This window comes from Castanea sativa, chromosome 8, assembly GCF_040712315.1.
Source record: "Castanea sativa cultivar Marrone di Chiusa Pesio chromosome 8, ASM4071231v1".
Taxonomy (NCBI): domain Eukaryota; kingdom Viridiplantae; phylum Streptophyta; class Magnoliopsida; order Fagales; family Fagaceae; genus Castanea; species Castanea sativa.
Window position 1 is genome coordinate 52,369,443 of NC_134020.1, and position 57,422 is coordinate 52,426,864.

At 32.4% G+C, this 57,422-nt stretch overlaps 3 protein-coding genes and 1 pseudogene across 5 annotated transcripts; 3 read left to right on the forward strand and 1 right to left on the reverse strand.

Moving 5' to 3' along the window:
* Positions 1 to 3,595: 3,595 nt before the first annotated feature.
* On the reverse strand, positions 3,596 to 6,912 carry LOC142605712 (uncharacterized; annotated as a pseudogene).
* Positions 6,913 to 28,196: 21,284 nt separating this feature from the next.
* Positions 28,197 to 32,469, forward strand: LOC142607207 (uncharacterized). Of its 2 annotated transcripts, none has more exons than XM_075778633.1 (5): positions 28,197 to 29,021; positions 29,994 to 30,290; positions 30,799 to 30,975; positions 31,483 to 31,701; positions 31,922 to 32,469. In XM_075778633.1, the coding sequence occupies exons 1-5, from the start codon at positions 28,530 to 28,532 to the stop codon at positions 32,333 to 32,335; spliced, it is 1,599 nt and encodes a 532-aa protein (XP_075634748.1). In that variant the 5' UTR covers positions 28,197 to 28,529; the 3' UTR covers positions 32,336 to 32,469. The 2 variants fall into 2 exon arrangements, with proteins under 2 accessions (XP_075634748.1, XP_075634749.1); XM_075778634.1 differs by having other exon boundaries at positions 28,200 to 29,021; positions 30,808 to 30,975.
* A 1,707-nt stretch (positions 32,470 to 34,176) lies between these two features.
* Positions 34,177 to 38,266, forward strand: LOC142607057 (uncharacterized). 2 transcript variants are annotated; one of them, XM_075778466.1, is made up of 3 exons: positions 34,177 to 34,292; positions 35,580 to 36,218; positions 37,014 to 38,266. In XM_075778466.1, exons 2-3 carry the CDS (start codon positions 35,582 to 35,584, stop codon positions 38,240 to 38,242), a joined length of 1,866 nt encoding a protein of 621 aa, XP_075634581.1. In that variant the 5' UTR covers positions 34,177 to 34,292; positions 35,580 to 35,581; the 3' UTR covers positions 38,243 to 38,266. The 2 variants fall into 2 exon arrangements, with proteins under 2 accessions (XP_075634581.1, XP_075634582.1); XM_075778467.1 differs by having other exon boundaries at positions 34,193 to 34,292; positions 35,621 to 36,218.
* Positions 38,267 to 39,945: 1,679 nt separating this feature from the next.
* Positions 39,946 to 42,645, forward strand: LOC142607842 (uncharacterized). Its single transcript, XM_075779485.1, has 3 exons — positions 39,946 to 40,015; positions 42,098 to 42,207; positions 42,295 to 42,645. Exons 2-3 carry the CDS (start codon positions 42,105 to 42,107, stop codon positions 42,438 to 42,440), a joined length of 249 nt encoding a protein of 82 aa, XP_075635600.1. The 5' UTR covers positions 39,946 to 40,015; positions 42,098 to 42,104; the 3' UTR covers positions 42,441 to 42,645.
* The last annotated feature ends 14,777 nt before the right edge of the window (positions 42,646 to 57,422 follow it).

The window sequence follows — 57,422 nt, forward strand, 5'->3', positions numbered from 1 at the left end:
TAGTCTCAAACACCAAGTATTTCAGTATCTATAGTATTCTCTATACATTGCAAGGGCAACAATTAAAAAAAAAACTATAATAATTAAACTACAAGCAGTCATACCATCATATTTCAACAGTGCTTTTTTTAATTAAAAAAAAAATTAAATCAATAGTTGGGGAGGGAAATTTGAATATTAGACGTCTTTATTATAAATATCAGGAGTTACCAATTAAATTATAAAACTTTTGGTACATTTCAACAAAGTATATAAATACCATTTCATACTAAAACTTATTGTTGTTTGTACTCAAATTGAAATATACAATTTCTTTTATACCATCAGTATTAAAATCGTTGGGTACTTCTATAATAAAATAACGTGATATTCCATCATTCTCAAAGTAATGGTAAATCTCATCATTCACTACCATATGAGAGAACAATACTATATAATTTTCTTCTAAAAAAAATTGATTACATGATTTTTACATGCTTGACTTTCCATTCCACGACCATATTCTTAATTACAACTTTAAGTTTTTTCCAAAATGCACTTTGATGGAACCAAGAATTTTCAAATAGAATATATGGGACTTGGGCCTAACACGGCCCAAGTTCAAAAATTTAACTTCCAAAGCCTTTCAACCATGGGCCAAGCTAGAGCAGGTGCACATCATTAGGTGAACTAATACCAGCCCATATGTTATTAGGCTACATCGGTCATAGGCAATTAGGTAGTTTCTTTGTAGGGACTAGAAAAACCATATTGAAATTTTCAATTTCTTTACAATTCACACATCACATGTGATAAATTTAAGGACCAAGCATATTTTTTGACAATACAATATATTTTGTCCTTTTTTTTTTTTTTTGCTGAAACAATATATCTTGTCCTTAAAATTCTGGGGTCCCTTTCTTTGGCTCATCAGCAAGAGCAACCTATGCAACAGAGAACGCTGCAGCAGCAAAGACCAAGTCCCTCCTCCTACTACTGCTTCTCTCTTCCTTCTTGTTGTTGAATTCCAAGTTGGTTTCTTCTCCTTCTGAGTGTTGAACACAGTTCCAGTTCCGGACCTGTGAAGAAGAAGAAAGCTATTTGTGAAGAGGATTAAAACCGTTTCATTTAAATAGTGCTGGGCAATCAAATGCACCGGTTTTACTTAAGGGTTGACTCTCTCTCAGGTGCTTTAATGAAATGGTGCGCATCACTCTGTTTCAATTATCTTCAGGAGGTTTGATCAACATAATGTGGACAGTTAAGTTAAGTGATTAGCTTAATCTTGTTGTATATAAACTGCTCGGTGAGCATAAATGTAATGTAAGTGAGAATTCTCAGTAATTGAATAGAAGCTTCTTTCATTCTTTCCTCTCTCTCTCCTTAACTTTGTTGCACTATCTCTCATTTTCTCAGACTTTCTTTTCCTGTGATTGTTTGTATACACTTGTTCTCTCTGTGATCTTTACAGAAGCTTAGTTCTCTGTTACTAAATCTTTCATCACTGAGGCCTTGGCCACAACTAGGTCACGGCGAGCTGGGGAAGAAGGGTGTTGTTTGGTCACGGTTGAGGTTGCACCAGCTAGGAATGAGGCAGTCATGGTCATGGAAGCCATCTTTGCAGTCTGATACTCTAATCACTCTCTTTGTTGTTGTCAAAGTAATCTTACATATGGAGTAGTGTAGGAATATTATTTGCTAGATAAAAGTGCAAATAGCATATGGTGATCGCATGTTTATAAGGCCTTTATGGTTCATATCCATTTCCTTATCCTCAGGGATGTTTGGACAAATGGGTTTTGGCCACGTGTTCTATTTTATCTTACTAAAAACTTTTTGGTAGGACAAATTGGTTTTATATGTACTTTCGTTTGCTTGAACTAGTGGCACCGAAAAAGGAAAAAGAGAAAATAATTAGTGGCAAATATTAGGGCCATTTGGTTGGGAGGATAGAAAAGTGAGAGAATAGAAAATAGAGAGAGGATAGAAAAGTTTTTAGTTTTTCTCATTTGTGTTTGGTTAAGATGGAAAAGTGAAAGGATGGAAATTTTTTTGATTTGGTTGAAAATAAGGTTTGTATAAATTTACCATCATGTCACTCTTAAATAAAACAAAAAGTAATACATTATACTTTTTAAAAAAATTATGTATAGATGAAAGTAGACAAAACCAAAAAAGAAGAAGAACTCACCACCTTACAAAACCAAAAAAGAAAAAGAAAAACAAAAACAAAAACAAAAACCCAACGTTACACAAAAAAAAAAGAGTAAGCTAACGTTGCAAACGAAACTGGAAAAGTAAAAAAAAAAAAAAAAAAAAAAAGCTAGAAACGTTAGTGATATGTAGGGCAGTTTTATCCAAATATTTTTTCTATTTTTCACTCCAATTTTCTCTCTAATTTGGAGAGATTATATTTTGAAGGGGAGGAGAAAAAACTGGTGGGCCCCACCATTTCTCTTCCCCTCTCCCTCTCAACCAAACAGTGGAAATAGGGTGGGCCCCACCCTATTTTCCTCTCTATATTTTCTATCCTCCATGTTTTCGTTCCAACCAAACATACTCTTAGGGATCTCACCGCATTTTCAAAATGTTTACCCCAAAAAAAAAAAAAAAAAAAAAATTCAAGGCCCTATTTACAAAATGAAATCATTATACCAAAACTAAAGAATACATTATCATTATACCAACATATTGGTAATTTAGCAAAGAAGAAAGGGCAATGTCTGAAGATTAGTGCAATGGATGTAAGATGATACTGATAGGACTCCGCTAAAATTAACTTAAAAACAAAAACACAGCAACCAAAATTCCAGTAATCAATATTGCAAACAAATCAAATAGTTAAAAAAAAAAATTCAAATGCTTGGCTTCATTTAATATTAATTTTTATTTTTTATAGCTTGGAACATATGAAATAATAGGAATTGTATAATTGTGCTTTTAAAAAAAAATGTTATCATGCGAGATTGTGAAGGAGAGCCTATTGTAGCTATGGTGAAGAAGAAATGAGTAATGAATGCCAAACGCATAGAAACTATATCAACTAGTAGTAAGGTTGTCCAAAAAAGAAGGATTTTGTTAATAGGTGTCCTTAGAGTATTTGCTAATAGACTATTTTAAAAAAAATTTAATACCACCACTTTCATGAGAAAATATATATAAAAAAAAAGTCAAAAAAGCAAGTTACATTTTTTTTATATATATATTTTTAAAAAAATAGTTCATAAACCAATATCCTTAAACATTTGTTAACTTTTTGCTAAAAAGAAATCAAATTAACTAGAAAGCAACAACACCAGTATAAAGAGAAATAAGTCTTACTGGCTACTAAAGTACAACATAAAACAACAATTTAAAAATAAAAAACATAGTAGGGATCCTAATAGCTTAACATCTTTCACTGAGCAGTGTTCTTAACCTTAGTTTTAGTTGCTAATCTAGCTCTTACAGAAGTAATACCTTTCGTAAACTCCACTTCACCTCTCATTGCCTCTCATTTCAGCATTGAGAACGCTTCTATTTTTTTATCCCTCTAGATTTGATAAATTGTAGCTTTACAAGCCAACTTAGTTGCTGATACTTATAAATGACTACTTGTCACTATTTGCTTGATTGAAAGCCTTTTTTTTTTATAATGTGCAATGCATTACTTAAAAACTGGAAATACAAGGGGGATAATCATCCTTACAAGCAGCCAACAAGGCAAGGGGAAGATTATCCTTATTGAAGAAAAAAGAGATCCTAGAGAAAACAACAAACCTAGCTGCTCTTTACAATGCTGGGATTGAGATCTTTGACCACTGCATGCATAACTTGTAAGAGATTTGACATTTATACTCTTTGCCTTCTTTGTTGACGGCGGTAATTTGGAGGTTTTATGGGGACAAAACTATCAGTAAGATATAGAATTCCACTGTTACAAAGAAGCCAATTGCGTATCCAATTCCCACTCCTTCCCATGAGAACCATGTTTCCTTATTTTCAACCCTTGGTGGTTTTGTTGGTGACAACTTTTCTAGACATGGCACTCGAATTTGCATTCCGCACAAACCACTGTTGTTCGCATAAAAACTTGGATCATCCATTGTATCCATTTGGCTACCAATTGGAATCTTACCAGTGAGCTTGTTGTTACTAACATCCAGAATTGTTAGTTGTTGCAATTTTGCTAGTGATTGCGGAATTGAGCCTGATAAATTATTGTGTGATAAGTCCAAACTCTCTAGGTTCTCTAAACAACCAAGACTTGTTGGTAACCTCCCATAAAGGTTGTTGTGTGAGATGTTGAGAACCTTTAGAGCTTTCAAGGTGCCCAAGGAAGCTGGAATTTCACCAGAAAGTTGGTTCATTGATAAGTCTAACAAATAGTAGATCTCGAGTCTACCCAATGATAGATCTTGCTTTGACTTCTTCCAAATCACAGTCACATCATCAATGTTGCCTTGCTGCGTCCGTTCGATACAATCAACACTATCACCACATGTAGAATAAGTACGTGGAGGTTCCATGGTTGTTCTAATCATAGCAACAAGATTTCCAAAATTTGCAGGGATTTCTCCAAAAAGATAATTGTATGAAAGATCAAGAATTTGGAGATTAGTAAGATTGGAAATACAATTAGGGATTGAACCATGGAGAGAGTTGTTTCGTAAAATTAGGGTACGAAGGGTGGGGATTTGGAAGATAAAGTTTGGCAATTCACCAGTAATTTTGTTGTCACGTATGTCTAGGTATTCAAGGTTGCTCAAATTAATAAGGTTTCTGGACAGATTGCCAGAAAAATTATTTTTGCCCAATGCAAGAATTTCAGTTAAATTGGAAAAGTTTGTTGGAATCTCACCTGAGAATTCATTTGAAGATAAATCAATGAATTCGAGGTACTTATTTGACCTAAAATCTGGCAAAGTGTTGCCAGAAAATTTGTTGTTTGACAAACATAATGATGAGAGTGCATGAATATTGACGATGGATGCCGGAAGCTTCCCCGAAAAATTGTTGTCATCCAAATCAAGAAATCTGAGTGCAGTGGCATTACCAATGTTGCTTGGTAGTTCTCCATGAAATTTGTTATGAGATAAGGAAAGAATAATCAAATTGTCAGAGTTGAAGAGAAAAGGTGGGAGAGAACCTGTGAGACTGTTATTTGACAGATTTATAATTTCAACTTCCATTTCAGCACGCCATTGCGGGAACGTTCCTTCTAGTTGGTTCTCACTCAAGTCCAAAGTTTTGAGAGTCTTCTGTGCAGAAATCCAATTTGGAATTTCTCCTACGAGATGATTGCCTCCAAGCATAAGAATCTTCAAGCCCTTGATATTGGACAGCCCGGATGGAATTTCTCCAACAAGCTTGTTATTGTCCAATTGAAGTGTCTCCAACTTCGTTAATTTCAGTATGGATGATGGGATTCTACCTGTCAAGCTGTTGTTGCTCAAGGCCAAACAAGTTATGTTAGATAGATTGCCAATATCAGCAGGAATTTCCATTGACAGTGAATTATCATTCAATTCCAATATCTTCAATCCCTTCAAATTCATAATTGATGAAGACGGAATTTTACCAAAGAAGTGGTTATTAGCAAGAGACAATTGATGTAGCTTTGTCAAATTCCATATCCCCTTAGGAATCTCATTTTCCATATTAAAAATAAAATCCAAATTCAATACCCTTAAATTTTGAAGAGATGCTACTTCTTCACTTAGAGTACCCTGGAATGAATTATAACTCAAATCAAGATATTGAAGATACCTCAAGTGAAAAAGTTGAGAGGGAATGGAGCCATTGAAGCTATTAGTATTCAAATCAAGATGAACTAATTTGGTCAAATTACCAAAGCCATCACGTGGCAATTCTCCCTGGAATGAATTGTAACTCAAATCAAGATATTGAAGATACCTCAAGTGAAAAATTTGAGAGAGAATGAAGTCATTGAAGAAATTAAGACCCAAATCAAGATGAATTAATTTGGTCAAATTGCCAAATCTATCAAGTGGTAATTCTCCCTGGAATGAATTGTCTCTCAGATCAAGATATTGAAGATACCTCAAGTGAAAAAGTTGAGAGGGAATGGAGCCATTGAAGAAATTAAGACCCAAATCAAGATGAATTAATTTGGTCAAATTGCCAAATCTATCAAGTGGTAATTCTCCCTGGAATGAATTCTCTCTCAGATCAAGATATTGAAGATACCTCAAGTGAAAAAGTTGAGAGGGAATGGAGCCATTGAAGCTATTACTTTTCAAATCAAGATGAACTAATTTGGTCAAATTGCCAAAGCCATCACGTGGCAATTCTCCTTGTATTGAATTGTTGGACAAGTCAAGGTGCATCAAGCTTCTAAAGTGAAAGAGCGGTGTCAAGATGGTGGAAGGCAACCACACTATCTCCTGTGAAGGCAACCACACTGTCTCCTGTGAATGCAACATGATATCGTCCAAATATAGAGCTAGCACAGTCATGGAACCAAAGCGAGAACTACAAAGGACCCCATCCCAATGGCAACAATCTGAGCTGGAATTCCATGAGTCTAACCGATACAATTCGCTTTCTGTTGAAGAAGTAGCATTGATGATGGAGGCTTTAAAGTGGAGAAGGGCTTGTTTTTGATGTTCAGGGCAAGAGAGAGAAGTGGCGACGAAGGTGAGAAGTACAGGTAGTAGCAGTGGTAGTAGTAGGCTGAGTTTGGCCATTGTTGAGTGTTTTTCTTTCTTTGTTGGACTTGGAAGTTGGGGGAGAAGTGCTCCTGCTTAGCTGTGGGTGTCGAATAAATATAGTAGTGATCGTGGACTAAGTCAAGTCAAGTCAACAATTAGTCCATGAATGAAGCCCCAAAGGTCCACAAGCAATTACCGCGTGACAGCTGGAAGATATGATGGTTTGGCTTGTGATCTACTTCCGGTTCAAGAAAGATGCTAGGCATGACACTTTCTGCTCTATCTCTTGTCATCTTCCAATAAATTGCTCCTTTATTTCTCTGTCTCTTGTTAGTACACTGTGTATTTCAGTATTAACTCCTTTAGCAGACTCCTCCAGCTGCATGCCATCATTTAGAATTATATTTGATCTTTTTTTTAATCTATTTTTATATATTAATCGATTAATCCACTAATTTATCTTAATGATTAAGAGAGAAAAGCTCATGGGTTGATCTAAGCTAGAAGTTGTGATAACTTCTAATTAATCCAGGTAGTTTTAATTTGATCCAATATTGACCTTAATCTATGAAGTCAAACCCAAACTCAATTATGTAGCCAATACAGACCAAAGAATAAAAAATCAGACCCAACTTCACGTTCACGCTTGAATACTTTTCAGCCTTGCATTATTGTAACTCTTGACCATCTTTGGCATTGTGCAACCAAACAGTTTTTACTTTATCTTCCTTTTAAGAACTTTACATGCAATTGTCTACATGGTCTCTTGTTGACTGGCCAAGCTTGTTTGCAGCGACGGACCCACAGCTACACGAAGGGGCCTTGGGCCCATGGCCCCCCTTGAATTTCTTGTTTCTTTATTTTCGAGAGAGGATTTATTATTTATATTCCCCAAAAATGTAAAGTTATTCCCCTAAATAATATATATATATATATAAAAGTTTTTTTTTAAAACCCATCTTTTATTTTTATTTTTTATAAGATGTGAATTTTGAAAATATGGCATATTTGGTAGCAGTGTTTTAGTATTATTGTTCAGTTTTCAGTGTTGTAGAAATATGTGTTTGAGTGTTATAGAAATATATGTCAAAAGTGTTATTGTTGTTTAAATATTGAAAATTCTTGTTTAAAAACGGGTGCCAAACAACCCCTATGGTTAGATTACATGTGCTTGTTATATTCTTTTTGCTTATAAGATTTCAAAAATATTATAGATCAATAACTATGTCAATAAAGTCATATTTAGATTTTAAGCTTTTGTGATAAAGATTTATACATAAAAAATAAGTTTATTAATCGAATAATAAATAACACCTGATTGAAACGAAATTTGGTATGTATGTTAAGAACATATAGAAAATGCAATCTAATTATTAAATTTTCAAAATTTATATTCAATTAAAAAAAATAAGGAGAGTATAAAGAATTTCTTGTTCAAAAAATATGTGAAAGAACCCAATAAAAAAAAAGGTTAGGCGTCACAATTATGTGACTGATTGTAAGACTAAATATGCCAGTAAGGTGTGTTGTTTTTAATTATTAATTATTAATTTTTTCTATTGGTATTTTTAGAAATGGTTTTTTTTTTTCTTTATTCAAATGACTTTTGTTGTTAAGTTGTTTGTGATCCAAAGTTAAAAGATTGATTCTTTTTAATTATTTATCCTTGGTAATATTAATCAGTTTTTTAATTCCAAACTATTAAATATATAAATAGATAATATATATAGAAATTTATTTGTTTGGTAATTTATGGGAAATATAACTATAAAATTTGACTTTTTCAAAAGAAAAATACAAATAATCACAAAGTTATTTTGTGTGTTTTCTTTTATTTATTTATTATTTTTTATGGGATGTATTTTCTTTAATTGATTGGTCAAAGAAATTTATTTAGAATAATGCTACAATTACTATAAAATTTAATATATAGGATTTACAAAAAAGATGTATCAATTTTTAAAACATAATAAAAAAGTATTATATTTTATATGTAGCGCCAATTATATTTATTATTACATTCATTTGTAAATATTTTGTAATGAAGTTGGAAGTAGGTTTGGTTTTTTTTAATTTATTTATTATGTTATTGATGTGGTAGTAATCACGTTTATTGCCACATCAATTTGTAATTTTTTTTTAAAGAGCAAAAATTAAGCATGTTCCCCGATTAAACTCAAGTATTGATCAATAAAATACAAACATCGTTATATTTTTCAAAGACAATTAATTTCAATATAACTATGTGTATGAATTTAATTGGGGAACTATATGTATTACTTTTTTATTTTATTTATTTATTTATGATATGAACCATATGTATTACTTAAGTAACTATATCTAAAGTTTACCCTTTGTAAAACTAGTAGTAGCTTGAACAATTTTCTTGTTGATATTTTGCATTTTTATCCTTTTTTATATATTTTTTTATTTTAAGTTACACAAGTTAATTAAGATCCTAATTTTGTCTCTGCTTGTTCAGCAATTCTAGGACAACAACTTTTTTTTTTGTTACAATTTTGCCAAAATTTTAATATGATAAATTGAGAGTTGTTGCCTATCACTTCCACATGGATTATCATTATTTTTTCTTCACCATCCATAAATTACTACATCAAAGTTGTGATAAAAAAAAAATAGTGATTCTAGATTTTCTTATCTTTGTTTGTAAATCATCTTATTCAATGGAGTTTGGCTTTCCTCTAGTCTTTTTGTACATTAGAGATGACACAGGACTAACACTCAGCATAAAATATAGCTATGGGCCAATCTTGTCTCTTGTGCGCAAGATGGAAGCCTTATTCTGTTTAATAAACACTTTACATTTTATATTCTTTTTGGATAATTCAAATGAAATTTTCTACATTGGCTCTTGATGCTTGTGCATTTAAATAAGCTTGTTTCTAATGTTGTAAAATAGTAGAAGCTCAAATTACCAAGATTGATTGTGAAAATATTTTAGGCTTGAGAAAAATCTCCAAACTAATCAATAGGAACGAAAAAAATAAATCCAAAAGAAAATAGATACAAAACACTAAGAATTTACGTAGTTCGGCAATAGCCTACATCTACGGGAGGCGACGAACAAATTTCACTATAACAAATTTGGGATAATACAAATTGGTGTAAAGACATTCTCACAAACCCAAATCCCAAATACACCCAAATAACTCTCTCTCATAAGTACAAAACCAAAGAACCAAATACAAACCAAAGAACCAATGGTTCACAGATACCAAATACCCAATACCATATACGAATTGCACACAAACCAAAGAGAGAGCCATAAATCAAATCCAAAAGTTGCAATGGACCAAGAGAGAGCAAATCACCAAACCGCAAAACCAAAACCAAATGGCAACAAACCTCTCTCACTATTCGAAATTGCAATCCACAAATATCAAATAGCCAAATGAAGAGAGAGCCTTTTTCTCACACACTCTCATCTTTCTTTTTTTGTAGCAGCACTATGCTTATATAGGAGACTTGAGTCGGCTAGTATATCCAAATCCAAGAAGGACTAGACTTCTTTTCCACAAAAAAAAAGAGAATCGCTCCTATTCCAAATTGAACTGGTAGACAAGACCTTTAATAAAGCTTGATAACTTCAAACAACAGTAACCTAAATTATCCAAATCCAAGAAGGAGTCGAACTCCTAATTCAAGCCATATTCTACATCTAACTCATCTAGTTTGCTTAAAATTAATTTTTTGTCCCTCCAAGTGTGAGTTTGGATAGCGGCAGGAGTGGCGTTTTGCGTGTCTGCATTTTTTTGGCTGGATCTTGTGCACTGTTTACGGGACTCACAAATATGGAATTTAGCAAACTTTTCTTTAAAATTGGGTCCCACAGCACTATTCACCTATTTAAAAATTATTTTATTACAGTGTTTTTAGCAATAAATTTTTAATTTTTAACCATAAGTAATATCCAAAGACCCTTAATCCTTACTTCCAATCTCAACCTAAATCTCCCTGTCAACGTCCCTTTCGCCCCTTTCTCTCACTCCGATAAGCTTGGCCGTATCGCCGACTGGACCCGCATCAACTTCAACAACTAGAACCAGAACCGCTCCAAGAACCCTTCCGATTCCATCTTCAACTTCTCCAACGACGACTCCTTCCCTTCCCCCGGTGCCACCAATGACGACTCCTCCTTCCGTCTCGTCGACAGCAAGCCGCCACCTAAGTTCAAGTTCGGCTCAAAGTGGAGGTTCCAGCAACAGCGCTAGCTCCCTCAACGCCACGACGAGGAAGTCGAAGCCAAAATGCACGAGGCAGAGAAGGAACGCGCTTGCCGCGATCATCACTACAATAATAACCGCTCCAACACCAACAACATGATGCGCTGAGAGCCATTGAAATCCTCCGTCGACATCCAACCCGAATGGAACATGCTTGTTCTTATTTTTATTAAATTTTTAACTCATATTTTTTCTTTTGCTAAAATTGAGAAATAAATATTTCAAATTATAATCTGATGTGGCATGAGTGATGAGTGTTACAACGAATTTTTAATAATATTTTAATCCCTCCGTTAGTCACCTTAGTTATTTCCATCTGTGGACTGACGGAAAAGACTAAAATAACACACGTTAATTGGTTTAGGGACTAAAAGTGGTGAAATGAAAATGTAGGGACCAAAATGGAAAAAGCCAAAATGTAAAGACTAAAAGTGCATTTACGCCTAAAAGTTTTGTACGAAACAAAAAGTAGAAAAAAAGAAAAATAAAAACAAGGTACTCAACTTTGTTAAGATCGAGTACTATAAAGAAGTACTCGATTTCCGCAATATCGAGTACCACATTGTTTTTTAATCCCTTAAATTCTAGTGTCAGTAGTGCCACGCTGGTGACTCACCTAAGAACTCGAGTTCACTGAACTCAAGTACTATTTAGAACTCGATTTTGTGAAACTTGAGTACTAAGAAAGTGGTAGATTGCTAAATATTTTCAAAACAATGCTAGTTTGCCACAATTTTGCCAAAACGTGGTATTTGGCTATTTTCACCCCAATCCCTAAGTTGGTTTGTTTGAAAAGAGGATCTTGATACGTTAAAAGAATGGTATGTGATCACGTCAATTAATAAGTGGGTCTACATTAGACTCTAAAGGGATTTTAATGGGCTCTGAAATCCCAGTAGTTAGGATATTTCACTCATAATTAGGGATGGCAATGGGGCGGGGTGGGGCGGGGCCGAAGGATGGGATCTTCGCCCCCGTCCCCCCCCCCCACCCCACCCCGCATGACGGGAAAAATTTATTGCCCCATCCCTACCCCTTAAGGCCCCGCGAAGCCCCGCCCTACATCGTAAAACTTTATTTTTTGTTAATTTTCCCTATAACTATTACCATTTTTTCAAATAAAATGACATGTTTCAATATTAAAAATATACTTGAAATTATAAATAAATTTATCCTATCAAATCAAACTAATTTTTAGCAAAAACTAAATAATATTATCTAAATGTTTAACAACACAATGTCACAACAAAAATCTCATAGTATGACACAAAAATCTCATATTATGTTAATGATGAAAAGTAAGTTGAGAAAGACATATGAATCATGAATGAAAAGACAAAAAAAAAGAGTTAAAATTGGTAACTTATTTCCAACTTTGCTTGAGAGAAAAAAGAGGTATAACCATGTTAGGTAGAATAAAATAAACTAATGATATTTTTGTTTAAATAGTAGGATTTTAGAGTATGAAAAAATTACAACTTAATTCTTATTAACGCGGGGATGGGGCAGAGTGGGGCGGGGTGAGGCGGGGTGGGTCTAAAAGGTGTAAACCCATCCCCGCCCCGCCCCGTGGTGCGGGTCTAAAATCTCACCCTATCCCCGCCCCATCACCTTTGCGAGGCGGGAAAAACCCGCACGGGGCGAAGCGAGGAAGGGCGGGTCAAGCGGGGCGGGGAAAAATTGCCATCCCTACTCATAATCACATTCCTTCCTATGGCTCCATAAGCTCATTAAGTTGGATATCTTAATTTTCATTTTTTTAAAAAATATTTACTTCTTTTTTGTCATTGATAGATGGGAGAGAGAAATTTGAATCAAGTATTTTTTTTATTGAAAACATCTAAAAATGTTGACTAGTTGAATTATAAAAGTCTTGGCAGAAAAAATATCTTCATTCTTGTTTCCTTTATAATGTATCATTTTCTTTGTTAATAAACTAGTTGTGATCTTTAATAAATGGCAGTAATAAATGCCAAATGCATAGAAACTATAGCAACTAGCTCATTAAGAAGGATTTTGTTAGTGAGTGTTCTTAGAGTATTTGTTAATAGACTATTTTTAAAAAGTTTTAATACGGCCACTTTCATGAGAAAATATAAGAACACTGTCAAAAAAGTTAATTACATTTTTTTTTAATAATTTTTTTTAAATAGTTCTTAAACCAATATCCTTAAGCATTCGTTAACTTTTTGCCAAAAAGAAATCAAATTAACCAAAAAGCAACAACACTAAAATAAAGAGAAAAAAGCCTCACTGGCTACTAAACTACAACATAAAACAACAATTTAACAATAAAAAATTAACATAGAAGGGATCCTAACAGCATAACATCCTTCACTGAACAATGTTCTTAACCTCAGTTTTAGCTGCTAATTTGACCACTTATAGAAGTAATAGTTTTCATAAACTCCACTTCACCTCCTATTTCAGCATTGAGAACGCTTTTATTTTTATTTTTTATCCCTCCAGATATGAACTAATTTGGTCAAATTGTCAAAGCCATCACGTGGCAATTCTCCTCGTATTAGATTGATGGACAAGCTCGTGGAGGTGCATCCATGAAGCTTCTAATCATGTGAAAGAGCGGTGTCAAGATGGTTGAAGGCAGCCACAGTGAATACCACGTGATATTGCTCAAATATAGAGCTAGCACAGTCTTGGAACCAAAGTGAGAACTACAAATGACCCTAATCCAGTGGCAACAATCTAAGCTGGAATTCCATGAATCTAACCGTTTCAAAGTGCTTTTTGTTGAAGCTGTAGCATTGATGATGGAACATACGAAATAGTAGGAATTCAAATAGTATTTTTGTTTTTTTAAAATACCAAACAATTCAAATACTTGGCTTCATTTAAAATTTTTTATTTTTATTTTTTATAGCTTGGAACATACGAAATAATAGGAATTGTGTTATTATGCGTTTTAAAAAAAATGTTATCTTTTGAGAATGTGAAGGAAAGCCTATTGTAGCTATGGTGAAGAAGAGATGACAATAATGAATGCTGAATGCATAGAAACTATATCAACTAGCAGTAAAGTTGTCCACTACTGTCCATATGTTATCATCTCATCAAATAAAGTAGTAAATGGTTAGTAGAAGTTTCTTTCAAAAGAATTAATACACTGACTCGTCTCTTTCGATGGAATCAGTTTAGTTCAATTTTGGTAACTTCTTTTTCAGTAAAATAATTTTTTTTTTAAAATGGAGAAGTGTGTTTTGACAAGATTCGAAATGGCTGATATGCATGCATGCATGCAGCAGCAGCAGCATATCTCCATGGATCATATAAACAAAGCTTTTGGTAAAATCCTTTCAGGGATGTGGTCATGTATTATTGTGCTTAATTTTTGCAAGTTTTCTTTGTCAGACACTCATAGTTTTTCAATTTTAGTAGAAACACACAATATGATCTAGTATATAAATTAAATTTATAAACTAAATAACATATTAGATATTTTGTACTTCCACTTAAACATCTGTCTGACAGTCTAATTGTGTGAACAAACTTTTTAGTCTTTTTTAATTAACAAATCAAAGGGTGTTGAAGGTGGAATAAAATTATAAAAATCCTTTGGTTGTTCTAATTTGAGTATTCACACCACACATACTGTTTTTTTCCTCTCCATATAATATATTTAAAATTTAAAATGAAAAAAAAAAAATCAAATACATGATATAAAGTAGATGGTGGAATATAGAATGTAACAAAGAGTGAGACAAAGAAATTTTATGAGTAATGGTGGGATCACAATTTTTGCCACAACTTGCTCACATGGCATGTCGCGAGTACTGAAATAAAAATAATATGTTCACAACTCTATCACTCACGACTTGCCACGTGAGCAAATTGTGGCAAAAAATATAGTTCTAGCATTTTCCAAATTTTATTGGGAAAAATGATAATGACATTCACATAATCATAATCTTGTTTATGACTGGGTAGGGGGCGAAATTTCTTTATAAAATTTCCATCTATAATATCTTCTTGTTGAACTTAGAATTAGAAAGTTTGAATTTAAGGGTTGGGAAGAGTACTGGGCTAGTTGTGGCTAGTCAAGTCAATTAAACGGTTGATAAGTCCCCAAGACAAGTGGCCAGAGCCTGGAAGCCAATTTCTCGTTGTTTGGTTGTGCGATGTGATCTCGTTGTTTGGTTTTTCAAACACGCGTGTTTGAAAAACCAAAAAACTATACCGATCCCAATCTGCAATATAGTTATGTTTCTTTGTTCTTTAGTTCTTGGACGTGGATTGAATTGGATGGTTATGAAAACTAGGCTGGGAGAAGGAGAGAAAAAAAGGGCAAAGACTTGACTCAGCGGCTATAGAAATTAAGAAACTTGACTTACACAAAATGTGATAAAAAATTTAATATATCAACATTACCAAAAAAACTATACCAATCCTGATCTGCAACATGGCTGAGTTTAGTGACTTTCGCTATTGTTACGTTTCTTTCTTCTTTAATTGTTGGATGTGGATTTAATTGGATGGTTATGAAAATTAGGCTGGGACTGGAAGAAAAAAAAAAAAAAAAAAAAAAAAAAAAAACAAAGAATTGACTTAGTGGCGGATTTAGAAACTTAAATTACACAAAATGTAATAAAATAAATAACTTAATATATCAACGTCACCGAAAAAAAAAAAAAAAAAAAAAAAAAAAAAAAAATATACCAATCCCATTCTGCAACATGGTTGAGTTGCAGACCGACGTGATACTCGGAAAAATTTGACAATTTGTTTTTTTGTTAAGTGAAAAATGAAAATAGTATATAAGATTTATAAGTGTTAGTTCTAAACACTTCTTAAAATTATGTGATTATTTTCTAACAAATAATAATTGATACAATATATTAGATTTTCTAAATTATGCTATTTATATTTGTCATTTGAAAGCATTTTAAATTTTGTAAGTTTTTCTTTTTTTTTTTTTTGGTCTAGGAAACATAATGCATTTCACATTTAATTATTATATAAGGCGAGATATCTTGTAAATAATGTAATGTTTGGTTGGAATTTGTTTTCAGTACTCCTTATAAATGGTTAATCATATATACTTTTTGAATGACCTAAAAATAGCTGATATAAATAAATTCATCACTTAAAATAAGAAAAATATAATTTTATAAGAATTTACGAACATTACACTGAAAAAGTGACATAGATGTTAATGAAGCAGTTCATCTTTCTACACAAACTTCTCCTCCTAAAGCATCACAAAAATAGATTGAAGTGAATTGAATTAACCAAAGTAGACCGAAATAGACACTAATGAAGCGAAATTGTCCAAAGTGGACAAAAGTAGAACAAAATGACCGAAGTGGACCAAAAACACTGAAGTGGACCGAAGTGAACTAAAAGTACCAAACTTGATCAAAATGTCATGCCAACGTAACTTAATTAAAGCGTACCAATAATAAATATTACGCTTCAATTTTTAAATATTATATAGATACGAGTCTCTCTGTCTTTTAAGACTCTTCTTTCGAACCATACAACATTCTATAGCTGCTCAAGTTAGTGGGCTCAAGCCCCGCCAATCAACATGGAATAATTGAGATAAGTACAAAAATGTAATAAAGACTATAAAGGTGTATGAAGAAAGCCAGGTTGCATCAATAATGATGGCTAAATAGGTCCAAATTATGAAAAACTATAGTTATTGAACTAACTAGAACCAAGTATACCATCATATTTCAACAATTTTTTTTTTCTTTAGAAAAAATGTTGAAGAGGGAGATTTGAATCTTAGATGCATCTATTATAATTATTAGGAGTTGTCGATTAAATTATAAAACTCTTGGTATATTTCAACAAAGTATATAAATACCATTCAATGCATATGCTTTTTTACTATCCACTCATTTTTTATAAACCATGTATACCTCGTTTAAACTTTAAACTAAAACTTATTGTTGTATGTACTTCCTCAAATGGAAACATACAATTTCTTTTATACAATAATTATGAAAATCGTTAGATTATTCTATAATAGAAAAACGTGATACTTCATCATTTTCACAGTAATGGTGAATAGATTCGCTACTCTACTAGAGAAAAAAATATCACGTCACTGTACTCTTAGAGTACTAAATAAGTGCATGATAATTACATGCTAGACTTTCCCTTCCATAACCATATTTTTTAAATTACAACTTCAAGTTTTTTCCAAAATGCACTTTGAGGGAACCAAGAATTTTCAAATAGAATTAATGGAACTTGGGCCTAACACGGCCCAAGTTCAAAAATTGAACTTTCATAGCTTTGCGACCATGGCCCAAGCTAAAGCAGCTGCCGTCAGTAGGTGACTGGCTGACTGCTGTATAAATAGTCAGCCCATATGTTATTAGGCTACATGAGCCATACAACCATACAAGTAAGGCAATTAGGTAGTTTCTTTGTAATCAAATTGAAATTTTCAATTTTTTTTACAATGCACACATCACATATGATAATTTTTAAGGACCAAACATACACAATAGTTTTTTTATGAGTGAAAAAGCTTTTCAAATTATAAAAATTAAAAGTAGAATTTAACCCAAATAATATTTTTTCACCCTGTTTTTTTTTTTTTTTTTTTTTTTGAATGATTCAACAATTAAATATGCATAAATAAAGCAGGTACCATAAGCCCATGAATGAAGGCCCAAAGGTCCCAAGCAAGTACAGCGTGACAGCCCCTCATGACAAAAGTGAAAGTAGATAAGGCTCCCTTTGATCCACAAGCAAGTACCATCGGATAGAATCTCTTCGTTTACAGGGACCAACATATCCACATGACCATGAACACGTGGCGAGTATTCACTGATTCTGATAGTGTTTGTTATCTGCTATGTCACAGTCAAATCACCAGAGAGAATCAGAAAATGACCGGCGGGTAACACGCCGAGGACGTGGACTGTCTTCACACGCTTGTCCCACCGCAACAAACAGCTCGGGTAATATTAATAATCTCTCAATATAAGTCCGTCTGAATACCGCTTATTTTGATAAAATTAAAAATTTTTACTGAAAGAACTGTAGATAAAGGTAAAAGTTAGTTAAAATAGTATATTGGAACCTATAAATAGTACCAAAAAGTACAATAAGACCAATAAATAATAATAAAAATAAAATAAATAGTAAAATAATATATAATTTTAATTACAATCCAAACGCGTGTGTAGTTTCTTTTCTTCACTAGGATTTAATTTTTTTTCATTTTATTATTAATTAATTAAAGTCTTGAATTTTATGAAATTGAGAATATAAAAAAAAATGTGATATTGGTTGATGCCTTATAGTGTTTTTAAGGTAGATATTCAAAAATTCAAATCCTTCATTTTTCGACATCAAATTATCAAAGGATTAAAATTATGAAAATGTTTCAATTTGAAGTTTTTGTTCATATTTGATATTCTGGATTGTCATGAAGTAGAGAAAAAGCAAAAAAATTGTTGATAGTAACTACTTTTGAGTTTCAATTCGGCAAAATGATTTTTTTTTTATTTAAATTTTCTCTTTCCCATTGCAAACTCTAATTTTATTTGAATACAAATATGATTTCAACTCCTTAATCCTTACCCAATGACTACCAAATTAATTTATATGCAAATCAAATGTGAAATGTGAAATGTGAAATGTTCAATTTTAATCAATAATTAATGTAAGAAATTGTTATCTATCTATCTACACTACTAATAACAGGATTCCATATTTGGATTTCAATATTTTGAGTACTAAGTTATCCTCACATAAAATTTTAAACTCTCTAAAACCCCTATCTTTTATTTATATAATTTTAAATTAAAAAATACAAACTGATTAAAAGAGTAATTTTTTTTTTTTAAAGTTCCTAAGTTTTAAGTTTTTTCCTTTCTCTTCTCCAATATGAATTACCACTTTTTATTTTAAATTTAAATTTTCAAACTTTTATTAACTCTCACGTAAAGAAAAATCCTAAAAATTAGGACACTATTTTAATCTCACTTTTCAATATTATGATACTAAACCAAAAATTAAAAACAAAAAAGAGCCTCATCGCGGTAGTTTCTTAAAAAAAAATGATGTTAATAATGATAAGTCCAAATAAAAACTTGTCAACTCAACTATTATGAAAATTACTATATTAAACTTTTTTTTTTATAACGTTACTATATTAAACTTGTTTTGTCTTCTCCATTACTTTAAAAAAAAAAATTAAACTCATCTAGTCATCCCCAATTGATATTCGAGTTTTGGAATCACACGTGGTCTTGTGATTTTATATTCTTCTGCTAATTATTATTATTGGTCTCATGGGGTTTCTGCTCTTAAAACAAATATATAAAAATACTTTAAAATAAATGCCAAAACAAAACTCTTAGTTCATCAGCAGCGGATAGGAGATATCCCAAATTGAAGCCCATTTTACAATTCTAAGCCCAAAAGACCACTCCATTAGAAGTTGTAAAATACAATTATTGCAAAATATATATATATATACACAATTGAGTTATAGTGCGATTCTATTTAGAATCGCACTATAGCTCAATGGGAAAAACAAAAAATATTTTTTAATCGGTTTGGTCTTCTCTCTCCTCTCTCTGCAGATCATAATTTTCATTATCTTTCTCTCTCTTTCTTTCTACTCTCTCTCTTCCTGCTCTCTCTTCTTCAACGGTGTGGAGGCAACGGCGTGGAGGCTCGATCAACTTCTGTGGTAGAGGCGTGGAGGGCAACGGCGTGGAGGCTCGATCAACTTCTGTGGTGGAGGCGTGGAGGTTGTCAGTTTGTTCATTGGTTTCCGGCATGGATTTGTTCATTGGTTTCCGGCGTTTGGGTCGGATTTGGTTAGCGTTTGGGTCAGACTAAGAAAACGGTGGAGATCGGTGTGGGTTTTGACGAGATTAGCGTGGCGGAGATCGGTGGAGCTGTGGTGGCTGTGGCGTTGTGATCGGCGTGGGTGTTAATGGTTTTTTTTTTTCCTTGGGTTTGCTGGTATATGTGATCGACGTTGTAGTGGCTGTAGTGTTGTGATTGGCGTGATGGTTTTTTTTTTTTTTTTTCCAGTTTTGCCGACCTGGATTGATATGAAGGATGGAGAAGTTGTGTGGAGGAGTTGGGTTGATATGGATGATGGAGGAAGAGTCTGGAAGAAGGTGAAAAGTAAAGTAATGGAGGATTCTAGAAGGTACACGTGTGTGGAGGATAAAATTGGGAAAAACAAAAAAAGGAAAAATATATTTTATTGTGAAGATATATTATTTTAATGAGTAGAATAGAAAAATAAAAGTTGGAATATTAGGTGTATTAAAAAATGGTATTGTATAATTGATAAAATAATTTTTTAAGATGGTAAAATATGATAGAATTGAAATAATCAATGATGATGCTCTTATGAATTGTAATAAGAGTAGTTGGACCTCCTTTAAAGTATTAGCCTTGTAGGTACAAATACAACCCACAAAACTTAATATAGAGAAGAATATATATACTAGACAAATACATAACCTCAACCATGTAGGACAAAACAGTCTTTTGCTTCTGCCTGGACTAATTCTTGATGAATAATATATAACACTGACTTGACTTGACTTGTATTGGATGCTTCCATTTGCAAAGTATTCCCATAGTAATTTAATCAGAGAAATAAACAAACAATTACTAAAAAAAATGTATTGGAACTTGTGGTTTGTTAATTTAATCAAATATTAATTTATGTCTAGATTCTAATTGCATATATAGTACACCCCTACAACGGTAAAATCATGAAATTGCGAGACTATATTGAAAAGGAAATAGTTATTTTAGACTACAAATTGATCAAAATACCAGACTTCGACGTAGATTCTTTTGCTTGGCATTGTGATATGAAATTAGATCCTTAATTTCAATTATAAAATTTACATGTTTACTATCTTATTCCAATCAATGGGTACGTCCTTAAATTAAACCAAGCCACGCATATTGTGCATTTGAAATTCAAAAAAAGATATAGTCATGTTTGAACTTTGAATGATGGAGCTCAAATGTCATAATCAGAATAAATAAATAGATATAAAAATTTGGCAAAAAATTCAAAACAAATTAATGCTCAAGAGCCATGTAATTAAAGTAACAGCACCATAACTTGCTCTCATTTATTAGGAGAATGAGAATCAATACCATTTTTATTACTTTAACTATCGAATTGTACCACTGTGCACCCTTGATGTGATAGTCACTCCATAAGTATTTGATGTGGGGGGCAAGGACTGCAGTTCAAGTCTCTAGAAAAGAGTTTCACACACACACTTATGTGGCGTTTGGTATGGGGGAATGTTTTAGGATTCCCAGGAATGTTTAAAGATTCCTATGTTTGGTTGCAAATTACGCTTGGGAATCAGATGCCAGGGGAATCTGGATTCCCCTCTTAAACCCCTCCTAGTGGGAATGTGGATTCCCTTTAAAACAGGTAGGAATCCAGATTCCCAAGCTTAAAAGAAATTATATTTTTTATAAATTGAAAATTTTAACCCTTTTTCCTTATCATTTAAGCAATTAAGATAAACTATAAACAAATTATCAATATCTTCTCTTTTGTCTTTATCTTTTCCCGCCAAAACAATATAAGGATAAACAACCTTGTTAATATATATTTTAACAAGGTTCTATTTAGATTTTACGTGTGAAAAAAAAAGTTTGAAGGAGACTCTCCATTATTGCCAGGTATTCAGTTTTACTTTCTTTTTTTTTTTTTTTTGAGAAATCACATTTACTGTTGTGTGTATTGTTCAACAAAACTTTAATGAATTTATTTTCATGAGAATTTGTTAATGTTTCTATCCGTATCTCAGATCTTAGTTTTGTGTAGTTTCTAGAAATATAGATCTAATTAGTAGCTTCATGTAGTCTTTTTTTTTTTTTTTTTTGTGGATTTATAGCTTTGTTTCTAGATTCATATGTTACAGTACATGTCAATAATTTGTATCCTCTCTAGTGCTTTTGATTTTTATTTTACAATGATACAAAAAAAGGCGAGGCTCCTAAACTAAGAGAGTCCAGCCTCATTCTGAACAACATTTACAAAAGAAGGACCATCTTGCTAAGTTATGGCAGCCAAATTTCCAGCTCTAGGCATTGAAATTCCAGCTAGATTGCTCCGAAAGGTCCGAAGGGCATCATTTGCAAAAGTGACAAGCCGCCACTGTGAGACAGGCTTTGACTTACTCAAAACTTCAATGCAGGCCTTAGAATTCCCTTCAAACACCATCTGATCTACATTCAATTGTCTAGCCAAACTAACCGCCCAAAGGATTGCTTTTGCTTTTGCTTTTGCTTTAGCTTGGACATGGATGTTGGTTTTTTTTTTTTTTTTTCTTATTTCATAAAAAAAAAGTTTCGAAATCTATGCTCTTAGTTAACTATTAATTTTTCCCAATTTTGTAAGGAAAAAAATTAATGGAAAAGAAAATTTTAAATTTCTAGAAACTTGTTAGGAATTTTTTTTTTAAATTGATTTTTTCTGCCATTTTTTTATACATTTCATAAAAGTAGTGTCAAAATAATTCATTAACAAAGAGGTACCATTAATTAGTTCAAATTAGGTGACACCCTTGTTTACCTGTCGATTGAGCAAATTACAATATCATTGATTAAAAACGTCAATTTCATATTAATTCTAAAATATTTTTTTTATCTATCTATTTAGAGTAAGATATTTTTAATAGTTTATATATATTTTTCATTATTTATTTAAAGGAAGTTTTTTTTAAAGGACTTAGTAGTTCACATTCAAATCTAAGGACAAAATGGGAAAAATAAATAATTCATTTAAGATTCCTGGGAATACACCAAACATTATCATCTCACATTCCTAGGAATCTCCAAATGAAACCAAACATAGGAATAAATACATTCCTAGGAATGTGATTCCTAGGAATCACATTCCTAGGAATCTGGATGCCAGAAGTAATGTGGATTCCCCCGTACCAAACGCCACATTAGGGTTCATTTGGTTGGAGGGGTGGAAAAGTAGGAGGATAAGAAATATTTTAATTTCTCTTATTTTTGTTTAATTGGGAGTGGAAAAATGGAGAGATGAAAAAAGTGAATTTGTATAAATTTACTCATCACCCTTGTTAAAAAATGATGGCTAATTAATACAAAAAAGTGACAAAAAAAAAACAATTACCCAATTTATTAAAAAATAAAAATCATGTCCCCAAAAAGAACCATGTCTAGTTAAAAAAAAATAAAACAAAACAACTATCACACTCACAGCCCAGAAGAGAGGGAAAAAAAAAAGGGCAACGTACCCACCATAGCTCAAGAAATCAAAAAAATGAAAAACAAAAAACAAAAAAGCAAAAAACAAAAAAAGCAAGTCAGGAAATGGAAGAAAAAAAAAAAAGGGAGGGGGGGGGGAAGAGGCAAAGTGTCCAGCACCAAGAAAAAGGGGGAAAAAAAATTGGACATAGGCATTTTTGTCCATTAAGCAGCCTCATTTTCTCACTTCAATTTTCTCTCCATTTTGAGGATAAAACTTTTTTGTGTGCCCGAGAAGAAAACACTTGAGCCCCATTATTTATTTTCCTTTCTTCTCACCCAACTAAACACACTCAAAAAAGTTTTTCTTTACATTTTCTCTCCAAAGTTTTCCATTCACCCTATTTCACTTCCAAACAAACACATCCTTATATTAGGCTAGAGTAGAATTTCTATCTTATATATAAAAAAAAAACTATCGAATTGTAATTTTTTTTCAAATCTATTTTTTTTTCTTTAAGCATTAATGGAAGGTGTGGGTCAAAATAATAATAATATTCACCAAAAAGAATTAAAACAATAATAAATATTCACCAAAAGATTTAAATAATAATAAGTATTAACCAAAAAGAGTTTAAATAATAATAAATATTCACCAAAGAGTTTAAATAATAATAAATGTTAACCAAAAAGAGTTTAAATAATAATAAATGTTCACCAAAAAATAGTTTAAATAATAATAAATATTCACCAAAAAGATTTAAATTAATAATAAATATTCACCAAAAAGATTTTAATTAATAATAAATATTTAATTATAAGCATTAACGAAAAAAAATGCATAAAATACAACAATTCATTAATTAGTATACACAAATTGGAGGTGATGGCGTGTGTTTTTCTTAATTTGTGCATAATTTTTTTTAAGCCGACCGCAAAATGTTTTTAAAATGGTACATTGATAAATGTCTTAAAGTTATTATTTATCCGAAACTTTTTTTTTCAAAAACATATATAAAAATACTTATTGTAAGAAATATTGAATGTATCTTATTAAGTTGAATTTCTTTTTTCTTTTTTTAAATCGAAATTTTGCTCTGCACCCTGCAGTCTAAAACGTTAACGTATTGGTCCAATTGTACATAAATCATAAATGTGAAACTAAATGAAACCATGCAACCAAGCAATTCTATTTTCGGTAAGTGGTCCTTCAATATCCAATCCAACTCTTTGACTCAAACATGGTGCATGTTTCACTCGACAGCAAGAGCATTGATATCTATATTTAATATTGGCTTTCCAACAAAGCTGAAAGCTTCTCTGTGGGCTTTGAGTTTAGGGGGTACCATTGAAAACGATGATCAATTAATCACAAACAGTACGTGATTCGTGAGGACCAAGACAAAGAATCATACTAATATTTTTTTAATTTTTAGCAGAGTAAAAAAGAGAGATATGGGAGCAGAAGAAGAAGAAGACTCAGGAATGAGGTTGTTGTCAGCAATGAAAATAAAATTACAAAACAATCGAGAACCAAACACAGGACACAACATCTTCACCGGCACGGACCACTTCATTTATTAATGTGAAGTAAAAATTAGACAGTGACACTCACATACCTTGTTTCGTGTGAGACTCTTTAAACATAAGCTGACATTCAGAGAGAAAAAAGTTGCTTTAATAATTATGTCTAATTATTAAAAAGTAGTGGTCATGCACACTAGGACTGGCATTAAGTTTTAATAATTATGTCTACTTACTGATAATTATGTCCAATTATTAAAAGTTAATAGGTGTTTTTGACATTAATTTTGTGTGAAATATAAAAAATTGACAAAAAAAATTAATTATTTTATCATTTTTTCATATTATGTTTCTAAATATAGTTCTTAAACCAATACGTTTAGAGCATTCGTTAATATTTCTATTATAAAAAAGTTGTTTATATTAGAGTGGTCACTCACACTAGGACTAGCATTAAGTTTTGATACCACTACATACATCTAAGGTGTGGCTGAATAGTAGGAGTTTTTGAATTGCTTCATTTAGTGAGTGGTTCTAGCAATAATACCATTAACGTTTTGGTGGTATATATAATACTCTCTCAGTCCCATTTAGTTTGTTCTGTTTGAAAAGTCAAATTTTTTAAGGGAACATAATTTATTGTCTTGTTTAACTTATAAAAATGTATTAGTTTCCAAAACTACCCTTAAATAAATTTATCAAAAAATTGAATTTCTTTTCAAATGGAGTAGTTTTGAAAATTAAATAGGGGTATAATAGGAACATTAGTAAATTAATGAATTTTATTATTAGAAACAGGACAATATTTTGGGACATCCCAAAATGGAATAGAGGACAAACTAAATGGGACGGAGGAAGTATTATTTATTACCGTTATGTGGTGTGGGTCGATGAGTCCACATGAAAGATCCCTTCATTTAGTATAAAAATAAAAATAAAAACATTGAGTTTTGTCTAAATTTTTTGTAACTTTTATTTTTAAAATTTTTTGAAAATTAAAAATTTAAACTTCAAGCAATTTCTGAGGGTTAAAGTGGAAATTTCACTTGGTGAATAGTACATGAAAATTGATAATGATTTTTATCCAATGGTACTTATGTTGTCATGTACGTACAAAACATAAATACAGTGATAGGAAATATGGGCCATGAAATTGAGTTGATTGTTTAGGGAAAAAGGTGAGTAGTTTCAAATTTCAAGTACAATTAAGTTGTTTCAGCAAAATAGGTAAAAAAATAAAGGTACAATTAAGTTATTTTATTATCTCCTCAAAAAAAAAAAAAGTTATTTTATTATATATAGAAAGCAGGTACAATTAAGTTATGAACAATATCAAGGATGAATAGGGTCAGATTTGTCACAGAATTACTGTTTAATGATTCCAAATGGCTTATTATTTAAATATTCATGAATCAAAAACCATGTGATAAAAAGTTACTAAACATTAGCAACTGCATTATTCAAATGGGGTGTCAGAGACAAATATTTAAACTAGACAATGGGTTCTAATTCTATATATAGTCTATTCCTCTTTCATACAATGTCAATGCAAAAAGAGTAATAGTTGAAAGTTTGAAACCATTTGTCACATGGTTTTTCATTCACAAATGTTGGAGAAAGAAAAATAAAAATTCAACCCAGGTCTCCATCCATAGTTCTAATTAATTGAGATTTGGTGATGCCCATTTTAAGTTTAGTTGATCACCACAACTCTACTTTCTCCCATTCAAATCCTAAAACTGATTGACACTTGGACCCTCAAATTTTTATTTACAACTCCAGCCCACCATTCATTTTCCCTTCATCAAATTGAAAATCTGATTTGTTGGCTTGTTGCAATACCTACCAACCAGCAGCACAATAATTATAAGATACTATACATGGAGGGTTTGCCTCTGTTGGGCTTCTAAACATAATTATCAACTCCATACTAGTGAGTAGTGACAACTTTAGTTTAGTTATTGAGGCGGGAATTTTCAATGCTTGTCTATTACAACATATTGCTTCAAGATTGCCTGAGTGTTGTCCATATGTTAATAAATACAATACAGTTTTTTACTACATGATAAAATAGGTTCGTGCCTTTTTATTTTCAAAATCAAATAATAGATGCATCAATATTTAGAAAAAGAAAAAAGAAAAAAAGAAATCATAATGACTAGGACTATTCATGTTCCACTCCAAATAGACTGGAGTCCAATTGGCTGCAGTACTCTTGATTGTTGTCGACAATAAAAGGGTTGAAAATCGGTGTTTTTTTTTTAAGGAAACCACAATTCAATCGGTGCGGTTGTTGATTCTCATTTCAATTTTTTGACAAAAATAGCACTGTATCGAAGGTGTATACACACACACACACACAATATTTAAGTAATTCTTTCACTCCTTATCTCTCGTTAGTCAAATATTTCCTCTCTTTCTTTCTCTCAAATCTTATTCTCTTGGCTCCAACATCAAGCTTCAATTTGATGGTAGGTGGGGTTTGACTAAAGTTTTGAATTTCATATTTCAACTTCAAACTCTAACTTGATTGAAGCTTTGATTCAATCGTGTATGGGTTTGGGTCAACTCTAATTTTATTGAAACTTCGATTCAATCGTGTGTGGGTTTGGGTCAATCAAATATCGTTTCTCTTTTGGGTATATGATCTTTGATGTGGTTGGGTTTTTGGGATCCTACATGGCTAGATATGCTTATCCTATGACTTTGGTAGTTAGCATTCGCATACTACACTGACCGAAACCACCATTGATGTAATTGCAATTTCGATCCTTGGTGCCATCATGGTTCAAGTTGTAAGAGCACCGAAGAGGTTGGTGTGGTCCAAAAACCTCCCTAAAACTAAACGAATGACTTGAACCTAACAGTGCACATCCCAACAATGACTCAAAAAGATTAAAACAAGCTTGAATTAAAAAATGGTACTAAGGATATATGCTTTGCTCCATTGCTCAGGTGCGATGTCCATATCACATAACATATCAATTTGATGATAGCCAAACTAGTGGAAAATGAAATGGAATTAATGGGAGCACTAGCACCAAATGTTCTAATGCTAAATGTTTAGCATTTAACACATCAAACACCAAAATTTAACCTCCATGAGATGTGCTAATCTAAAAAAAAAAAAAATTAGCACACAACTATAATCTACGGGCTAAATTGTTTTAATAATTGCTCTCTCCTCTTTACTAGCTCTCTCTAAAAAAATTGTTTGAACATTTGTTAATATTTTTCTTATAAATATCTTCTTTTTTCTATTAATTTTTTTTTGAGAGAGTTTCAACCTATGACGTCCGCTCCTAATAATAGCTCTTTATTATCAGATCAAGACACCAATCAATTTTTGATGTAGGTAAAAATTAAACCTCAAGCCTGGTACAAATCTTTTGAGAATTGTGGATTTAAAAATGAAGAAGAAGGGCAAAATGGTCATGAGGGGAGAACAGACATTAACTGCAACTACTTACTGGTACAAATCTTTTTCATTTTCCCATAAACAAACAAGGTCCAAGGTTGGTAGTAACTAGTAAATTAGTAAGCAAAAAGAACACGCAGCTTTCATTTGAAATCCCTGTTCTTTCATTTCACGAGGTTGCACGCCTATCACTCTCTTTACTCCTCCACTTCCTCTCTCTCTCTCTCTCTCTCTCTCTCTCTCTCTCTATGAGCTTCTCCAACGTTACAAAAAGACTTACTATTATGAACCTTTCTCTTTCAAACCCAAAAAAGATCAAAGTTTGAAACTTTGTGAGTGCTATACTATAAGCCTATAACCCCTTTAAGTCCGAACTCTCACTTTCATCTCTGTTTCACTCTCTCATCAAACTAACCTACATTGCAAAAAAACAAAGCTTAATAAGTGTTTCTCTTTTTCAAACCAACCCAAAAGCTAAACAGAAGTTGGTGGCGTATAGAGAGAATGTCAACAACAACTACAGCATTAAGGAGAGCGAAATGGCAGTACCCACCACCGGCGCCAACGCCAAGAATCCTCCACTTGCCACGCCGGCCTCGGCGGAGACAGCACCGCAACTCCAAGACCGTGGCTTCAAAACCCACCTGTGTTGAAGCCAGGCGAAACCGTATACAAGGCAAGCTGGAGACGCTGTTTGATCAAGAGCGTGCTTTTTCAAGAACTGGGATTCCAGTAGTTTTTTTGGACTATAATGGTGGTAATGTTAGTGGCGGTGAAAGTGAGAGGAGGAGAGTGAGAGTTGAGGAGTGCAGTAGCGAGAGTAGTGGTCGTTGTAGTGGTATGATGGAGGAGGAGAAGTGGAGGTTCCAAGCGGAGATGTTAAGGGCTGAGTGCAATTTGCTGAGAATGGAGAGAGACATTGCTGTCAAGAAGTTGGAGAGGAGCAGGGTGAAGATGGAGAAGACTCTGAGATCCTCTGTTCAGACCCTTCTTTCTGTCAGTCTCTCTCTCTCTCTCTCTCTCTCTCTCTCTAGCTGTTTTGTTTTTGTTTTTTTCAGAATACTTAATTATATGGATTTTATTTGGTTACTGGGAAAATGTAGGAAAAGCATAAGAAAATGTAAGGACAATAAAAATTTTAAATTATCATGTTTGAACTTTGGAGCTATTGTGTTTCGAGTAAGACTGCCTGCTAATCACCTCTTCTAGTGTTAGCAGAGTCTTGTGCTTATTATCTCCTTTCAGTAAAGAACTAGGTGGTTTGGATATATTTACATTTATTTATTTATTTTTGTTCAGTCAGTGTCACGGGTGGAATTAGGATAGTGTTTTACAACTCTTGGAGCCTGAAATAAATTCTTTGTTTGAGTTAATGTCACTATTTTTTTGCCAAGAAATTTTTGAAAAAGAAAGAAACAGTTTTGGCTTTTTGAAAGGAGAATAATTTAAAAGGCATGGGATTTGAAGTATTTTTTATTTCCCTTTATTTATTTTTTCTCTCAGCAACCAAACAAAGTGCAAACAGTTCTTCTCTCGATCACAGTAATATTGTTGATGGGAACTTGGGATATGACCAGGTTTGAATAATTTAGCTTGACCTTTTTTTGGTTGAAAAGAATATTTTACTTGGTTCCTGCTTTTGTAACTGTTGGTATCAGTTTCTTGCTTGTCCTATTACAGCAAGCAGATGGGTCATTTTGTCACCATTTGCATTTTCTTGATAAAATATATTTAGGGAAAGACAGGGCAGTTTGAATATTGAATCGTTAGCTATCTCGTAATAGTCTGGTCATTTTGATTCTTTTTAATTATTATTTTCATTCTTCTTTTGTTTTTCCTATAATGTTCTGCAATTAAGCATAGATTATAGTAATTTGGCATCTTTTAATTGCTTAAATTGCATGCCAAATTTGGTTAACATGAATTTAAACTGGTATCTTGGTTTGGTGATTTGTTTCTGCTTTGTAGGGAAGAAAGAAGATTTGTGAGGGAGAGGATGTGAGTGTGGTATTGGAGAAAGAGATCCTTGACTTGGCAGAGAAACTAGAGAAGTTACAAAGGAGCTTAGGACTAAAGGATTTTGAAGTTAGGAACTGTAGTAATTTTGATAAACAAGCGACTCTTCTTCAGAGACGGCTAGAGAAGTTTGGAGTAACATCGGATGAGATATGTGTGAAGGAGATACAGGAGATGGCAGAAGCAAGCTTGTCAATTAAAACAAGTTGTAGAGTTGATGATAGCTTTGTTTCAAGTGGCAAAAGCAATGTAAGAATGATCTGTCTTTCACTAATTGGTGTCATCAATCCATATTTTGATACCCAATGATGCTATTCAATTATTATACCTCTATCTTTGACTTCTCAAAAAAGAAGCTGCTCTTAGTTTTGAATAAAATTTATAATGTTGTTGTGTTTTTGAAAGTGAAAGTTATCCTTAATTGAGCACTATAATTTTTATTAGACAAATTTCAGTGGAGTTTTTTGTGTTCTCGAGGCCATCATGTGATGGAATATTTAAGGTCAATTCACTGAGTTATTCTCTTTTTGTAAATTTTTTAAGCAACCATGCAAAGCATTTTCATTTTCAATTCGCATAATCTTCCTTTTGGTTAATATAATTAAGCAAAAGCATATAAAACAGAACTTTAAGCTCAATTAAGGGAAAGAGTGATTCTCAAACCCAAGTCTACTTTATTCTCATCATCATTATTATTTTTCTGAACTATTTTGAACATTGAATCCCATTTATTAATTGGTAATATTAATTTTCCAAGATTGTGCAGGTGGATATTCTAAGAAGGAAAATGGAGGGGTTGTCAAAGGGGATTTTGTTAAACAGAATGGAAGAGGAGTATAGATCAATGCTCTCTTCAGCAAACAGTTCTGCATCCTCATCCAAGCGTATTGAAATTCATAATTCATCTTCCTCCTCAATAAGACAACCTGATCAGGCACATTCTTCTTCTTTCTTTACTATGTTTCATTTTTCATTGCTTAGTGAATAAATGATTTTATAAATAAAATTTGTTCTTTGATGTTTTATATATGTTTTATGAATATTTTAAATAACTTTGACATAAGTGGTTTGCATATTGGGTTGTCCTGCATAGCTTAAGCTTCCTCTAACAAGAACTGGTTCCATTCTAATCATTTGGATTTGTCATGTCTTTTCATTGTTACTCAAGTTGATACACTCTCTTAGGTTTACATTTCCCAATGAGCACATACGTCTTGTTGCTTTCTTCATTCAAGTTTTTATAGGGGCCTTTGGATGTTGATTAATGTCTACAAGTACTACTATACTAGGCATTTGCAACCTCAACTAATGCTACATGATATGATCACTCTCTTTTAATTGCATCAGACCTGCAATGCTCCATGCATATCTTTTAGTTAATTTTCATGGCAAACCTATAGGGAAGGAATTCCTTCTTAAAGTTGCAAATATTCTTCTACAGGATACAATGTCCCATGAAGACAGCAAGTGCTCAGGACGTTGTAAGGCTATAGTGCGAAGAATTGTAGAGCAAGTTCGAGTTGAGACAGAGCAATGGTCTCAGATGCAAGAGATGCTACGGCAAGTGAGGGTGGAGATGGAAGAATTGCAGGCTTCTCGAGACTTTTGGGAGGATCGAGCTTTGAATTCTGATCATCAAATTCAATCCCTACACTCTGCTGTAAGATTTCATACAACAAACTTGATCCAATTTGTCCTATGTTTTGTCTCATTTTCAATCTCTATAAATCTTTATGCGGCAAAAGGCTCTTTTCTTTGTTTCTGTGGCCCAACAATGTAGTTCATTGGGAAAAATAACTTAAGATATCACTGCAGATAGCAAGTCATTCCTTATCACCAGATTAAAATAGTGTTTAAGATATCATGTTTCTCATCACCAGGTACAAGAATGGAGACAGAAGGCTCAATCATCTGAAAGCAAAGCAAACGAGCTACAAGCACAAATGTCTGTGCTCCATGGGGAACTTGAAAGGATGAGGAAGGAACAAAACTCAGTAGTTACAAGGACCAAAAGTTCACCAGGAATTACCCAGGATGCACAAAATGAGATGGAGAAACGAGTACTAGTTTGTCGCTTGAAGGAAAATCCTTTAACCAATGATAATGCCGGTAAGGGGGTCTTAAGGGATAGAAGAAGAAAAGTACACACATCAAGTCGTGGATTCATGGCTCCAAAACGATCACCTTTTCGTGATATTGGCAACTCATCATTGTTGATGAGGCAAAATAGCAAAGCCATTTTCCCTCTGCATTCCCCCCTTGCTTCCAGTACAGAGAACTTTTTGAGAGAGTGATTCTCAGTAACTAGCATTCAGCTAGGAGCTTCTCTTCTTGTCTAACTATATTAACAGTCTGCAATTTACATTAAAATAGTTAGCTTATAAGATTTTACTAGTAAACCCGAGATGATATCGTTTGCATGTAGTTTCTTCTTTGTTTGATTTTTTTTTTTGCCTTTTGCCTTCTGATGATACCTACTGGCATAGTAACCTTTCAATGAGCCAAGACCAACAAGCAAAGCTATTCTAACAAAATTCATTAAATGTGTTTCACAAATACTTAAAATTTTGAAAATTTTGCTGCCATTGAAAATTTTCTATCTCAAAAAAGCATATGAATGCAATTAGTGAAGACAGTTGAAAGAAGAAAAACTATTACTAGTTTGGGTTCATATTCAAGATGTCGACTTTAAGCGAAAATGTACATGCATCCTTCCAAGTAGAGGTATAATAAATTGTTGCAACATAAGCATTTATTTACATCAAGCTATTACATGTAAACGATGCATGTGACCACCTTCACAATCTGCAAAAGTTGAACAAAGGACTACCAATTCATTGGCTAAATCTATGTTCTTCTATATTGAAACAAGTGATGATGATAATCACTTGGTACCTGTTAACCTGACCCTTAGAGAAATTCAGGAATTTGGCCTCCTTCTGTCGATCCTTTTATGCCACTTTAACAATTTAGTCCCTCAAACTATTAACTATTTTAAATTTATTCCTCAACTTCCATAATGAAGTGAATTTCATCATTAGATTTAATCTTCATTTAAATTTTCATAAAATTGACGAATGTTGCAAATGAATCCTACGTAATGTGAACAGTGTGAAAATCAAGTCAACTATTTTTAGAAAAAAAATCAATTCAACCATTAATATTTATTAATATTGAATGGAGAGAAAATCCAATGATGATATTGACTTAATTTTAAAAGTTGAGAGACTAAATTGACATAATTAATAGTTGAAGGGCCAAATTAAACTGTTATCCAATAATTTGGGGACTAAATTAGCAATTTAACTTAAATTTTTTTAGTGTACCTAGCATTACTAGAAAAAAAAAAAAAAAAAAACCACAGCAACATTTAAAATCTAACTTCTTTCGCAATTAGGTTGCATGATATGGTTGATACATGATAAAAGTGGTACCAGTGATGAGCATGTGAAAAAAAAAAGAGTAACAATCATAAGTTTATAATGTATCATCTCAATAACTACTAAAAAAAATTGTGTACTAAGGATTAATATTATTAGTTAATTACAAATACCACCCCAACCAATAGGGGTATTTGTAGTACATACCCAAAATTTAAAATTTTATAATCAACATCCTAATTCAATGTTAATTTGTACTAATATTCACCCAACATCTAAATCAGTATAGAAATTAATAGTTTATCGAGCAAGACTTAGTTTAGGTCTAGTGCATTCAATGAATTGGACTCGGTTAGATGATGATACGTGTCCAAAAGTAGACATATGTCATCATCTCAACGAGTTCAATATTACTGAATACTAAACTAAAGCTTGATCCCATCGAGCAAGCATCAACCCTAAACAATAAGAAAGAACAAAAGAAAGTGCACCATAAACTTAAACAATTTAAACATTATGGGTTAGGGATGACAAGATTTGACAAGATGATAGGGATGGGGATTGATTTTGTCCGGTGTCCCAATTATTGGTTTAAAAAATATTTTTAAAATAATTTTATAGAAAAAATAAAAAAACTGATTTTGATAGTTTTTTTTTTATTTTTTTTATCATTTTTCAATAAAATAGTATCAAAATTAAATTAAAAAAAAAAAAAAAAAACCATTAACAAGCATGTTAAGTGGATCCTTATTTTTATACATATCCCAGTCTTTCATTTCTGGCTTCCAATACTCCCCCACTTTATAATTTCCACCTTTGCCTGCATCTCCGATCACTCCCAGCCGTGATATCACCAGAAATTCCATCCCGGGTAAGTTAATTTCCATAGATGTTTGTTTTTCCGGGCATTCCGCGTGGGTTGTTGTTGGACAATGTGGTTATTTTTGTTGTGGTGTTGCTGGTGTATAAGATAGGGGGGAAACCTTGTTTTTAAAATATGCCTTGAACGTGTTTGTGAAAATGCCTGTGTGAAGAAGTTTAGCAAAAAAGCTTATAATATGCTTGTGTATGCGAGGTTTTAGACGAGTATAACACAAACACTAAGTAAGTTTCATAGTTAGATATACAACACCACGGTATATGGATATTTAAGCCTTCTAAGGATAGCTAAGTAGCTAGCTTTAGAGGCTGTCAAATGGGCTGTGCCTTTACACTCTTCTCTCAACTGAGGAACATCTTATTCTAGAAGCAAGACTCACATTTAGCATCTATAAACAATCAGTCATTAACAAATAATAAGGTAGTTTAGCGTTTGAGAGAGAAAGAAATGCAACAAGCAGTAAGAGCTATAACCTTTGATTTCCCTATTAGACTGTCAATATTGAGCCTTTAAGTATTGGGATAGGCTCAACTTTGTTTGCAATCACCCACACAGAGATAATACTGACCTGGGCTAGTTGGCAATTTTTTGACTACTAGGACAAGATAGCTCTCAACTTATATAACTAGGCACACCATGGGATTATGTTCAAGACTTTTGAGCCCTAAATTTTTATTTCCATTTAACAGCAGACCAAGAAAATGCTGCTCTCAGATGATCTCATGGCCTTTTTTAGTTTGATAAGCATTATATAAAATAAGTCATTTGTATAGGAAACGGTTGCAGAAGACCATTAAAAAAAGGCTAAATGAGTTCATTTGATTGTAATCGCAAATGAATTAACCTTAGTTTTTATTGTCAATGTCTTAACTCAGAATCAACCGTATCTGTTTCTAAAACCTTTGCAAACTATTTCATTTGAGGTTCTCTCGCTCTCTCTCTCTCTCTCCCTTGGGTGGGTCGGGCCACCGCGGGGGCAGGGGGGAGTGTGTTTCTTAGGTCTGGAGTTTTAGCACCTCTTTTCCCCCTTTTTTTTTGTTTTGGGGGGAGGGGGGGCACTGTCTTTTAAAATGATTTTTGATTTAACATTCAAAATGGCCTAAATTGATTTATAACATGGTTTTATGTGATTGAGATGTTTAATCTACGGCTAGCTAGTTAATTAAGAGCTAGTTGTGTATATAAATGAATATGGGGCTCATCAATGGCAGCCCCTAATTAAACTAACATTGAGATATCAGTTGTTCTAATAATTACTTTTGCTTATAAAATTGATAGGTATGCCTCCAAAACTGAAAACATCATCTCTTCACTCACAGTTGACAGTGGCTCTCTCACTAATGCCCTCACACAGATCTCGTCATTTTCTCTCTCCGTATTCTATTTTATTCAAGCCAAACCTTACCACCTACCTTCAAACCATTATTCACCGTTTCTTTTCTGACCAATCATGGCTCTCTGTTCCTGGTAACCCCCTCATCAAGTGGCCCTCACAGTCCCACCACCCACACTGCTCTCCATCACACCCAATCCCCAATCCTATTTTTAACCATAACCCTGACCCCAAATTTTCACAAAATGACTTCTCCACCATTTCTAACCTCTTTACTGATCCCAATGTCTCTCCTGGTCCAGCCTTTGAAGCTGCCTTGGACCAGACCGAGGTTGAACCAGACCCAATTCTGTTACAGGCATTGTTTGACCGTTTTGATTCGTCTCCCAAGTTACTGCACACTCTTTTTGTTTGGGCCGAGAAGCAGCCTGGGTTTCAATCTCCTGCAATGCTCTTCAACTCAATGATCAATGTGCTTGCAAAATCCAAGAAGTTTGATTCCGTGTGGTCACTGGTTCTTGATCGGGCTGCTTTGGTTTCAGGTGACACATTTGCTATCATCATCAGACGATATGCTCGTACAGGTATATATATCTACTTTACTGCAAATGTTAAAAGATTGAACTTGCTATTGATTTGGCTTGGTTGATTTATTTTAATTGGTCATGTAATTTTAGCTAAACATTGCATTTTATAGAATCAACCCTTTGTATTGTATCTGATCAATTGTGGATATGCAATTTTTCACGTTCTTTAACCTATTTTTGATATGATGGTACGTACGTTTGATCTATTTATGAAATGGTATGTAACTTTGTATAGGTATGCCTCAGTCTAAAGAAGCATGGACACTCCAAACCCTCTTGAACATGCTGAGGACACTCTTGCATGCATGTCCTTAGTGTGTTAGGAGGATTTAAAAAAAAAAAAAAAATCCTCTGATTTTTAGAACGTTTTTTAAATATTCTGATAGTTGTTATTTTTTTAAGTTTAAAATAAAGACAAAAATTATGCCTAAAAATAAATGAAATATACCTAAACATATTTATTAACTAATTAATTAATTATCTTATCCTCATTGGGTCGTGTCCTAATTTTTCAAGAATTGCAGTGATGCTATGTCTTGTATTGTGTTGTGCCCACATTTATGCTTTTTTTAGGACTCAATTTGCTATTTGCACATATGACTTCACAAGTAATATAAATAAGGACACCAAATATTGCATTAAATTTGAGTTGAAATTTTTGAATTTTTGGGTTATTTGCATGGGGATATTGATTCTGCATTTAAGAAAGGCTTTTATTGGTGACATTTGGTATATGAATTGAAATTGTAGCTGTTAGATTTGTGATCCTAATGTTATGGTAAACTTTTGTAGGTATGACCCAACCTGCAATACGGACATTTGAATTTGCATGTAATTTAGATCCAATTCGTGAATCACATTCAGAGATGAGCTTGTTTGAGATTTTGTTGGATTCCCTTTGTAAGGAAGGACATGTAAAGGCAGCTTCGGAATATTTAGATCAGAAAAGGAAGTTAGAACCAAGTTGGGTTCCATCGGTAAGGGTTTATAATATATTGTTGAACGGATGGTTTCGATCGAGGAAGCTTAAACAAGCAGAGAAGCTTTGGGAGGAGATGAAAATGGATGATGTGAAACCAAGTGTTGTGACATATGGTACTCTTGTAGAAGGGTACTGTCGGATGCGTTATGCTGAAAGGGCAATTAAATTGGTGCATGAGATGAGGAAAGAAGGAATTGAGCCAAATGCAATTGTGTATAATCCAATAATTGATGCATTAGGGGAAGCTCAAAGGTTTAAGGAGGCAATGCGTATGTTGGAGCGGTTTTTGGTTCTAGAATCAGGCCCCACTATCTCGACATACAATTCTCTGGTAAAGGGTTTTTGCAAGGGAGGAGATCTTGCAGGCGCCAGTAAGATCCTTAAGATGATGATAGGTAGGGGCTTTGTCCCGACTCCTACAACCTATAACTATTTCTTTAGGTACTTTTCTAAACATGCGAAGATTGAGGAAGGGATGAACCTTTACACCAAGATGATTGAATCTGGGTACACACCAGACCGACTTACTTACCATCTTTTGTTGAAAATGTTATGTGAGGAGGAGAGACTGGACTTGGCTGTTCAGGTTAGCAAGGAAATGAGAGCTAGGGGATGTGATATGGACCTAGCTACAAGTACTATGTTGGTTCATTTGCTTTGTAAAATGCGTAGTTTTGAAGAGGCTTTTACAGAATTTGAGGACATGATTCGGAGAGGCATAGTTCCTCAGTATCTTACCTTTCAGAGAATGAATGATGCATTAAAGAAAGAAGGAATGATTGAAATGGCACAGAAACTACGGGGCATGATGTCTTCTGTACCTCATTCAATGAAGTTGCCGAATACATATAGCAGAGATGGAGATGCATCACGTGCAAGGAGAACATCTATAATGCGAAAAGCTGAGGCAATGTCTGATTTGTTAAAGACTTGTAAAGATCCAAGGGAACTTGTCAAGTGTCGTAATTCATCTGAAAATGTTGTATCAAGTGCAAACCTGTTGATAGAGGATATTAAGAAAAAGGCTGACAAGACATGAATCTACAACTACTTAAACATAAAAGCTAGTATGAGTAAACTCGTGAATTACACATGCAGTGAGATGAGTTTATATTTTTACTTGGTATAACTAATTGGAGATCTTTTGTGGATAAATGAGAGAGTGAAATTGGGATGCCAAAAAAGAGAAGAGGAAGGTCTCCCAACATGCTTTTTTTTCACCAAAAAAAAAAAACCTATTCTGTGGCATTTGGAGATTGAATTTCAAGTATACAAATTTCTTCCCCCCCAAAAAAAAAAAAAAAAAAAAAAAAAAAAAAATACAAGAAGAAATTTATTTCCCGTCTCTATAAGTTGTCCAAACTTGAGATTTATGTTTCTTCAAATGGACCAAACCCACTGATTTATGTGACCCCTCTTTTTGTAACTTGGGTAGCACTTGGTTCTCAAGGTCATTGGGGATAACTCCTAGTTCTATGTCTAAACTTTGGGTCCTTGAGGATGGACTTACCATAGCTCAACAACTTGAATATTCATCCATTGTTATGCAGGTAGATGTTGAACTAATAGTACATTTGCTCAAAAGCATTTATATTAACAATTCTATGATGGAACCTTCTTCTCACTGATTGCAAGAGTCTCTAGAGGCTTTTGAGGACTTATCTCAACTCAGCTATTAAGCCTATCTTTCGGGAAGTCAATCAATATGTGGACTCTTTAGCGAAACTCGATGCTACACAATCTGCTAACTATATTGTATTTGATAACTCATCGTCTTTGGTGGAGTCTCTACTAGCTTTTAATACAATAGTGTTTTTTTATTTTATTTTTTTAACAATAGTGCTAGTATTTTGTAACAAAATGATTTAACATATTTCTTTCGGTACCAAAAATAGAAATAAAAAACTGTTGTTGCATTTAAAAGGTTGATTTAACCTCAAATTCCGGTAACAATTATCACTCTCGAATACACAATTAAGGATAACAATCAATTATCACTCCCAAATACACAATTAAGGAGTTATTTGTTAGAGACTGTTTTAAATTTATTAAGAGGAATTTGAAAAAAAAAAACATTTTTGAATGAAAATTGAGGAGCTTATTGTTCAGTTTTAGAATTTAGAAAATTATATTATAAATCGACTAAAATTATTAAAGTATTATTATTAATATTATTTTATGTAATTTATCCAAACGAATACTTTTATTTATGTATTACTCTCGAATACACAAATTAAGGATAACAATCAATTATCACTCCCAAATGCACAATTAAGGAGTTATTTGTTAGAGACTATTTTAAATTTATTAAGAGGAATTTGAAAAAAAAAAAAACATTTTTGAATGAAAATTGAGGAGTTTATTGTTCAGTTTTAGAATTTAGAAAATTATATTATAAATCGACTAAAATTATTAAGGTATTATTATTAATATTATATTTTGTATCCAAACAAGTACTTTTATTTATAGGTGTTAGGGCACACATTAACAAACCTATTTTTAGAAGATTTTTATTAAAAATTAAAAAAATTGTCAAAATTTTTTCAATTTTCGATAATTTTTTTTTTTCAAAATTAGTTTACTATTTTGTGCCTTAAATTACACATTAATAAAATCTTTTATTTATTTATTTTTAAGAAAAAACACAATAGGTAAGGACTGTACCAAACCTGATTCGCCACGTGGTCGAATCTGATTGGCCAACTTAATTCTGCATTGACAGCCGATAAAAACGGCCCTGAATAGTTGAGCAACTCAGACTCAGCCCACAAACGTTGAAGCGCAACAGGTTTCAGATCGAAATCTAGTCACGGTGAGTTCATTTTTCATCCTGGGATTTCGATTCTCAAACTCTGTCTTTCATTTTCTCTCTCTGTGTTTTCTCTGTTTAAATAAAAGCTCCCCCCTTTTTTTTTTTTTTTTTTTTTTTTTTTTTCTGGGGTTTGATTAGGCACTGGGTTTACTTAATTTTTTATGGGTTGCCAGCAATTTTTGTTTTTGATTGCTTATATGCATTCAAGTGGTTATGGTGTGAGTTGAAATGGGTTTTATTTGAATTTATTGTATTGTGCTTTATTCGGGTAAATAACTATCTGTTTGGTTGCTAAGAAAATGTGAGCAAAGAGAGGAAATTGGATTTGGGTTTTTACTAGAAAATTTCCAGATGGGTTAGATTTATTTTGTCATATTTTGTTTTCTAGTAGCTTATTGGTTATAAATGGATGGCACTTGTTTTTGTATAATTTGTCTGGAGTTCTGATTAGAGAGCAATAGTAAAGTTCCTTTTTTTTTTTTGGGGGGGGGGGGGGGGGAGTAATTTTGTTGTCTGTGACAAATATATTGTTTACCACAATAAGTTGAAAAGCATTAATGTAATAATCTCTGGTTATTCTTCCTCTGTTCTTGGGGGTTTTGTTGAAATGTTAGTCATGCTATGTTGATTGATGCTATTAGTATTGGAGTATCTAATTTTAGACATGGGGATAGATAAGACATGGTATTCCTGGAGATAGAAGGTGAACTCTTATGAAGCTGGAGAAGGAACCTAGGTAGAGATGAATTTAGTAAAGAGAGAATAAAAATTAGGGGGTGGGAAGTTTGTGAAGACGGTTTAAAATATTTCAATATTGTGAACTTCTGGATCACTGCTTTTTGGAGAAAAGTTCTTATATGTTCTACAGAAACCAATTTAAAAAGATGTATGTGTGAAGCTGGCAATACAACATGAAATGATGACTTTGTGACATAAACACCTTTACCATCTCTAGGTCAACTGTTTGCTGCAAAATCATGTCCTCCGTGATTTCCTTGACTCCTTGTGTATGTTATTAGATGTGCCTCTTTTTATAACTATTTTCTATTTAACTATACTGCATGTACTTGCTTCTGTCCTTGACATGTTGTGTGTGTGTGTGTGTGTGTGTGTGTGTTTTTATTTATTTATTTTTTAATTATGAAGTTTACGCCTTTTCCTTTTGTGTGTGCGTTGCTTTAAAAAAAAAAAAAAAAAGAAAGAAGAAATCTTTTACTTATTAGATTCAAAATGAGCCAAAAATTGATTTATGACGTGGTCTATGTGATTGAGATGTTGAATATGGCTTCAGGATTCATAACTTAGCGATTTTGTATATGATTGAGCTGAAGGGCTATCAAGTTGGATTAGTTGGCTCTTCATTGAACCAATTTGCACACTTCAAGTTCGTATATATAGAACATGTGTTTAAACTATTGATCACATTTTGAAACTCAAGGGATTTTTCTTTTTTCTTTTTTAAAGCCAAACTAAAACTCTTGTGTATAAGCGGCTTTGATCAAAACTAATTTACATGTACAAGCCATTGAGTTAACTTTCTGGTGTCTTGGTTATTCACATCTCATTTTGCTCTTTCATCTTGTTATAGAACATTCTTGTATGCTAAAGGCACAACAGCTTTTGCCAAAACCTTGAATTATATTTCTTTTAGCTGACTTTCTCATCTTATGTGGTGATCTCTGGCTGTTCAACATTTTTCTTTCTTTAATTGTATAGTAAAATTATTTTTGGAGCTTGTTTGATCATTACTTTTAGTTTTAGATGTTTTAAGTCCAAGCTATATATATTAAGTATAATTGATATAATACACCTGTTCTCTCTTGAAAATGGGTTATGAACTATCATATAAAAAAGTGATTGGATGAAGGATAAATGCCACCAATTTGCATTAGCATCTTTCTCCTTTTATGCATTATTTTCTGTGTGTGTTCAACCTTTTTATTATGTTCAGTCATTCTTAAAATTTTAATCTTGTATATCAGTACTAACTTTTATGCTTGACTGAATGGGACTGCTGGGATTCTGTCTTTGGGCATTATCTTCTTTACGCATTATATGACGTTTTATTCTTAACTGGTGCAGTCAAAACATGGCAGCAAACATGGCAGTAAAGATTGCAGGAGCTGTTGCTGGAGCCTTCGCAATTTCATATGCTTGCGACTATCTTATGGCTGATAAGAAGATATTTGGAGGTCAGTTTGGGTGATGATAATATCTTGATAAATTAGTTCACAATCTATCTTCATTCAGTTTGATCAAATCATTAATTTGATAACCAGGTACTACCCCCTCAACTGTTTCAAACAAGAAATGGATGGAAGAAACTGATAAGAGGCTCCAGGCTTGGCCTCGTGTTGCAGGGCCTCCTGTTGTGATGAATCCTATCAGTCGCCAGAATTTCATTGTCAAGGCCAAATCTGAATAGTGAAGCACATCGTTTGTTCATTTTGTTTCGCTTGTTATGCCTTACAAAGCCATGCTCACAAATTCTTCTGTATTCCGTTAGATTGTGCACTCTTATATCTGGTAATTTGGACTGTGTTTCAAATCTTTCCTGATCATAATAACCACTGCCAGGGTATTTCTTTGGCAGAATGATCTTTTTGTTAATGTTATTGGGTCTTTGATAATTGATTTTGTAAGCCAATTGGCTTCAAATTTCAGGATATGTCTATTACATAGGTTGTGTTTTGACCATCAGAAAGTATTATTTCCCTATAGGATGTGATTTTGTATACCTTTAAGCTTCAAATTTCAGGATATGCTAACTCCAACTTGAGCACTATTATTTACAAAGCTGGATAGGGAAATTAGGGATTCCATTCTTCTATTGAGTGGAAGCATAGAACTTCATAAATTGAAAGTAATCAATTTCATCCATCCAGAACTTCACCGCGTAACATGTACCCCATTTTTCCCCTTCAATATGTTACCTTTTAGCCTTGCATGTGCTCTTTGTTTAGGACATTCCTCTATCCAAGCAGTAAAATCATCTAGTCTAATAAGAGCCTCATTAGCTACTGCACGGCTAGCTTTGTTGCTATTATCTTGTGAGTACATTGAAACACAAACTTATCGCTAGCACATGCTCTTAGTTTATATAGTCTGAGGAAATGAGTGCCTGAATAGAATAACTAGTTGTGTGAAATGAATAAGCTCCCAACTGCATATCATGGAAATATGATACCTACAAGCAAACGCTCAAACAGGATGTCCCAATTCCTATTACCTATGCTCTTCTTTTGTTCAAAGTATTCATATACAGTAACACCTGACCCTGCTCTCCCATTCGTTGTCTCGGGCCAAACTTGGAGTTTCACCATCCAAGGCAGTAATGAAATTGCATTTTGCATGTGACAGTGATAGAGTGTTAAATGGCTTAGAAGTCTCTTAGGGTGAAGCAGGTATTCAATTTCTTTCACCCTTTGAACCCATAAATGAAAACACCTGTCTGTGTATATAAAATTTGAATGTGTTTGGGGTCAATAAGCATGTTTTCCATACATTATGCGAGAGATGTTGCATCATAATTATGGACTTACGTAGTACAGTAAATGTTAGCATGCAAGAATCAACTTTCTCTCTACCTTTTCTTCCCCTTTTCTATTTATCCAATTTTCACCCCGACAAACAGTGTACGAGTCGTCAGACCCAACAATTTGTTGAGGTGCTACAGCATATACATGCTAACATCTTGTATTGGTACACATTAATTTTAAGGAATTTTCCATTGGAACACAACCTCAAGAAAAGAAATAGAGTAAATTCCAGAAAGATGAGATAGAAGAGGGAGACTAGGACCCACAAGAACAAGTGATAGAAACCTGTGGTGTGGAGACTTTGCTGATGCTAATGGCCCGTTTGGTATGTGTGTTTAAACAACAATTTTCAAGTTAAAAAAAAAAAAAAAAAACGTATGGATGAAAAAGTATATGAAAATACGTGTAATATTGTTTAAAAACTGAATTGTTGTTTAAAATCACGTACCAAACACCACCTAAAAAGTTTGTGATTAGGAGTTGTCTCAATTTGTTTGAACGCATGGCATTATATTATTGAGTGGAGAGACCATTAGACATTATTGACATGGTTCTCTTGGTCTACAAAATAATTTCTCAAATTCTTGATTGCACATATTTGTAAATCTGAGTATTTATTTATTTTAGTTTGTAATGTGTATACCTCTACATCCATAAATGTTCTATTCAATCTTCTAAAGAATTTTCTCATTAAGTATAAAATTCAAGTTAGTCTAATACCTAATAACTTGTTATTAAGTTGGACATATGAATTAATTTTCTCTTTAATCATTGAATGTGCATTTTGTAACGAGGTATTTATATTTTTGAAAGTGCCTTGGATCCTCTGAATTTACTAGGTGTGGAATGCAATGGTAGAATGCATATAATGTGCAATTCAATCTTCTGATGAATATCTCTGTTAGTTATAAATTTTCAACTAGTCTAATTTTTAAGTAATAAATTTGGTCATTTCAATTTTAGTGAAACTCACTAAACCTTCAATTAACAAATGTTAGTGCCCATTAGTGATTTGGCATCAACAAGTTAAAACTCTCTCTCTCTGTCTCTCCCTAGACACCGACAGAGAAAAGAAGACATTGACTACTAAAACATATATTTCAAAACGATTCTCTAAACCTAAATTTACCGCACCATAAATCTAAAACAAAAGAATAATATATATCTAGAAGAAATAAAAAGAGATTATACAAGCAAAATGAAATTCAACATAGCGTAAATATTAGGTACCATTGCAGATTCCTAATTAATTGTACCAACCAGTTTTTTAAAATCACCATTTAGCTAGTAGATCATGCGAAAGATTCAAATAAATAAGTACCTAGAATTAATAAAAAGAAATACAAATATGTTGAAACCAAATAAATGTTCAAATAAACCATTCCGAAATTCCTAAGACTCTCACTAACTAATCTCTAAGAATGTTTTAGTTAGCTAGCTAGTACCATACTAAACATTCAAAGAGACACTAATTAAGTTGCTAAATAATCATTTTCATGGATGATGATCATCTGTACTCTTCATACGCTTATTTGGGACACTATCATCCATGTGATAATCGTCGAATAATTCTGATTCCGATGCTAAACCGCTATCCATTAGGGTTGAATTGTCTTGGTATCCCCTTAATTCATTGGGAGTAAAGTCTGAAGGCATCAAATGCATGTATCCACTCAATTCATTTGTAGAAAAATTCGACTGCCCGAGAAAAGGCATATTGGGAAAGTGATCAACCGTATTAAGCAGCTCATCAAATAGAGGGTGCAATGGTTCTACCTTCTGAGGAAGAGTTCCATAATCGGTAGCCATTGGTTGAAGCTGAGTAGGGAAGCTAGGAGCTTGAGGAGGATTTCCATGATTGCCAGCCAATGCTTGAATTTCATTAGAGAACCTGCTTGGCATATGAGCACGATGAGGAGGACCATAATTATTGCAACCCATTGGTTGAAACTGATTAGCCATTCTGCTGGATATATGATCAAGATTAGGTACATTTTGGTGGGACTGGTTTATCATTGCCCCATTTCTAGCTTTTCTATCTCCATCTTGAGAAGATGTGGAACAGATCTCATTTTGAGATTGTTGAGGTTTGCTGGATTTGTTGCTTTCACTTTTCCAATAAATCTTACACAGAACCCATTTATCCAACTGGATGACACAAAATTCAATGATAGTTAGATCAATAATGGAGATGAAAACAATGATATTTGGAAAAATAAAATACATAAGCTTAAAGAAAATTCAAGTAACATATGTCATAATATAAATGCTAAAACAAAAAGATAAGTTCTACTCACCCTCATGTCATCTGGATTCCTTTTAGTTAGAGGAGGATGATTAATTCTATATTCATGCATAATCCAATTGGTCTTCTCACCCTTTGGAGGTTTTCCTCTGTAGAAAACAAGTGCTTTTCTAAACCCAATTAGGATTTCTGTCTTGGATTTGATTTTCTTGTCAGCTCCAGTGGCCTTCCAAAATCCATCACCAGCGGCTCGATTTGGACGAACTCCATTTTTATACTTTCGCTCTCTTGGGGTAAAAAAATACCATTCATTTTTTCCATATTGCGGGTATTGTTCTGTTAATCATCCAAAATATGTTATACTTGTTCTTTTAAATATGGTGTCAAAAATTAAAAGCAAGCTAAAAATTGTTCATGTAAAACATGAAAAAGAAAAAGAAGAAGAGAATTTCTTATATGAATATAACTTTTTTATGGTACCAAACATAGAGTACCATCTCTTTACAATATCAAAACACAAATCAATTATTGTGATGCAAAAAAAGGGAGTACAAAAACGATGGGAATTCAAGGAAACAAATCTGTACCAAAAGGTGGATGCATAGAGAGTAAAAACAAATATCAAAGCCACGAAAATCATGCAAATCATGCACCATTACTAATTAGATCTGATCAGTAAAACACATGTTAATTAAATATGGCAGTTTAGCATAATAACAATTAGCTAAAGAAACTTAAACATCATGTAATGCAATATAGTGCGTTCAGGCTCACTTTACACTAAAAAAATGGGAACCCTAGTTCGAAATATGAAACAAGTTTGCAACAAGAGAGTCAGCGATTAATTCAAAACTTATAAAAATAAAAACAAAAAGAACCTGTAAGCCACTCGGGGCTGTGGTTATATAGTTCAACATCCATAATCTTATTCCAAGGAAGGTGTTCTCCCAAGATCTTCCTCTTTAAGTAAAATATTATGAGCTCGAACTCGCTTGGGTCGAACTTATATCCAGGTGGAGGATCAAGAGTATCAAAACTGCAGTAATTCATGTTTGGATTGTCATCAAGTTGAATCAAATCCTGAATGCTACCACTGTTTACAGCAACTTCCTCCTCGTCTTGTAGTTCTTCCCCTTGCTCTTGATCATCGTCAGCATCAACCACCGAGTCACTTACATTGCTCCTTGGTGATTCTGTTGCATTGTTTATATTGTGTATTGCATTGCACCTTGGTGATTCATGGTTTACATTGTGTATTGCATTGCGCCTTGGTGATTCTGTTGCTTGGTTTATATTGTGTACCACTTGGGTTGTTACACAAGAAACCATCAAAAGCGGCTCGTTTTGCTCATGATTAAGCTCCCTAACGCTCTCTGGAGAAGAAGACATTGCTACAAAAACGTAACTATGAAACACTCTTCTCTTTCTCCTTTTTATATCACTAAAATAGGGTTGAGAGTCTCCTACCTGGAAAAAAAAACTTTGGAATGATAGTATTTCTGATGATAAAGTGATAATCCCACATTTAATTCAATTTCCTTAATCTTTAGAAAATTTCGGACTTATTTATCTGATAAGTTCAAGTTTAATAAAATTTGGATAATATTTTAAAAATTGAAACTAATGAACGAATCCTAATAGGACTACAATTTTGAATTTGAGGGCGAAAATTTTGCAGCCCTATCTTAAAGGCCACGTATGTGATTAAGTTAAGAGAGAGAGAAAGAGAGAGAAAAAAAAAAAAAAAAAAAAACGTACGAAGAAAGAAAAAGCAATTGATATTTTTATTTGTATGTTGCTAGGTTAGTCAAATATCTTATACGGCTAATTAGGCTATTCCATAAGGGGCTTGCTTTTAAATTTTAAGTAGAGATATAAGTTTTCAAGTGATAGTTGAATCTCAAAAACCCCAAAAATAGAAGAAGAAGTGATAGTTGAGGACAAAGAATAAGACTTTTTGTGATTGTTGATATAGTCGTTTGTAAACTGATGGATTGCATAGGTGAAAAAGATTAATCTATCGATAAAAGAAAAAAAGATAATATGTGAAAAGACTCTAAAAGACTAAATTAAACTACTGAACTTTGAAGTCATCAGTTGTATGTGGAGATTTAAATAATTTTGTTATGCCCTAGGAGTTAATGATTACGCTGAAAGTTTAATTTGAATTTCTATGAGACATGTTGTTTTAGGACTTCTGGACTATATAACGTGGTCATTGGATGATTTATGTGAATGATGGGTTTATTTATTTATATATTTTCTAACTTTATGTTATATGATGTAATTTTTTTATTGTTATAATTTATGAATTTACCTAAATGGAGTATTTTTATTTTATTTTAGTCACTTTTTATAATTATAAAATATATTATTTAATTAATTTTTTGACATGTATTATTTAATTAATTTAAAAACCTACAATCAATCAATCATCAAAATGTGTATATATATATATATATATATATATATATATATATAAAAGCAGAGACCTTATGTAGGAGAGTATGAGGTTCAGCCAAGTGGCATATTTGTTGAGTTTCTTTGATTTAGGTTTCAACCACATCAAAATTTACATTTATGTAAAAAATTTAGTTCATTGAATGTGTCAATGAAGTGAATATACATTAAAATATATATATAAGAAAGAAAAAATATCACGTGAGAGACCATGTGATTATGTTATGTGGCGCTTTGTAAGAATAATTTTTCATTTAGCTTTACATCTCAACTTTTTTACATATTTGGATTATAATAAAATCAATCAATATATATATATATATATATATATATATATTTATATATAAACAGAGGCCTTATGTGAGAGTGCATGAGTTCTTGCTACGTGGCGTTCTAATGTTACATTTAACATTTTTTATTACTTTTTGTAGGTGCACAATTGTACGCGGACCCAAAAACGATTGTTGGGCTCAGGCCCAAAAGAGCCTTATACAATAAAATTTGTAAAGTATGTGTTTGAAATCTAGGTTCGGGATGTTGGAAGTTTGACTAACAGGTTAGAGTGATACAATCTGTGCAAATGATGAACAAATATGACAAATAGATCTCCTCGGACGTAAGCCGAGGACGATTCATATAAATATTCTCTTTCTAGACCAAAGTTACAATCCTTAGTTCCTATATTTTTTCTTAGCAGAAAGTGTAGATCCCCCTCTCTTTCCTCTCTTGTCTCCTTATATACTTCTTTTTCACTAGTTCCTCCATGTGTCATACAAATTTTCCCCTTAGATACTTATCCCATCCGCCACTTTCTTGAAGTCTTCAAACAATAGCAGGAATGCTGAATTCTATTGTTCAGATGTCATTTCCCCATTAATGCAGCTAGTGAGGTAGATGCATGGTCTTTAATGTGGAGGTAACAGTCTTTTCCTTAGATATTTCTCTCACATCTTTGCGTCTAGAGTGTGCTGGGATCGCCCTTTGACCCACCAGTTATTTCCAGGATTTTGCCTTCAACCCATTTAGCAAATCCCAGGATCTTTGCCGAGCCCGTCTGAGGAGACATTCATCTTCGGACAACTTCTCGGACCATTGTAGTGTAAGCCGACTCGTGGGTTTAGAGGCCTCCCTGACAAAAACAAACTGGTACTAGTCAATCAGGCCCAAAACCCAAATGTTTATTCGATAGATTTTACCCCGCACACTTTTCATTAAGTTTTTTTTACTGTTACTTAATAGATCATAGTAACTTCATTTTACTATTATATAAATTTAGTATTTTTTTTACCTCTTTTTATTAAGTTTTTTTTATATATTGTTACCCAATAGATGATAGTAACTTCTTTTTACTATTATATAAAATATGGGTTGTTTTTGACAATTATACCAAAAGTTAATCTCTACAAAATGAACTACTTTTTAAAAATAGAAAACCCAATCAATCAATCAATATATATATATATATATATATATATATATATATATATATATATATATATAAAAGCAGAGACCTCATATGAGAAAGCATGAGGTTCTACTAAGTGGCACATTTGTTGAGCTTCTCTGATTTAGGCTTCAATCTCATCAAAATTTACATTTATGTAAAACTTTTAATTCATTGAATGTGTCAATGAAGTGAATACACATTAATTATCTATAAGTATACACTATATATATATGAATTTTATATGGTTTTTAAAAAAAAAAAAAAAAAAAATATATATATATATATATATATATATATATATATATATATATATATATATAAGAAAGAAAAAATATCACGTGAGAGACCATGTGATTCTATCATATGGTGCTTTATAAGAGTAATTTTTCATTTAACTTTACATCTCAACTTCTTTATATATTTAGATTATAATAAAATTTTATTAATAGGATATCACTATATATATAAAAGCAAAGACTTCATGTGAGAGATTATGAGGTTTTGTCAAGTGGCACATTCGTTGAGTTTCTTTTATTTAGGCTTCTACCTCATCAAAGTTTATATTTATGTAAAATTTTTAATTCATTGAATATGTCAATGAAGTTAATACACATTAATTATTTATAAGTATGCACTAATTATATATATATATATATATATATATATATATATATATATATATATAAGAAAAACAAAATATCACTTGAGAGACCATGCGATTATGTCATGTAGCACTTTGTAAGAATAGTTTTTCATTTAGCTTTACACCTCTACTTCTTTACATATTTGGATTATGTCATGAGTTCCTGCCACGTGGCGTTCTAATGTTGCATTTAGCATTTTTTACCTCTTTTCATTAAGATTTTTTTACTGCTACTTAATAGATCATAGTAACTTCATTTTACTATTATATAAATTTAGTATTTGTTTTACCTCTTTTTATTAAGTTTTTTTTTTTTTAATACTATTACCCAATAGATAATAGTAACTTCTTTTTACTATTATATAAAATATGGGTTGTTCCTGACAATTATACCAAAAGTTAATCTCTACAAAAATGACTACTTTTTAAAAATAGAAAACCCAATCAATCAATATATATATATATATATATATATATATATATATATATATATATATATATATATATAAGCAGAGACCTCATGTGGGAGAGCATGAGGTTCTGCCAAGTGGCACATTCGTTGAGCTTCTTTGATTTAGGTTTCAACCACATCAAAATTTACATTTATGTAAAAAATTTAGTTCATTGAATGTGTCAATGAAGTGAATATACATTAATTATCTATAAGTATGCACTATATATATATATATATATATATATATAAGAATTTTATATGATTTTTTTAAAAAAAATATAAGAAATAAAAAATATCACATGAGAGACCATGTGATTCTATCATATGGCGCTTTATAAGAGTAATTTTTCATTTAACTTTACATCTCAACTTCTTTACATATTTAGATTATAATAAAATTTTATTAATAAGATATCACTATTTTCACCAAGTGTTTAAATTTTTTATTTTTTACTTTTTGATTTCCCACAGTATTTTTTCAAAACTTTTAACTAGAGACTAATCACTGTTTGCGATGGATGGGCCCATAGCGGGGTAAATCGATGGCCTAGGGAGTTTTTTGGTTTACCACTATCATACTTTAATAACATGAATGTGACATCATAAATTTTAGATGATATTTCATTAAGCCAACTAAACATTTACAATTTTGTCAAAAAAAAAAAACCTAAAAATTTACATGAAATTACAAATTTTTTATGCTAACTCCAAGCCAATGTAGAAACAAAAATTATGATTAAAAATTTCAGTAAAAAAATAAATGATTAAACAAACAATCAACTTATTACACCACATTTTTTTGAGAAGATATTACACCACATAATAACTAATTTCTAATTTATGTAACTTTTTCTCTATAATTTAAATTCTTCATGCCCTTAATTTTATATTACGTCATTAATTTAACAAAAATCTCTTCATGTTATTACAACATTACTTCTTATTATTACTTTAAAATATTTTGGATATTCTATATAAGTTTTTCGCGTCACATTTTAAAGCATTATCCGCGCATCACGTGAGACCATGGCTAATTCTATTAATAGGATATCACTATTTTTACTGAGTGTTTAACTTACCACTATCATACTTGAATAACATAAATGTGACATCATAAATTTTAGATGATATTTTCATAAGCCAACTAAACATTTACATTTTTCTCAAAAAAAAAATTAAAGCTAAACATTTACATGAAATTACAAATTTTTTCTGCTAACTCCAAACCAATGTAGAAACAAAAATTATGATTAAAAATTTCAGCAAAAAAATAAATGATTAAACAAACAATTAACTTATTACATCACATATTTTTTAGAAGATATTACACCACATAATAACTAATTTCTAATTTATGTAACTTTTTCTCTATAGTTTGAATTCTCCATCCCCTTAATTTTGTATTACATCATTAATTTAGCAAAAATCCCTTTATGTTATTGCAACATTACTTCATGTTATTGCAACATTACTTCATATTATTACTTTAAAATATTTTGGATATTCTATATTACATATATTCTATATAAGTGGTTCGTTAGTTGAACTAGAGAACTAGATAATTATGGTTTGTATTGAATAACAAGTTGCAGGTATGTCATGTGTTAAATTTTTTTCCTTTTTAAACTTTGAGCTTTTTTTAATAAAAATTAAAAATAAAATAAAAAGAACACATGACAAGTTGTGATTGACGGAATATAAAATAGAAGAAAAAAATGGGACAATAACCAGTATTTCCAAACCATGGCTTGGTTTCCAATTCATGCAATCCAAATTCTAGAATAAAGGAAAAGAAATATGAAGATAATGAAACCAAATGAAAGTTCAAATTAACCTATCCGGATTCGTAAAAAGTTCTTAATTAGCTAGTATCTATTAAACATTCAAAGAGACCCTATGTTGCTGGTAATAATCATTTACATGGGTTATGATCATCTGAAGGCATTTGATGCTTATTTGGGATTTCAGCATCCATTTGATAATTGTTGTAGCCCCTAGGATTTGAACTGTCGTCATTTTGATGTCCACTCAATGCATTTGGTATAGATTGCAGGTATCCATTCGTATCATTTGAAGGACAGATTGAAATAATATCCGAGTCTTGATCACTCCTTTCATTTGTAGAAAAGGCTGGCGTGTACCCAGTTGATTCAGTTGTAAAAAAGTTTGAATGCCGTAAAGGAGGCATATAGGAACTGAGCTCATCACCTTTCTGTATGAAAGTTTCAGATTTGACAACAATTGCACTTGATTCTGAATAATGCATTGAAGGATTCCTAGAGTCAGATGGTTCAAAGGCCTGGGGAGTTTCATAATTGCCAGTCATTGGTTGAAAATGATTATAGAAGTTACTAGCTCCATGATTGAAAGCCATTGCTTGAGGCTGATTAGAAAACCTACGAGCCATATGAACAGGTGGAGTTCCATGATTGCTAGTCATTGCTTGAGGATGATTAGGGAACCTACTAGCCATATGAGCAGGTGGAGGAGTTCCATGATTGCTAGTCATTGCTCGCGGCTGATTAGGGAACCCACTAGCAATATGAGCAGGTGGAGGAGTTCCATGATTGCTAGTCATTACTCGAGATCGAGATTGACTAGGGAACATATTAGCCATAGGAGAAAGAGGAGCAGTTCCATGATTGATAGCCATTACTTGAGACTGATTTGAGAACCTTCTAGTCATTGCTTGAGATTGATCAGGTAACATATTAGCCGTATGAGCAGGAGGAGTTCCATAATTGCCGGCCATTGCTCCAGACTGATCAAAAGTGAACCTACTAGCCGCCATATGAGCAGGATGAAGAGTTCCATAATTGCTAGCCATTGCTTGAATTTGATTAGCAAGAGCATGAGCATGAGCATGTGCATTTTGGTGGAAGGACTGATTTATATGACGCTTCATTGGTGTTGGATCAACATTTGTCATTGGCTCATCCCTATCATTAGCACGTGAAGATTTGGAACAAGCCTTTCGAGTATTAGCCTTGCTTGATGATTTGCTCTCATTTTTCTCATAAATTTTACACAAAACCCATTTATCCAACTGGAAGACACAACAATGATGATTGGAAAAAAAAAAGAAATAAAGAAATAAAAAATTCAAATAACATTTAAATAATATTAAAGCTAAAACAAAATGATAAAATCTACTTACCCTCATGTCATTTTCACTACTTCTAGTTAGAGGAGGGTGCTTAATTTTATATTCGTACATGATCCAATTGGTCTTGTCACCACTTGGAGCTTTTCCTCTATAGAAAACAAGTGTCTTCTTATACCCAACTGTAATTCCCTTATTGGATTCGATTTCTTTGTCAGCTCCAGTAGCCTTCCAATATCCATCACCTGCTGCTCTATCTGGACGTTTTCCATTTGGATACTTTCGATACCTTGGAGTAAAAAAGTACAATTCCTCTTGTTCATCAGATTTCCTGTACTCTTCTGTTAATCATCCAAAATGTTATATTTAGACTTGCTCTTTTATATCTTTTATATATGTTAACAAAAATTAAAAAAAACATGAAATAAAAAGTGCAATTCTCATATGAATAGAACATTTTTGCTTATTTTTCTACACCAAACAGACGTACTATATATCTATTTAAAACAAGAAAACTGGAAAGAAACCCAGTAAGACATACATATATGTATACTACATAATACGGCATAGCAATGATTATTTCTTTCTGATTGGTAAACTTTACAAGTTCTATTAAAAAAAAAAAAACGTATGTAAACTAGTAACTACCAATGATTCTTTCTTTCAGATTATAACAATTACCAAGCAATATATTCATCAAAAAGAATTAATGAAAGAATAGGTTCCATTCAAGTCAAAAGAATTAAAGAAAACTTGAAAGAAACATGTTTCAAGAAGATACCTGCAAGCCACTCAGGGCTGTGGTTATAGAGTTCAACATCCACAATTGAATTCCAAGGCAGGGGTATATTCAAGTACTTCTTGACCAAATAAGACATGATGAGATCAAAGTCAGTGGGGTTGAACTTATAGCCAGGTGGGGGATGTACATTATCAAAGTTGTGGTACTGTTTCTCTGGTTCGTCATCATACTCAAGAAGCAATTTATTGAGTATTCTTTCTAAACCCAACTCATCCACCTCTTCAGATTGTTGGTTAGGTTCTTCCTCTTGCTCTTCTTCATCGTCAAGATAAGGTTCAGGAGGATCAATAACCACACTTGGTGGTGATGAATATGTACTTGTGCTGCTTCTTGGCACGTTCAGGGCTTGTGGTGATTGTGTTGAAGGGTTTATATTGGAAATCATGACCTGGTTTGTGATACCAGGAGCCATGAGACTCGGATTGTTGTTTTGCTGATTATGATTAGCCATCATAATCGGCTTGCTTTGCTGATGAACATGATTAGACTCCATACTCTTCTCTGGCTTTCTATTTCTCCTTTTATACTTTGTAAAGAAGTCCACTCCGTTTCAGACTCTATTTTCAAGTATCTTTGTGAGCATAGGACACCACCTCCGGAGTTATTGGGTAAACACTAAACTCCTTATCCTTAGATATATTTAATACAATTAGATCATATATTCCGAAAAAAGAGGACTTCGTGAAGTGAAGTAGAGAAAAAAAAAAAAAAGAGGGAAAAAAAGAGAGACCGACTTCAATTTTATATTTTGTTAAGATAATATAAAAATATGCCTAACCGTATATTACATGTACATCTTTTTAAGGCTAATACTATGAACTAGCCTCATCTTTTATAAATTTATATGATATCAATCATAGAAAAGAAATTAAGTTGTATCAATTATATTCATATGCAGCACCAATTTATAAGCATTTTGTAGTAAATTGATAGTAAAAAATAAATCATGATTACTATACTAAACAAAAAAGAATGCTGAAAACACATATTTTCTATAATTAAATGTATAAAACTTGTAAAAGAATATTTTAACTTTGACTCAACCTAAATACTTTTGTCGCCAATATGATTGTTTAAATCTGTTAAGGTATCTCATTAGACATAAGATAGGATTGTTACACCCTTTTTTTTAATGTAAGTTTTCATAAAAATGTCTCTAAGCTCATGTGAAACAATGATCTTCCCTTTTATGTAAGTTTTTTGTTTTTAAATATACTAGCCGCGAACCCGTGCGTTGCGCGTGATAATCATTTTTATGGTAGTTTTATTAATTTATACAATTTAAACTAATTTAATAAAAAATAATGTATTTCATAATCATATTTTTATTTATTATAGGAATAATTATAAATGTAATATAATAATAATTATAAATCATAAATATAAATTTTGTCGTACCAAAATGAAAACAATATAATTTTTCTCAAAAATTTAAAAGGCAAGTTAACGAAAAATATTCATTTTTTAATAAAAGTTATTTATAACATTTTGTGAATCATTAAAAAGAATATAAAATTTGGAAATTATTCTTTTAGTTTTAAACAAATTTTCTCAAACCTTATTTTTCTACCTACAATCCAAAAAGGCATTATATATAGAGTACTTCTAATACAACATATAGAGTACTTTTTCCACCACAAATGATTAAAAAATAAACAAAAATTAGTAAAGTCTCATAGTTTAACATCTAAATTGAGCATTATAAAAAATCATGATGTGTAATAGAATAAATACCAAATTACAATAAATAACAAATTATCTAAATCATGCTATGTAATAGAATAATATTATATTTTTATATATTATATTTAATTCTTTATAACGCAATAAAATCAAATTTAACAATCAAAGAGAACAAAAAAAAAAAAAAATCTAAAAAACTAAACTAAATCGCATTAACCTAAAGTAGAGTTTTAAAGAATATACAAAATTATCAACCTTAATCAGTGATATAAGAAAAACAAAAAATCTACCAAAAAAATTGAGAGAGAGAGAGATGTTGGGTTTTGTGGAGCCTAGTTTATGTTTGATCCAATTGACGATCCGACTCGAATAATGTTGCGTAGTTTTTAATGGGAGATTATCTAAGGCTTAGTCCATAGAGTGGAGGCTTGGGCCAACAGGCCCAAGCCGGAGCACTCGCAGGATGTAGAATAGGGTTTTTTTTGGTCGGTTGTTGTTATTGTCGTTCTTGAGAGAGAAAATTGTTTGTAGCCGCACTTTGTATTTTTCCCTAATAATAGTGAAATCCCTGCAACTGGAGCGTAGGAAAATTGAAAAAGAAAAAAGATAATGACATGGATGTTGATGTGGCTCAACTGGAACGTAGCAAAAATAAATACTACGTTTCAACTTTTAGATATATACAGATAATGATAAAGAATTTGTGATTTAATATTTTAAACTAGACAAGCCATGACCACAACTCAAAGAAATAGAATTCTACACAGTTCATTGAAACAGAGCACTACTTGGTTAACATCCTGATTCATAATAGACTTGAGGACTTGAACTGTTCAACCTTAAAGAAATAATCAAATACAGATCCCATTACCATTTCAAACTTTCAATTCCTAAAAATTTATTGTTCAAAATACTTCTTGAGATGAATCAAAAAACAGGATTTACAATCAGCACAATTACTGTTCATTAAGTTCAAAATCTCAATTGCTGCAGCACTTGTTGGCCTGTAGAGAGGACCAATCACCATTTTT

Excerpts from the sequence above, each read along its gene's own strand:
- LOC142607207 (XM_075778633.1), top strand. The coding sequence starts at position 28,530 with ATGTCAACAACAACTACAGCATTAAGGAGAGCGAAATGGCAGTACCCA. Across the intron at positions 29,022-29,993 it reads CTGTTCAGACCCTTCTTTCT|GGAAGAAAGAAGATTTGTGA; the intron begins GTCAGTCTCTCT and ends TCTGCTTTGTAG. Across the intron at positions 31,702-31,921 it reads TTCAATCCCTACACTCTGCT|GTACAAGAATGGAGACAGAA; the intron begins GTAAGATTTCAT and ends TCTCATCACCAG.
- LOC142607057 (XM_075778466.1), top strand. The coding sequence starts at position 35,582 with ATGCCTCCAAAACTGAAAACATCATCTCTTCACTCACAGTTGACAGTG. Across the intron at positions 36,219-37,013 it reads CAGACGATATGCTCGTACAG|GTATGACCCAACCTGCAATA; the intron begins GTATATATATCT and ends AAACTTTTGTAG.
- LOC142607842 (XM_075779485.1), top strand. The coding sequence starts at position 42,105 with ATGGCAGCAAACATGGCAGTAAAGATTGCAGGAGCTGTTGCTGGAGCC. Across the intron at positions 42,208-42,294 it reads TGATAAGAAGATATTTGGAG|GTACTACCCCCTCAACTGTT; the intron begins GTCAGTTTGGGT and ends TTTGATAACCAG.